Raw genomic sequence first — 72,089 nt, 5'->3', positions numbered from 1 at the left:
ATTTGGACTATAAGAGTGAAGACTAGACTTTGTATGAGAAAAGATAGATAGCAAGTTTCTATGTTCTAGCTTGTATGAGCTTTCTCACAGGAATATACGAGATTTTGTACCATTGTTCTAGTTTTCATGGTAAGTTTTGATTATTTTTAGTTAGAGTTTGGTTTTTTCAGATAGTGTGTGAACAATAGGCATACTGTAACAAAAGTAGTAGTCATAGACAATCCAATCAAGGAAAAAGCAACTTGGAAGGATGAGGGAATTTATGACAATTTGGACAAATCTAGACAAGATAGACCCAAAAAATGTGCCTTGTCCCTAGAAACAAAATGAAAGAGAAGGAAAAACCTTTGTCAAACATCTTATGCATATATGTGCACCCCATACAGCTATATCACCCCTAGAGGGAGCTCATTCTTTTGGTCATTCAGAGGACTCAATAATATATAATCAAAGGTTACCCTTGAAGTATGGTCAAGTGTCATATACTACCTTCAAGTGTCAAGATATACACCTAGGTGAGAATCTACAAGATAGATTTTCCCCCCTCCTTGCACAAAGATTATGCTCCCTTTCAAAGGTTAACCAAGTAGCTTTTGACTAAGAGTTGTTCACTAGGCTTACATTCATGATAAGCCCCAATGGTCTTATGAGAAAGATTAAGGCCTCTCATTCACACTAGCACCTAGAATTGTACATCCTTGGTAAGGAAGGTTAGGAGTGGTGTGACTTAGTACAATAGGCAAGGTTCTCTCAAGATATATGGCACAGGATCAAGAAGAGAAATTACCATGGCTTTGGATTCTTTCCCTCTATAAAGCCTCTTTATTATAGTGATTTGAAATCACTGGCGAAAGGTGTGTGCTCAGTTAGGTCATTCATGGAGTTTGAGTAATCTAGTAGGCCCACTAAAGTTGACTCAAGGACTTGGATCAAATTCAATGGTCCAACTTTATGATTCTGCCAAAAGGGAAAAGAGCATATGCCTCTATCTCTTCACCTTACCTAAACATAATATACATGTTCATCACCAAGATATCTTGTCTCCCAATGCATCTAGAAGCTCTAACATATTTGCTGTCTTTCCTTTCCTTTAGAGGGGTATGTCGTCTAAAGAGGTCTAGGTTTTTTATTTACACATGGACATCACTTCCAAATAGTAAAGAGTGTACTCCCCTATCTCTTCATTTAGAGCACTAGAGAAGTTCACAAGGCCTAATTAGACTATGTTTTGAAAGTAATAAAAGAAGACACAATATTTTAGTGGGTTTTAAATTAACCTTCAACAATCATTCTTTGACATGTGTCCTGCAAGAAAAATTTTTGTAGAGTCATAGAGGATTAAAGGTATCTTCAGCAACTGTTTTACAGGAAATGTTTTTTGTTTAGGAAAAAAGTGGCAAGCCACCATAATATTTTATTAATCTGATTCAAAAGGTCAATTGGGAAAGAATTAGAGAAGAAAACCTAGCATCATCCCTTATATATACATAGTGTTTACATAATAGTGGGAAAACAAGCATAATTACAAAAAGGTGTATCAACTACCACCCATATATAATCCATCAATTATCAAAAACTAATTATCAGTACATCTAAAATTTCTATCAAAACTTGATAGTCAACATGTGTCAAGTTGACGATAACATTTTAAACCAGTAAAAAAAATCATTCAAGGTGATACTCCCAATTTCATTCTTCCATATCATCATATCCACAAAGAAACTTACTATCAATATCAAGCAACCCTTCCCAAGCAACACTGCTATCAAATGTTGAAGCACCTTGCTAACCACCTTGACTAACAAGTGAATCATTTCATCCCCCACTATAATTAGTAATAGGTCCCTAGCCAGATCACACCATCTCAAATAAGTTTGGAGACCAACCCGAATCAACATGAGGAGCCATGGGAGAAGTGGGAATTGGTTCAAAAACTGAATTCCAAGCATTTCTTTCATCAAGCTGCAAATTGACATTACCCAAATTCAGCCCCTATGGAGTAACTAGATTTGAAACCCTTTGCAAATCTATGAGAGCATATCCCAACTTAATTTTTTCTTCAAATTGAAAACCTAGAACTTGGGAAGCATCTTGCAAAGCATTTTTCATATTAATGGAACTTCGATTTTCAATTGACTTCTTAATGGCTTCAAACAAGACATAACATTCATGCTTGACCAATAACTGAGAATGAGAAAATAAACCCCCCACCAAAGCCAAACCATTCCATAGATCATATTGTTGCATAGAAATAGATAAATTATTATCAGCAATGAAAATGCCCTAAATTACCTTTTGAGCCAACGCTTGAAGTAGCAGACGAGATTGCATAAGATCCATAGCATTTGACAAAAAAATGGATACAAGATGTGATGGGTAAAAGAACTAAGGTGCTATAGGAAGTAAAATTTCTTCAACAATAACATGTCAAATGGATCTCCTCATAGTTGGAGAGTGAACTATGAACATTAAGTCTAATATTGCATCATTGATCTCGTTTGGCAAAACTCCTTCATTTGTGCTCAATGGGATCCAAATCCGATAGTCTTTTGGCAAGATATCACGATGATGTTTGTGACGTAATTCACAAGATGATACGATATCCATCCCCCTCAACATCACACCATTCTAGCTACAACATAGAGACTATCTGAAAAAACTATTGTGAACTAAAGTTTAATGGATAATAAGATATGCAAACTACCAAAGCTCTATTCAAAAAAACAAAACTATTAAACTTTTATGTAAAACACCATGTAAAATTTTGCACAAACTATCCATCAAAATTGTTAAATTTATGTACTATCCCAACTCCACCATAATTGCTTGAATTTGTCACAGGAATTAAGGACAATTTGCAACACATAACATAAATGATGATTGTACAAATTGATAAAATGCACTAATGTATATGCAAGTCGGCCATCTTATCAATCTAGATTAATCTTTTGAAGGCATCATTTTTTTGTACCAAAGATGTAGGATGAAGTGATGAGATTACTAGCCCATCACACCCCATATTTGATAGAAGGTCAACAACTTGATCTATAAAATGTAAACCTCTTTACATTCATCTAATAATCTCCATATCTGATAAAAGATATACTGCAATTTCCATGATGAAGTTCTCCTATGTATACATCCTTCTATAACGATAGAAGAATCTCCTTCAATATGCAAAGAACAAAAATTACCTTGTTTGGCTAATATGAGACCAGCCAGGAGAGCTCGGGCTTCTGCCATATTGTTTGTATCAATGGGCAAAGGGGATGCTGGAACTACCACAATGTCTCCTTTATAATCTCTGATGCACACACCTAAACCAAAAGTACCAGGATTTCCTCTTGATGCTCCATTGAAATTCAGTTTCTAGAATCCCTCTACTGGTGGCCTCCAAAATATCTTCTTGCAAGATAATGAAGAAGAGGATGAGTTATTGATCTTCCAACCATCTAGAATGAATAATTGCTTCCAATTTTGAATCACTTGAGAGTCCCAAGAAGTAACAATAGGATTGAACTTTGAATTTCTTAAGCTTTTGTTTGTCACCTCTGAAACCAATCTTTCAATTCCCTCTAAAACTTTTTCTAAAGTGTGATACTCTTTTCTGGAGATGCATTTATTTCGTTCCCACCAAATAGCCCATACAACCATTGTTGGAATACATATCCAAAGATTTGCAAATAATGACTTGGGATAAAGAATTGGCCAATTTTGAAAAAGATCCCAAAGGTTATTTTGGATTGGAGTGCTATAATTTAACTTGTTCAAAACAAAAATCCAACATTGATATGCAAATGAATAGGAGACAAAGAGATGATCCATTGATTCTTCATATTTGTTACAGAGAACATAGTTGAAAGAAGAGGCAATGTGCAATCTATTCACTCCGTCACTAGTCAAGATCCTATGTTTTAATGCAATCCAAGAAAAACAACCTACCTTTGGAAGCACAACATGATTCCAACAAAATGAGAATGCTCTACTAGTCACTTTATTCGAACCATTATGCTGCAAAATTTTGTACCCCTCCTTTACTGAATACTGACCATCCTTAGCTGGAGCCCAAAAAATCTTATCTTTAGAGCCAATAAAGCAGACTTGTCTAAAGGCCAAAATATCTTTAAATTGTTTAATCTCCTAAGGTGATAAGGGTAAAACATCTGGGTTCTTCCAATATACTTTCCCTATAAAATTGCAAACACTTTCCACAAACTGATTAAGTTGAGTACCCCAATGAAATTCTGACACTTCAATAATAGTAGGAGAGACTGAATTATTTGAAAGAGGAGTTTGACCATTCCAATAATTCCTCCAAAAATTAACTTTGCTACCATTATTAACTTCCCAAGAAACAAATTTAACCACAATATCTCGTTATGCTATCATAAAATCCTCGATCCTTTTGGAGGATCCAAGATTGTGAAAATTCTGGAAGGGTCATTATTTTCAAGATATTTCTATTACATAATTTAGGACCAAGTGGAATGAGGTCTGTTATACATTTTCCAAATTAATCTCCCACCAAATGCTTCATTTCTTTTAGCAAGGTCATGCACACCTGCCCCTCCTACTTGTGGAATATGCGACATATCTTGTAAGGAAATAAGTGGAATTTTTTGAGAGTCATCCATATTACCTACCCAAAGGAAACCTTTAATCAATTTTTGGATTTGAAGTAAAAATTTGGGGGGGAATTTAAGAATCACAATAAAATAATTTTGAATTTCTACTAGAACTAATTTAATTAGCAAGATCCTACCCGCCAAAGACAACCATCTAACTTTCTAGGCCACAATTCTGCTTTGAATACACTGAATGACTGAAGATCAATATGAGGATTTATTTGAACCCATAAAGAAAGGAATTCCCAAATATATGGAGGGTAATAAATCCATTGTAAAACCCAAAATTTTATTGACTTTATCAGTTATCAAATTATTTGTATTGAAAAAGTAGATTTTTGACTTTTGTGCATTAATTGCTTGACCTAAAACTGCTTAATAAAGATTGAGAATATGTTTAATTTGTTGGGCCTCCTAAGCATTTGAAAATCCAGATAATAATGTATCATCTGCAAAAAGGGAAAGTGTAGTGCAAATATTTGTACCCAAAATATGAACACCATGCCACTTGATGATCTTATGTTGATGTGTAATAGTCCTGCTAAAAGCTTCAACCATAATTATGAACAGAATTGGAGATAGTGGATCTCCCTATCTAACCCCTTGTGTAGATGAGAAGAAACCTATTGGCTTACCATTTATTAACACTAAAAACCAAGCACCCAAGATACATGCTTTAATCCACTTGCACCAATTTCTAGAAAAAAGTAATTTTTTGAAGTACTTGAAGCAAGAAATTCCCACAAACCCTATCATAAGCCTTTATCATATCAAGCTTTATGACAAAATTTGATGCATGATTTACATTTATTGAGTGAAGAACTTCATGTGCCACTAAATCTCCTTCCATAGTTTCTCTACCTAGAACAAATGGTCCTTGTTCTGGTGAAATGATGTGAGGGATAAGATGTTGCATTCATAGATATATGGCCTTAGATATACTCTTATAGGATAGATAACAAAGTGAAATTGGCCTAAAATCTACAAATATTTAAGGATCCTTAATTTTGGAAAAAATTGAAATGTTTGTGGTGTTGAAATACTTAAGCACGCTCTTACTCTTTTTGGATTCTTCAACAACTACTAATAAATCCCAACCAATGATATCCCAGCAACTTTGATAAAATAGGGCAGAAAAGCCATCCAGGCCAGGAGCTTTATCTAGAGGGAAAGAAAAGAGCACTGTACAAATTTCTTGGATGGTGAAGGGTGCCATCAACATATCATTGTCCTAGGGTGAAATCATATTTGGAATGGAATCTAGAATCTCATTAACTTGAGAGGCAGTAGGAGATGACAAAGTATTGGGTGCAAGAAGGTTCTTAAAATACTAAACCCCTTCTTGTTGAATGAGGTTTTCATTTGTAATAAGGTTTCTTGAATTAGCATCTTTGATTTGGAATATTGAGCTATTGACTCTCTTTTGCTTAAGTTGATACATGAAAAAAATTGTGTTTCTATCACTGTCTTGAAGCCATAGATCTCTAGACTTTTATCTCCAATAAGTTTCCTCTCTTGCACATAATTCATCCCATTCTTCTTGGAGATTCTTTTGAGAAATATATATTTCTTCATTCATACAATTTTGATTGATATGGTTGTATACTTCTTCTAACTGCTATTTGATTGCTGATTTTTGAAAAAATACATTTTTGAACATGTACTGATTCCAAACTCTAATTTGAGTCCTCACATATTTCAATTTCGTAGAAAATTGATGCATTCTAAATCCATCCACAAGAGCGACCTCATTCCACCAATGTTGAACCTTTGTCAAAAATTGTGGATGCTTGAGCCACATTCTTTCAAATTTGAAGGAAGAATGAAAATGTTTATCAATGCTTTTGTCTGATTGAAAGAGAGTTAAAGATATAGGAAAATGGTCTTAACCTAATAAAGAAAGAATATCTAATTAAATTTTTGAACAGCTCAATTTCCAGTCATGTGATAGAAGGAACCTATCAAGATGAGCAGCAATATATGCAAACCTAGATCTTTTGTTTGCCCATGTAAAAGCTCCATTAGATGGATGAATATCCAAGAGATTATTGTTGTCCACAAAACAATTAAAATCTTTTAAAGTTTTAGGAGGGAGGAGACCCCCAATTTTCTCATCCTAAGATAAAAAGGCATTAAAATCACCTCCAATAATAACTTTTTGAGGCTCTTGACCCTGGAGGGAATGAGTAATATTGTCCCACAAATCTACTTTGTCATGTGATGAAGAAGGCCCATAGACATTAATCAAGATGAAAGAGATATCAAATGAGGAAATATGTAGCATCTGCCAATTGTTGTCTTGAAAATGGGTTGTGCAATAATTGTAAGAGGGTTCCAAAGAATTGCAAGACCCCCAGATGCTCATATTCTAGGAACATGAATAGACTTCCATTTTTTCCATTTTACAATAGTTATGTCAAAATTGTCCTGAGATAACTTGGTCTCCTAAAGCATAATAATATAAGCTTGCATAGAACCAATCACTTGTTTAATTCTATGCCTTTTGTCAAAGGCATCAATACCTCTGACATTCCATGAGTTGATTTTAATTGTAGACAAGGAGAACCTCTTATTCTCCTTGTCGATCTTTTGGAAACAATAATACTATTATTCAAAGTGTTTTGTATTCCATCTACAATTTTAGCCCTAGTCTTAGAACCCTTTGGCCAGTCTCTAGAATTGGGAGTTTTAGGATTTAAAACTACTTTAGATGGAGTTTGCAAGATTAACTGAGGTTGAACCCTAAAATTTCCATGACTTTCCTTAGTAGATACACAATCCTATGAACTGTTTGTTTGTTCATGCTGATAATAGGAAATTTGAGGGATTAAATTAGTAGATTTTTGAACTTTCTGATAGATACTAGTTTCTAAACCCATAGAATCTTCCAAAGTTAAGACTCCATCCTCAATAGAATTTTTAAATTTATATCCTTGAAAAGAATTCCTTTTACCCACAGAATGACCTAGAACCAATCTATTCCAAAATTGAAATCCACAAAGAAAATTATCAATCACAAGCGAGATATAATCCTCCTCTTGAATACCTTCTTCTCTTGCAATTCCAAAAATGATTGATTATTAGAATATTCAAATGGGAAGAGTGCTTCTTGTAATCACCTAAAAATGGGCATCTAGACTATTAGCCCCCTTTTCAACATTTTGGCTAAATTAATTTAATCACTTACCTAAGCCAAATTGCTAATAATCAATTTATTTGATTATAACCTATAGTTTGACTATGCTATCCTAAGTTCATTATTTGATTAAAAGAACATGTCCCCTTTTAATTAAATAAAAGACCCCATTCTTCTAACCCACTTAAAGTGCACACATAAAGTTCTTTTTCTATTTTGCAATTAAAAGAAAAGGCTTTGTGACTTTTGTCTTATATGACAAGTCAACTTATATTCTATTGGTTGATTTGTGTGTGCACATGGATCACTCCTATTTTCGAATTCCACCATTGATCATCCACCATCTTCATCTTGATCTCCACCGCCCATACATCTTTAAAAGGGAGAGAGCTTTCCCCATCCATCATCCTCATTTTGAATATTGTTATGCTGCAGGTTTTCTAACAGGTTTCTTTGGAGCTTTGTGGAGAACTTCTATTTCTTGTCTACATTCTCTCATACCATAGCATTTTAGCTTAGATTCATGTTGCATGTTAGTTTAGCTTCTATTTTGCAATAATCTATCTCACATAGCTTAATATTTGGTTTTGTAACAATCTCATACATGCTTAGTATAGCTGCATTTTGCATTATCATCTTAGCTTAGTTTCCATACTTGCATTGCATTCTTGAGGGATTCCTTGAAGATATTTGCACTCTTGCTCTTGTCTCAAAGAACCTCCCGTTGCATGGTTTACTAGCAAGAAGTACATTTCTAAGGCTTGGTTGAGAGCTTTCATGCTGAAATACTAACTCCTTGCACTCCGTGGATAGGGAGCTCTAAGCCGGCATCCAAGCATTCCAACTCATGGAATCGTTTGGATAGAATGGTTTAGAGTGTGACACAAATCAAGTGTACATTTTTGGCGCCCCTCTTTGACTAATGCGTGATCAATTTGGGAACACATTATGGCAAAGAAAATCAAAGCCAAGTAGGCAGTGATAGATATAGATATCTGATTCCAAAGAATGAAATGCAGAAATAGATAGCAAGTCCTGAATGCACAGCCTGATAGCGGTAGTACTGAACATTAGGAAGATGATGTTAGGATCCAAAAAGAATTCTAACACCTAGCAAAGTGAATAGATCGAGAGCAAGTGATAAGGTCAAACAAATGCTCCTAAGAAATAGATAGCTATAATAATCAGCAATAGAGTATTTCTGCCCCCTCGGGATCGAAATTGAAATGAGGTAAGGGGATGCAAAAACTAGCTAGAAATGAGAAAATTAGAATATAGCAATGTCCAAAATGACAGATAGATGATTAGAACCCAAGAATGACTATATAAAAAAATTGATAAAATGCCCCAGTTTGACTAGAGGTTACCTTGAAGGATATAGCATAAAAATAAGGTCGAAATGAGTAGAAAGGTGATTTTAGACATGAAATAGTGAATTTAAGTAGATATGAAGTATGGAAATGATGAAGACATGAAGAAATGAAGATGCCCCAGTGATGATTCAGAGATTAGACCTCAAAAGGTCAGCTAACTGTTCAGAAGAAAGTAGAATTTTAAAAGACAATTTTGACTATCAAGATGAACTCGAATTTGGATTTCGATCCCGAAAATGAATCTAGGACGTCAAAATTATTTAAGAGGTCAAAACTTTATATAATGTGATGACAAGATAGAAAAGAGATGAAGCGAAAGATTAAGAAGGTGAAAAGACATGAACAAGAAGAAAGTAAAGAAATATATCAAAGGAGTTAGCCGATATGTCCACAAAAAGATGAAGAGAGAGCTCTCCCCATATGCAAGAATGCAAGACTAAGCTAGAAAATGAACCTAAAATGCAAGCTAATATGCAAAGTGGTTTACCAGCAAGAAGCGCATAACATTTAGACTCTTAATTTCATCATTGAGCATTTATTAGGGACATCATGAGATCATACAACCATCACTAGTATAACTATGAGGATATGAATATGATCGATATTAGATAGGTATGTGGAAATCCAATCTAAGCATCAGAGACATGTAAGTCAAGATAACTACACGATTAGATTCCATAAGTTTAATTTAGCAAGATTACACTTGTATCAAGGCATAAGCGCCAAGATAAACCCTGAGTGCGGTCTTCCAAAATAGTCAAGGATGATACAATTGTAAGTCAACGTGTTGAATAGGACCAACATAAATTCTTACAACACTATAGACAAACAAAGTATACCCACAAGCAGAAATCAAGAAGACATGCCCCATGCCCCCAGTCTTCTACTCAATGACATCCTCGAAAGACTATTAGGGAGGGAACACATGGCAAAGAAATCATCATAGACAGCACACAAAGTAGATAAATGTCAGCATAGCTCAGTCGTTTAAGTGTTAAAGTGCGTGTGTGTAAGTCACTTGGCCATTTCTTCCAAACTTGATTCTGATAGTGAGAAATATCGCGACATCGGAGACCGTAGGTAAACTATCTATAAAGTGTTGAAAAACACTTGATGTCAAAGTGGGGGAAGTGTTGAGAAACACTATTTTGTGAGTTGTCAAAGAAATCCTAATGCACAAGAATACCTAAATAGGCTAAGCAGTTGTGCCCCCAAGACTAGGACAAGAAACAATTCCAAGATAGGAAATGTGTAGCAAAATAGGTGATTGAGACTGATAGACATAGGTGCGAGGGTTTCAAGTAGTGCCTGTTTCCAGGTTTTCACCACTTAACAGATTTTTTAAGAACTTTTTTCAATTTTTTGTATTTTTGTATTTTTGATTTTTTTGGTGATACATCAAAGTGCCTATTGCTAGGTTTTCACTAAGAAGATCTTTTTTTTTCAAGACATTTTCTGATTTTTAGGATTTTTTCAGGAGCATATATGATTTTTTGGATTTTTTAGAAAGTTTTAGAGATTACTAGTTCTCGAGCAAGATCACATCATTTTCTCCTAATGTCTAGCAAGGTATAGGATATGATGGAGCAACAAGCCAGTGGATAAGCAAAGATGGATGAAAAAAGAGTATGAAGCAAGTGAAAGTGATCCTCAAGGACGCACTCCTCAAGAGTACCCAAGCTAGGGAAAGAGGTGAAATAGTCATATGAAGCATGTTTTGGATAAGCAATGGAAGAAATGAGCAAGATAGCATGTAAGATAAGCAATAAAGCCAACAAGTGCGATAGCATATAAGATAAGTGATGAAAGCTAATGAAAGCTAATGAGTAAGATAGCATGAAAGCATGTAGTCCAAAAGAGTAGCCATGTCAAGAGACCTATGAGAACCATGTTTCATTTATTATGATCAAGACCAAGGGGTCAACTAGATAGTATACCAACGGGATAGAGCAATAAGAATAAAGCTCAAGATAGAGGCTATGAGTGAATGGGAGAGCACAATAGAAAATCTGATGGATAAGATAACCAATATGCAAAGATAGCTCAACATTGTCAAGATCAAAGAGAGAAGAGGGGATAGATGGATGATGGAAGAATTACGCATGATGCCTATTTGCTAGGTTTTCATCATGGTACTTATCCAAGGTGCCACAAGAAGTAGTTTTCACCATAGGATAAATTTATTTCTCTTTACTTTTGCTACCAAGGTGCCACAAGAAGTGGTTTTCACCAAGGCACATTTTCTTTTTCTTTTTCTTTTTCTTTTTTTTTCTTTTTTTTCTTTTTTTTTGGAATTTTTTTTTTTTTTTTTTTTTTTTTTTTACTTTTTCTTTTTTTTTTAGAATTTATTTATTTATTTATTTATTTATTTTGAATTTTTAGAAAGAGCTCAAGCTTTTTGAATTTAGATAGTTCTCCTATAGGAAATATAAGCCATGATAAGCCAAGACCATAGAAAGGTATGCTCAAAGATGTTGATAGGGTGATGAAAGGGAAATGGTAGTAGGAAGAATATATGGAGGATAAGAGTTCATGTATAGAAAGGAGGTGTAAGCTTTAGAGGATTTCATGAGGGTAGCTGAAATATTGGACAAGATCAACATTGACACACACCTTGAAGGGTATTGGAACAATGGAGGAATCATGGATGAAGTAGCTTGAGGTTTAGATGTATGAGGTGGTAGAAGAGATTTGGAAAAAGGTGGAGTGGAAGGCTTTGGAATAATTGTAGGAAGATTTTTGGAAGAAGATAGAATGGAAGCCTTTGGAAGCTTGAATGTCAACTTTGAAGTATTTTCAATATTCAAGTCTTTTAAAAGAGACTTGGGAATCCATAAAGCTTTAGATTTTCCTTTGGATACTTCAAAACACATTTCTTCAATAATGGGTTTAGGAACCCATATTTTCTTTGATTTAGTTTTTTTAATAGTGGACCTTTGCGGTCTCTTTTGTGCATTCTCCTTCTTAGCATTCACATGTCGATTAGATGGGACATAGTGATCTTTCTTTTTTAATGGATTCTAATGTTTATTCTCACTTCCAAAGGAATTGGGATTTGTGGATGAATAAGGATGATATGACTGGTTTAGATGTATAGATGGGTGAAAAGTCATCAAGGATGAGTGTCTTTGTTGATCTTCAGGTATGATGGGAGAGCTAGGGAATGAGGTAGGAGTGAATGTAGGAGATGGAGGAACATAAGGCCCCAAAATGGATGGAAGGTTTGAATGCTTTAGCTTAGATGGATAAGGACCAAGGATAGATTTAGAAGATGCAAAGGGATAGTGGGAAGGGATATCAACATCTTTAGAGTGAGCAACATGGTCTAAGCCATCAATAGACTCATAAGTACCTTTGATAGGAACAACATTTTTAATAGAAGCACTTGAAGCTTGAGCACAATTTTGAAGTGGATGTGGAGAAGTAGAACATGAGGGGATGCTTTGATCTTGACAAGTAGCTTTGGATAGCATAGGAAGAGAACTTTTCTCATAATTTTCAGTAAGCTCAAGGAAAATAGTGGAAGTAGTGCATTCATCATACTTAGGAGGTGGACAAGATATAGGATATGGAATGGAAAAATCTTGAAAGAGATGAACGGGTTCTTGATCTTGATCTTTCTTGACATTTATAGCTTTTTCTTTTTGAGAGTCCTCTTTACATGGAGCCACTTCTAAGGACAAGGGAGAACGAAGAGTGAATGGAGTAGTGCATGAAGGTTGAGGATGTTTAGGATTGGTAGCATGGAAAAGGTTTGTAGCCAAATGAAGGTTAGCTTGAGTTTTTTTTAGAGATAGCCCTTGAGGATACACATAGTCAATGTGGAAAGCATTAGGTTCTTTATTTGATGGAGGTATGTTGGAAAGATTTGAAGTGTTGGGAGATGCACGAGTGTTGGAAGAAGTGGAAGATGTAATAGAGCTGCTACTAGACATAGGTTCATTAATGTAATCTTGCTCAAGAGAAGTATCTTCACCACATGAGTCACTAGAGGTTTCAAGATCAACAATCTCATCATCAATGAGATCTTGGATTTTATGTTTCAGCTCTATACAATCAAAAGTAGCATGGTCATTAGATTGATGATAAGCACAATAATCATCCAAGAAAGGATTTCCATAGGAGCTAGACTTAGGCAACATGATGATCTTATTGCCAAGAAGTTTTTGCAAAGTGTCATCATAAGAATTTTCCAAGGGAGCAAAAGTTCTATTAGAAACATGTCTAGGATCTTCTTTTTGTTTCTCAAGTGAATATAATGCATTCATTTCTTCATCATTTTCTTGGTCAAAGATAGGTTTATCATGATATTTTGGCCTAGGCTCAAAGGAGGTATCACTTGCTTGTTCTCTAAAGAGGTCTTTAGATCTAGAAGATGAAGACATTTGATGTCTTGAAGTAGAGCATGTAGACCTAGAAGAAGAGGATGACCTCAAAGAAGGTGACTCACATGCATGTAAAGACCTTAAGGAAGATTCATGTAATGATGCAATCTTCTCCTCTAACATTTTCTCAAGTTTAGACTTCATTTCCATCATGCGCTTAGAGAGATGAAGGTAAGAAAGATCATTTGTCTCTTCTAGTTCTTTGTATTGTGCATATAGATCTTGAAACTCTTTAGTGACATGGAGGATATCATGATCCTCTAGATTCGGTTGAAGTTTGGTAGCACAAGGTTTAGATCCCATAGTTTTAGATGCAAAGCCAAGCATAAAAGAGCCTAGAGGATAACTTGATGTTGAAACTATAGGAGGTAGAGTCTTCACTTGCCAAGATAGTAGAGAGAGATTAAAGTGACTTGTCAAACAATATGTCCAAGAAACTTACGACATGAATGACTCAAGTCAATAGCTAGGCAAGATGCCCAAATAGCCAAATAGATAGAGCAAGCAGGGTGACAAGTGAACAACTCTCCAACCCAAGAGTGTAGTCAAGAAATCAAGGCAACCATTTCGGCAAAAAGATAACTAGCAAGTGGACATAGACCATGAAGATAGAAAGACCAAGAGTGCTAAGACCAAAGAGCCACTTTAAGCATGTTCAAAAACTAGAGACATAGCAAATCAAAGTCAAATGATGAGACTCCCCTTAGCAAGCAACACAAGAAAATGTTTGCATTTGATGTTTTGACTTGGTTGACAAAGTTTGACAATAGTTGACAGCATAGCAAGTTTGATGTTCAAAAACAATTTCTTTCCAAGCAAGATAGTGACACATGGAGTATTCTTCAAACAATCAAGCAAGGGACAAAGCAACCTTACATTATACAAGCATATGTGATGTCTCAAAATAATTCCGTAGAATTATCGTCATGTGTATGTTCAAAATATTTTCACAAGTATACCACATTCGAGAATACATCAAGCAATATCTACCTAAATGTCATGGTTCATTACTCAACAACTTGGCCCACGCTTGATGCTCCTTTGCCTCACACCAAGTGGTTACCCACAAGAGATATTGGCTTTTTCATGGAAATGCCATAAGCATAACCAAGGGAACACATATGGTGAGTGTAAATCTTGGGGTGATCCGGGTAGTCCACTAGGATCAATCCTTGCACCAAGAAGTTGAGTAGCTAAAAATGGTAGTTACTAACTTAGGGTGTTTAGATAGGGCTTCCGTTCATAGTGTTCCTCTTGCTCCCAATTACGGGACACCTCACCTTGCGATGAGTAACCGATCTCGCGATCACAAGAGTACCTTAAGCATTCTTGCCTAGTGATCTCCCTATGGTCGAAATCCCATAAGCGATCACACTAGATGAAGATAAACACTACGTCTACCAAGTTTTTGTGTCCTTGATAGCCTTGAGTTTATAGTGGGTTGGAAGAGCCAGGTAATCGGCTTGTTCCCACTTGGGTCATTCCTCTCAGGTTGTTCGAGAGCAAGCCCTCTAAAGGATTCTAACTACACACAGTGGATCAAATTTTGGAAGTCAAGATTTCTGGTTCACCACAAGGGTGAAGAGCATACTCTCCTATTCCAATCATTTTCTCCCAAACATGCCAAGAAGATTCAGTTACCCCTTGCTTTTGAAACCAAATGGCAAGTCAAGATTTCTGATTCACCACAAAGGTGAAGAGCATACTCTCCTATTACCAAAAGACTCCAATCACAAGTTTTATGTGCCTATGAAAAATGAACAATTATTCAATGCCACACATGAAAACAAAAAAGCAAGAAATTTTGAGTTTTTATGCTTTGGGAAGCCCTGCAAACAATCGTTAGTAGCCCTTGTGCATTTGAAGCTTTGACATGCGTTCTTTTTATGCAATGTTTCAATTTTTTTCACAAAGATGGCAACCTGAAATCACAACTTGTTAGCAACAAAAGTTAGTGTGAAATAACATAAAATAGTACAATAAAAAGTGGATAGTTGCCTCAAATATCCAAGTTATCTTCCAATCAAGTGTATGCAAAGAAAGTGCAAACTAATCACAAATGCTCTCATTTTTACTCTTTGCTTTTGACCTAGTCAACAAGATTAGACTTTTTTGCTATTATTTCGGATCCAAAAACATAAATGAAAAGAAGAGACCCCTATTAAAAATTAGAGAGCTTTCCAAAAATGCAAAAAATTTAAAAAAATCTCTTCATTTGCGCTCTAGAGATTGATTTTGTCAAAATAGGCCAAATTTCTCAAATCAAGTTTTTGATCTTTAATACGACTTCAAAATTCAAAACACAAAAAACAAACCTCCATTAGAATTGAAAAAGCTTTCTGAAAATGTAAGTTTTTTTAAAAAAATTGCTTATTTGCGATCAGAAACGACTTTTTATGAAAAAAAAAAAGAAAAACTCATAACTCCCGAAAATCATGTCAAAATTCTCTGCAAATCGGACTGAAACATTTTGAGCATATATCCAACCTACAAAAAAAATTTCAGAAACAAACTCCAAGCCGTTTAAAAGATATGATCAAATCTTTAAACCAACTAAGTTTTTGGCCTTCAAACCAATTTACTTATGGCTTGGCCTTAAAACCAAAGTGATAATTCTACAAAAGCATTTGATTAGACCCAATATGCTGCTGTAAAAAACCAGAGATAAGAAATGAAAGAAAATGGAGCTGAAATTTTGATTCAAGCCCCACGGTGGGCACCAAAAATGTACACTCGAAAGTGTCACACTCTAAACCATTCTATCCAAACGATTCCATGAGTTTGGAATGCTTGGATGCCGGCTTAGAGCTCCCTATCCACGGAGTGCAAGAGAGTGTATTTCAAGTTCAAGGGCTCTCAGATGAACCTTAGAGATACTCTTCTTGCTAGTAAACCATGCAATGGGAGATTCCAAAGACAAGATGCAAGAATGCAAATGTCCCAAAGAGTTCCTCAAGAATGCAATGCAAATGAAAATTAAGCTAGAATGAGATGCAAAGTGGAGCTATGCTAAAACATGTATGAGAGTGTTACAATCCAAATATTAAGCTATGTGAGATTAAGCTACATGTAAAAATGAAAGCTAAGCTAAGCTAAAATGCCATGATGCCATGGATGAGAGAATATAGACAAGAAATAGAAGTTCTCCACAAAGCTCCAAAGAAACCTGTTAGAAAACCTGCAGCATAACAATATTCAAAATGAGGATGGATTGGATGGGGAAAGTTCTCTCCCTTTTAAAGATGTATGGACGCTGGAGATCAAGATGAAGATGGTGGATGATCAAGGATGGAATTCGAAAATAGGAGTGATCCATGTGCACACACAAATCAACCAATAGAATATAAGTTGACTTGTCATATAAGACAAAAGTCACAAAGCCTTTTCTTTTAATTGCAAAATAGAAAAAGAACTTTATGTGTGCACTTTAAGTGGGTTAGAAGAATGGGGTCTTTTATTTAATTAAAAGGGGACATGTTCTTTTAATCAAATAATGAACTTAGGATAGCATAGTCAAACTATAGGTTATAATCAAATAAATTGATTATTAGCAATTTGGCTTAGGTAAGTGATTAAATTAATTTAGCCAAAATGTTGAAAAGGGGGCTAATAGTCTAGATGACCATTTTTAGGTGATTACACTTCTGAGAGAAAGGGGGGGAGTGTGAATCAGAAGTACCAATTGTTATCCTCTCAAACTCTTAATAACATATAAGTAAAATTAACATGCATGCAAGTAAACAAACATAAAATGAGAGCATGCATCAACACATAACACAAGAGATTTTGGTGACCCAGAAACCCTCCAAGAATAAGAAGGTAAAATCAGGGTGGGGATGATACCCACAAAATTACTGCAGCAAAGAATTCAACCATTTCTGATGGTTTTCCCTGTTAAAGGCTTTACACTGTGTCAATAGTGACCTGTTGAAAGGATTTACAAACACTTTACAAGAATTCTCACCCTATTAAAGGATTTACATAAAGGTTGTTAAACCTACCTAATACATAGGATTTTCTTGTCCTTCTTCAAAGACTCTCCTACCTAGTTGTTAAGCTAACCTATCACCATAGGATTTCAACTTCTAATATAATTTTAAGAGAGTATTAGAACATTTGACCTGATTGAATGCAATCTCAAATTATTGTTGGGTTTAGGCACTTGATCTGCTCTTTCTCTTTTGATTCTTGCTTGATTTGATCTCTGAAATTGTTCCCTATTCTACTATGATCAATTAGATATAAATGATATCCCTTTCACTAAGTCTTTTCTCTCCATACTGAAATTTCACTATAATCTCCTCTTATGCAACTTTTATTCCATACATACAATGGTGCATTCATCCTCCTTATAAAGAATGTAGAGACTTAGGGTTAGGTATAGATCTACAATCCAAATTGAATCTCAAATTCCCACTCATATTTTTCATTTTTCTCATTAGTTACATGCCTTCACCATTTTTCTGATTGGTTGCATGTAGATTTCATAGGGATCACAAATGACTCATCCTTATCCTCTTTCTCCTTTGAAATTTCTCAAAGTTAGCTCCAAAAATGGTTTACATCTTAGTTTGTACAAATAAAAACTCTTATGTTGATCCTACGTTTCTCAGCACATGAAGTATTACTAATGCTCAGCACATACTATTTCTAGATTGCTCAGCATCAACTACATTTCTTGGTTTACTCGACACCTGTTGTATCCTGTATCACTTGGCATATATTGTTTTGAGTTTCTTGGCATCTAAATGATTTTGTTACTGAGCACATGAACAATTCTTGGATTTCTCGACACATACTATACTATAATCTACTCGACACCTATTGAAATTTTGGCTCGACATCTATTGTGTACTCGACATGTATGATGAAAATGGTTAAGTGTGTTGACACTCATTTGTCAATACTATTTATTTGACCAACAATCTCCCCCTTTGACATGAGTGTCAAAAACACTTAACTAAGTATTGATGATCCTAACCTTATTGATTACATTATTTACTCAACTTTCATGCAAAAATTGCAAAAATTTCAAAAATTGTGAGTAGCAATATACCTTATAGCTCCCCCTAAGTTGATTATGCCTTTAAAATTTGAAATTATGTACCAATATGCCTGATCCTCTCTATTCTTTGATCTATTTCTACATTCTGACCCTGTATGTTGTATCTAATCTATGTGTTGTGCCTATATTCCATGTGATTACCAAAATTTTACATCTCTTCTTCACTCCTTGTCTCCCCTTTTTGGCTATTTACAATCATTCCACTTTATTCTTAGAATGAAAGAATGATCAAAATTTGTTAAAATTTGGTAATTACCCATAGTATTTACATATGTCCTCCTTTTCTTATTTCTCCCTCTTTTTTCATTCTCCCTCTTTTTGACACTAATGCCAAAGGGTTCTATGGAGTAATAGCATATTTAGCCAAAAAAAAATCTATTTACCTCCATTTTTGTTTTCAGAGCTGCATCCCAATTCTCCAAAGCAATGTCTAATGGCTTGTGATGGATGGTAGTCTCTGTAGCAAGGTGTAAAATTCCATCAAGGGTAGAAAGATTGGGATCTTTCTTTAATATTGTTTCAGCATAAACTTTTTCCTTGTGGGGAACTTCTAAATGAGGAGTTATAGAGGACTGGATTTGCATCAATTTACTCTTTATATTTGCCTCCTCTATTGTTAGCATAGATAACTCATTTTGTGTGTGAAGTGTCTATGCAAAATGCTTCTCACTTTGAGTTGGATCTCTAGGTAATTGTATACTAGAGATTTTCAAGTTCCTTTCCAAGCTCATTATTTGTTGATTAGTTTCTTGTGTGAAATTTGAAAAATTGCACAACTTCCTACATAATGAAAAAATATTTTCCAGAACAATTTTGGCCTTATCAATTGTCTTGGCCAACTCTACCTATTCAAGTGCAATGCCACTTGATATCTTCTCATTAACCTTGCCTTGAAATTTTCTTTCTAACCATTCCATTAGTTTAACATTGGTGTCCTAGTCCTCATTTGTCACTTGATCATCTATGTTTGATAGTTTCTCAATTATTGGTTTTCCTTCATTTGGTGACTGCAAGTTGAAGGCATCCATGAAGATGTCCTTCATATCATGAAGTGCTTGCTTATGTTTAAACTCTTTTCTCAAAATTTCCTTCCTCATCCTTCTATCCAATGCATTTTACATTTCAGTCATTTGTACCATTGTGATAGTTTTGGAGTCATAGGAGGGTATCTCAATTTCTTCATCTAGTTCAAGGTCTCCATAGTGAAGAACCCTATCCACTCTTGTTGAACTCGATCCTGGCATGGAAAATTGCAATGGAATAGCTTTAGTGCTTGGCTCCTTAATAGTCTTAGTAGGAGTGCTAGTCCTTGGTAATTCTACTAATGTCTGAATGGTGGCCTGCTCCTTTTCTTTTGTTGCATCATCCTTCTCATCTAATTTCTTCTCCTCTGTACTTGGCATCTGAACATTATCTGTAATTACACTTGGTGGAGGTGGTGGTGGCAATGTATATGTAAAAGGCTATACCTTTGACTTCACCTTCTGACTTTGTGGTGTAACTACTGCTCTTTGTATTTCATCTACACTCACCAATATAGGATTTATGCATAATTGTGCCTATAGAGTAGATTGGTGAAGGATATTTGAGAGATCCTCTTTAGTGAGTGGGTTGATGTTTTGAGCTATTTTTTTCAGTAACATCCTTTATGATGACTATCTCTATAGGTGTAGTAGTTGAGTGAGGAGGGCTGGGAGGTGGCAATTGTGTGTCTTGCACACTATGTTCTTGTTACTCACCTATCCCCTTTTCTTCTTCTTTACTTGTTTCCTCCTCCTTTTCTTCTTTATCGTTTTCTTCTTCATCCTTCTTTTCTTCCTCCACTTTCTTCTCTTCTACCTTATTTCTTCTTTCTTTTTTTATTTCCTTTGTTTTGGCACTTACTTTTGCCTTGTATTCTTCATCAAATACATCATGAATTTTCTTGTAGATAATTTTCCACACTTTTGTGGTTTTTCTCACAACCTCTTCAATTTTACTTTTTAGAATACTAAATGCCCTGTACGTGGGAGTAAATCTACTATTGTGCCTTTTGATTGCATTTTTTATTTGAATTTTAGTCAAATAATGCAACATCCTTGCTAAGGTAGACTCCCTTATTTCTTTCTCAGTTTGTAGACAAAAATGCCATTTTTCCTCGACAATCTTGTATAATTCCTTTGGCAATGAACTATCTAGTTCAAGAGGTGTATGTTTATATTCTACCATCATATTATAGATAGATATCTCTATTTTATTTTGCTCATCTTTTGTGAGCTTATTAAAATTTACATTCTTCAAATCATTTAAGTCTCCATTCCTAATCTTAGCACATAATTTATCAATAGAAGACTTTGGTGGATGACTTACCACTTTAAATTGACTTATATCTTCAGATTTTGTCCTTTCATCATCTGTGTTTGGTTGAGCCACATATCTTCTTCTTTTCTTGGGCTCTTCTACTGGTTGTGCAGTAGCTTTCTTCTTTTGTTTTGCTACCTCTTTGGCCTTTTGATTTGATGCTCTTGTTGTGACTATTTTTTCTATTGGCTTAGTTAGAGGTATCTTGGTTGGGGCTGATTTTGTTACCTTCTTGGGCTTTGACTTAGTTACAGGTTGTGTTTTTTCCTTTCTCTTCTTCTGCTCGGCAGGTGTAGGTGCTTCCTCAGCTTCTTCTTCCTCGGCACCTTCCTCTTTGTCTTCTTCTTGCCCTTGTGTCATCTCTTCTATCTCTTGCCCTTGCTCTTCTTCTTCTTCTTCATTATCTCGTTCCACTTCTTCCACTTCTTCTACTTCACCTTCAATATTGGCTCCAAATGTCTTCTTTATTTTTCCTCACCATTTTATCCTTCTTCTTAATAACTAAAGCAATTTTTAGTTCTATCTCAATTTTGGACTTAACAACATCATAAGTTTCAAAATGAGGAGCTGCTTTATCAATTTCTTCTACTAACAATGATGTGATTGCTATTGAGGCTTCATCAATATCCAGTTCATATCCTAATGGTCTTAGCCATCTTACCCTCGGTATTGCAGCTTGAATGTATGTGAAGTCAATATCAACCAAGAAGCATATGTTATTGACATGTTTCTCAACTAGTGAGACTGGTATCCTCATCCTTTGCTTCATAGACTTCCTAAAGTCTTCAAAATAGCTAGTCATCTGGGCTTCAAAATTGTCTCCCATTTGATCAATGAACTCATTAATTTAAGTGACTGTTATCTTGTTAGAGTTCCATTTAACCTTCCCAATTGATGGAAATTCTTCCATCAAATAAAAGAATATGCACATGAGAACTAAGCCAATTTTACACTGTGCACCTTTTGATCTCCTTATGGCTCCTAAGTTCTCACTAATTTGTTGCAACATGAGTTCAGCTAGATCATAGGTGTGATCTTTCTTTACTAACTTGTATGCCACATCAATAGTTATGTAGGGAACACTATTTAGTCTATTGGACTGATAAAATTTATGTGAAATTATCCTCACAACAAAGTCAAGTAGGGGGCAATTCATAGTATCAATAGCCATTCCCCTATTGTTCCATTTTGCACATGTGTTATTCTCAATTACCTCCTTTCTATCACTTCTCAATGTTTTTCATTGATCTAGGGTTGGAAGATAAGTAACCCTATGCACAATCCTTTTAGTGATCTTGACTGGTCCTGACTCTAGCCATAGACATCCATCATGAATTTGGCTCAGAACAATGCAAATCCATTCTATTTTAAACACTATGGTAAAAACTAGGGTTTTAGTTAAACCCTTCTTCTCAACGATTGAAAACTCATCCTTCAATATCTTATTCTCACATAACTTATCATAGGCATTAAAGATTTCTAGGTCACCTATGGCACCAATTTTACAATTGTAGCATTTTCTTACATCTTGAACCATGATGACTTTGGGTGGAATGATCGATAGTGCGCCAGCTGAGTCATTTTTATAAGCTACTTTAGTAATTGGTTTGAATTCAAACTGTTTAACTTTATTGCTAACCAGTTGAATCTCATGATCTCCCTTAGCCTTAGGGTTTCTTGAGCTAGAAACCATATTACCAAACTAGGGCTTTAAAATGTATTAAAAATTGAAACTTTGCGTAGCTCAGTACTTAATAAATACCTTCAAATTGATGAGTTCATGTTGAATCTTTGTTGCATTTGATGCGAGTGATTTTAAGGTAGATGCTTGATTGTCTCTTAGCTCTTCTAATTTTTGCTCTTCAATTGAATGTTGTGAAAATGAATGATTTTCACTTTTATTAGGCTTGAAACCTAGCATTTATTACATTCATGCTTTACAATTATATACTTAGCTTCCAAAGGATTTTTCAACTCGGCATCAACTGTATTTCACTCACTTGGCAACTACTATTATCTCATTACTCGACATCCACTAGACTATTTTAATTTGGCCTGTTCTGGAGTTTTACTTGGCAACCAAAGATAGCTCAGTATCATCTTTCAACTTTTATCCTAGCATCCTAACTTATGCAGATTTCTTCTTTGCAATGTTCCTATGTTCTTTTTTGGGTTGATGTATGATACATCTTTATATGTATCAGCCCTTTGTGTCTTTCTAATGCTTAATTTGATGAGGTGTAATCACTTGACCTCTTGGGTGAAGTGATTTATCCATTTGATGTGTTGCATTCACCTTTCTTCTGCCATGTCTTCTTCATATCTTCCCTGATGTGTTCCATATTAACTTTTTCTTTGCCCTTATTAACTTCAGTCTTGGGTGCTTTGACTTTTTTTGGATAGTTCCTACTGATATGACCAATCTTTAAGCATCTAAAACAAGTAGTTTGATTTAACCATCTGCTATAATTTCCCTTAAAATGTGTTCTTATGCAATTTTTAGGAATGTGTCCATACTCTTGGCAATAATGATAGCTATATGTGGTGTTGTAATCCCAATTGTAGTGATGTACATGATTGGTTCTTCTTTCAGGTTGATTAGGTGTCCACATAGGCTTTGATCTGCACTCAAAGGCTCTATGTCCATATTTTTTGCAATTGTAGTAGTGACCTTCAAATCTTAGTGTCTTGGTTCTACATTCATGTGCTTGATGTCCTTGCTTTTCGCACTTGTGACAAAAACTTGCATTTGTGGGCTTATCATGCTGATAACCATTCTTGCTTTTGCACATATTAGAGGTATGTCCCTTTTTACCACAGAAATGACAAGTGGACTTAGTGTTCTTACCTTTGTTTAATCTTTCTTCTACATTCTTAGATGATTCTCCTTATTCAGTGCTGATGTAGCCAAGTCCTTAAGTATCATTACTAGCCCTTGGTGATTTCAGAAATTGCTCAAAATACTTGATGGCCTCATTGGGTTTGTCGTAGCTTTCTTCTATTTCCCTTTCTCTCTTCAATTCATTCTACAACTTCAAGGTGGAGATCTCAATGTCCTTCATGTTCAGCTCATGATGAGTATTCATCATCTGGGTCAAGGTGTCTAGCTGCATGTTTAGAATCTTTTCAAATTCAATTGTCTTCTCTTCTAGTCTATTGATGAGATTTATTTTGTCATCTTCTACCATGACCTTGTCTTCAATAGCTCTTTTCTTTTGTTCAGTTACTTCACAAAGCATTATGGCTTGTGATTCTTGTTCGAGCTTGAGTAATATGATTTCTTCAGCTTGTGCTCTATTTTTCTCCATTAATTCTACCATTGCTACATCAAATTCCTTGGAATCTCCATTGGCAAATACAGTGTGGTATCAATCTCCTTGTAATGTATGTCATTTTCAGCTATGGCTATCTCCTTTCTTTTTTTCAAATATTTTCTCAGTTCCTTCCTGGCTTCCTCTACTTTGTGTAGTGCTAGTTGCACATCAATCACTTGATTGTCAATAATCTTCCCAAGTTTGAAGACTTCCATTTTTTGACCTTTTTATCCAAGTTGTTGGGCTTCTCCTTATGAGAACTAGAGCTTTGATACCAATTGTTGGAATATTCAAATGGGAAGAGTACTTCTGAGAGGGGGTGGTGAATCAGAAGTACCAATTGTTATCCTCTCAAACTTTTAATAACATATAATTGAAATTAAAATGCATGCAAGTAAACAAACATAAAATGAGAGCATGCATCAACACATAACACAAGAGATTTTGGTGACCCAGAAACCCTCCATAAATAAGAAGGTAAAATTGGGGTGGGGATGACACCCACAAAATTACTAGAGCAATAAATTCAACCACTTCTGATGGTTTTCCCTATTAAAGGCCTGCCCTATTAAAGGCTTTACACTGTGTCAATAGTGACCTATTGAAAGGATTTACAAACACTTTACAAGAAGTATCACCCTGTTAAAGGATTTACATAAAGGTTGTTAAACCTACCTAATACATAGGATTTGCTTGTCCTTCTTCAAAGACTCTCCTACCTAGCTATTAAGCTAACCTATCATCATAGGATTTCAATTTCTAATACAATTTTGAGAGAGCATTAGACGTTTGACTTGATTGGATGCAATCTCAAATTTCTAGGTTTAGGCATTTGATCTCCTCTTTCTCTTTTGATCCTTGCTTGATCTGATCTCTGAATATGTCCCCTATTCTGCTATGATCAACTAGATATAAATGCTATCCCTTTCACTAATTCTTTTCTCTTCATACTAAAATTTCACTATAATCTCCCCTTATGCAACTTTTCCTCCATACATACAATGGTGCATTCATCCTCCTTATAAAGAATATAGAGACTTAGGGTTAGGTATAGATCTATGATCCAAATTGAATCTCAAGTTCCCACTCATATTTTGCATTTTTCTCATTAGTTGCATGCCTTCACCATTTTTTCTAATTGGTTGCATGTAGATTTCATAGGGAATACAAATGACTCATCCTTATCCTCTTTCTCCTTCGAAATTTCTCTAAGTCAACTCCAAAAATAGTTTACATCTTAGTTTGTGCAAGTACAAACTCTTATGCTGATCTTGCATTGCTTAGCACATGAAGTGTTACTGAAGCTTGGCACATACTATTTCTGGATTTCTCAGCATCAACTACATTTCCTAGTTTACTCATCACCTGTTGTATCATGTATCACTTGGCATATATTGTTCTGAGTTGCTCGACATCTGAATGATTCTGTTACTCGACACATGAACAATTCCTATATTTCTTGGCACATACTATACTATAATCTACTCAACACTAACTGTGACTCAACACCTATTGAAATTCTAGCTTAGCATCTATTGTGTACTTGACATGTATGATGAAAATGGTTAAGTGTGTTGACACTCATTTTTCAATACTATTTATTTGACCAACATTGATGTGGCAATTTTTGATATAATTTGATCACCTATATGGCTCAAAATTATAGGAGAAAGATGAAAAGTTAAAAATTGAATAGGCAATATAGATATGGAGGAACTCCTATTTCAGAAGATGACAAATTGAAGTGAATTTGGAACCAGAACTTTATGAAAATTCGGTGAGGCAATGAATTTTGGATCCATATCTGAATAGCAATCCAAGATAGGAATCAGTGCATCCAACATAGCTACCTTTGAGCAATTAAAGATCTGCTAAAGAAACTTCATAATCTAATGAAGAGAATGCAAAAAGATAAACCTTTTCTTTTGATCTTGCTTAGCCAGCTCTCTATGAACAAAAACTTGGTCTTGCATAACCCGGTCTCCTGAATTTAATTGAGTGTCCTTGACCAATTTTTTTGAATTAAATTGAACATTCTGATTATGAGTCCTCTAAGAGAAATTCTTTGGATCAAAACAATGATCTAAGCATATTTTTATATCATCTAAATCAACTGATTGGCACATGGTGTTAAAATGCCCAAGATTATCTTGAAATTTGTTGACTACACTTGCATCCTGAATATTATCTATCTGAGACCAATTACCCCATTGAGATATGAGAGATATAGAGGTGGGGAAAAAAATTTCATATCAATTAGCAAAAAAACTCTAACTTCCAATTTAGAGCATTCAAAAGGAATAAGATCATGTTTAAAGAGAATGCCCAATTTGTTGGCTATAATCTCAATTATCTCTGGATCACAATTCTCAAGTGGTAAGTGAGAGAAAGAAACCCAATGTGGGAAAAACTAAATAGATGTGTCAAACAGATTGAAATTTGGTATCCACATCATAGTATGTAAACCAATTCCATGACAGAATCAACATTTATGTTTATGAACAACATCTCTCACTTCCTTAGACGTAAATAAGGCAATAAATAATTTGGTTTCTAGATCAGTGTAAAAAAATGTCCTTTAGTCTAGACCAAGAAGAAAATGCCCATTTCCTAAATTCTAAAATCAATAAGGAAGAAGAGGAGAGTTTACCAATAAAATTTGTTTGTCGAAGAATATTGATTGGATACTGCAACATGTGACAAGGAAATTTGACATGCAAGTCATGCTTAGGATTTAGTGCTAGCTGGGTAGCACTGTTCTAAACTTTCTTCTACCAAATCAATTTTGGAATGAAGGGGGCTGTTGTAGAAATATTTATTGGATCCTCAAGCCCATTGTTTACCTATATAGGAGGTGGATCTTCAGGCTCACTGTTTACCATCGTAGTTTGAGTAGTTAATAAACTATCTTGCAAATGTGTCAATGGAACAAGTGGAGCCCCCTCACAAATATCAAAAATAGGTTATTTTTTAGTAGATTTGTGATTAGGTTTTCACTATGCCCTAAATCTCTTATTTGTATAGGAATTAAATCCCCTATCAACTGGTTCCCGAGAGGCAGAGACAAACTTCTGAGATTCCCATGCTAATTTATTTTGAATTCCACTTTCTCACCCAAACTTTTTTTGAACTGGTGGTTGTTGCAGATTATGAATTTGGGAAGAAGATTCACCTTTTCCATATAATGATACACCCTTGAAGGGATTAGATGTTGCAAATTTCTTATTACTTTGAACATGAATCTTTGAATCCAAATGACAATCATGAAAACATGAATTCAGAAAAAATGCTTTTGTTGGTTGAACAATTGCCTTACCCTTAAAAATTGATTTCTCATTTGTAGACTGTAACCCTCCAACATTCACATTTCTAAAAGAGCATTTCTGGAAAGGGAGACCAACCTAGGAAAATTTGACTGGCTGAACCACTGGTGTAGAAGAGAAAATAAAGGTTAAATCATGGTCCCAAGCTAGCTGCACTATTGGACTTTTGGAAAAAATACCAGTGATGTTAGGAAGATTTGAACCAATGTCTTGTTGTGTTCCCCTTTTCTAATGATGGACATATTCCCTACAACCCTTGTCAAAATTTGATACCTTAGATTCCAATCACTTGACTGGAAACTCCAACTATCCTTCAAAGAAGCCCATACATGGTGGTGGTCCTAGAATCACTCCTCTTGCTTAGCTCCTCCCACTTGCCATATTAAGCTACATGAAATCCAAAACATAGACAACAGATTTGAAAAAGGTAAGCATAAAAAAATGTAAAAATTCATTAGGAAAATATTTAGAAAATGATCTATAAAAGTAATACGGAGTAAATAGTTTAATGGAAAAACTCATACAAGACAACAAATACTCTTATAGGGATCTAGAAACCTTGTATGACTCAAAATCAAACCTAAGACGAGGGTTGTATCCTGCAATACTCATACAACCCATAATCAATCTTTGTATGAGTAACCAAAAGACTTATACAAGTCTACACATCAGAATACAAAAATAGAAACATAGAAAAATGTGGTTTTAAGAAAAGGTGATACCAAAAATTTGAATTTTTGGGCCCCACAATGGGTGCCAAAAATGTATGTGTCAAAAATGGTCTACAAACACTTCAAAATAGTCATTGCATGTCAGATTCCTTCAAGAAGGACCATGAGATTGTTCATACTAAAAGATATAAACATATTGACCTATTGCATTCTCATGCCCATAAATTTAAAAGCCAAAAACACTAATAATTTACATAAACCTATATTTAGATATATTTTTTTGCAAATCTCTTTCATTTAAAAAAGTAATAAATGATAATAAAAAATCATTTATTTCCTTCATTTCCTTATAAAATAACAATAAATAATAAACAACATTTATTCCATCAAGTATGTCTTACATTTATTTGATTTCAACTGTACTTTACACTTATTTCTACAACATAAAATCCTTTATTCTTCTTCCTTCTTCAATATAATAACCAAAAAGCTATCAATTATACTTTAAAAATGAACCAATAATACTTTTTAATAATAGACTAATAAATCATAATTACATTCATTTCACATAAAATCATATGCATAACTTTCTCATCACTTGCCTTAACTAACACATGTGGGGGTATACACAAGTGGGAGACTCTCCAAATTACAATAAAAAATGAATAGCGGGCCTTCTTACACAAGTAGGAATAGCAACAATAATCTTCCTCCAAGTTTTAGAACTTCATTAATAAACTACAATAGAAAAACATCCTTCCCATGGAAACCTCTCCTCCCAACTACAAGCCTTATCAAGATCACCCTTGAGCTAGGAGAACCTTAGCTAGGTGGGAAATTCATACTTTACATCCATTCACACACATATAAATGTTACACAAAATATTTCACAACACATTTACAAATTCACATACCAACAAAATACTCCAAACCAAGGCTTGCACTTAGGATCACTATGGATCCATCCAAAGGGTGAAGGTGGAAATCAACATTAGGGATAACCCACATTGCAAAATAACACACATGCCTATAGAAGGTTACACATGACCTATCACATGCCTTCACATAGATTCCTCATCCAAATTCACATGCCTTCATAAGGCTGTCATTCACAACCCTTATGGACCCCAAGTAAAGAAAAGCCATATGGCCCCAACAAAAATTTGGCATATGGGGCCTGTAACACCCATATGGCATCCCTCTCCTTCACAAGGAGAGACTCTTCACCCAAATGCATTCCCCATACACCCTTCACCAACAAGGTTATCTTCCCTTCCAAGGGTGAGGCTCACCTTGAAAACACCTATATACAAAAGAAAAAGAAAGAAAAGCACAAGAAGCTCAAATGAACACAAAGATACCTACATAGACCAAAACACCTCATAAGCATATTCACTAGACATATTATTTTTGCACTATACAAAGGAATGCAATACATTATGAAACAAAATGACATATATTCACAAGGTAAAGGTTGGTTTGAACTCCCTCTCTCCTACCCAAGCTTCCTCTCCTTCCTTAAGATTTCTCCACACTTAGCTAATTCTCAAGATGTCTAGGGTTATCTAATTCCACTAGTGATCTAAAAAATTGGAAAGTGGGCATTAACCTACCACTTCCTCCAAAACTCTTTTAAGAAGGGTCTCAACCTCTCTCAGTTGCCAGCCATCATGAGGTGGATTTCCCTTAGTTTGATAAAATACTCATTTTACTATCTCCTAGGTCTTCACTCTCTTCTAAGGAATTTTTAAAGGTCATAATTGGACTTTGGTAAGTTCAAATGGCCAATAAATGCCCCTCAACCCATAGTACACCCATGGGGAAAGACAATTTTAGCCTAAATTAGCCCCTAGAGTCACTTTTTACCCACTAAAATTCTACCAAGAGTTGAAATTTTAAAATGAATGATTGGAAAAATCTTCTTGGGTCTCTAAACAATGAATCTTACTTAGGGTTCATACATGGTTACTCAAAGGTCAACCTATCTATCCATCCCACTTGACATGCCACATCACAACACATGTGTCAATTGACACTGCATTAGACACATCACTTTACAAATACTAGGCATACCTGTAATCACCTAAAAATGGTCATCTAGACTATTAGCCCCCTTTTCAACATTTTGGCTAAATTAATTTAATCATTTACCTAGACCAAATTGCTAATAATCAATTTATTTGATTATAACCTATAGTTTGACTATACTATCCTAAGTTCATTATTTGATTAAAAGAACATGTCCCCTTTTAATTAAATAAAACACCCCATTCTTCTAACCCACTTAAAGTGCACACATAAAGTCCTTTTTCTATTTTACAATTAAAAGAAAAGGCTTGTGAGACTTTTGTCTTATATGACAAGTCAACTTATATTCTATTGGTTGACTTGTGTGTGCACATGGATCACTCCTATTTTTGAATTCAACCGTTGATCATCCACCATCTTCATCTTGATCTCCATCATCCATACATCTTTAAAAAGGAGAGAGCTTTCCCCCTCAAAGGGAATCCTCATTTTTGAATATTGTTATGCTATAGGTTTTCTAACAGGTTTCTTTGGAGCTTTGTGGAGAACTTCTATTTCTTGTCTACATTCTCTCATCCATGGCATCATGGCATTCTAGCTTAGCTTAGCTTTTATTTTTACATGTAGCTTAATCTAACATAGCTTAATAATGGTATTGTAACACTCTCATACATATTTTAGCATAGCTCCACTTTGCATCTCATTCTAGCTTAATCTTCATTTGCATTGCATTCTTGAGGAACTCCTTGAGACATTTGCATTCTTGCATCTTGTCTTTAGAACCTCCCATTGCATGGTTTACTAGCAAGAAGAGTATCTCTAAGGATCATCTGAGAGCCTCCTTGAACTTGAAATACACTCTCTTGCACTCCGTGGATAGGGAGCTCTAAGCCGACATCCAAGCATTCCAAACTCATGGAATCGTTTGGATAGAAGGGTTTAGAGTGTGACACTTTTGAGTGTACATTGTCAACCTATCTATCCATCCCACTTGACATGCCACATCACAACACATGTGTCAATTGACACTGCATTAAACACATCACTTTACAAATACTAGGCATACCATCATGGATATTTATAAATTTACATTTAATATTCACACAATTCACTTCAACACCATTTTATGAATTAAAACACAATTATAAATAGGTTATATCCCTCCTTAGGGTTAACCTTGGATTCACAAATAATGGCACAATAAATCACCTAGCAAAGGTTATCCTTAATATCCATGATTATACTTCCTACAAACTTGTGAAAATGTCAGTAGTCCATTACAAGTAAATATAAAAAATAAATGTTCAAAGTAACAAAATAATCATGCTCATAAATCCCAATATCCATTATAACATAATTAACCTAAATAATCTGCATAGTGATATCACCTAATTAAATCAATGTATACTATGATATTTGCATGAGATATTATTTTTTATCACAAATAAAACAAATGTAGATAGAAGAGTTAACAAACACTAAAATTGCATGCATGCATGCATGCATATCTCTAGTTTACTTAAGCTAAACATCAAGCCTTGGGCCTAACTTCTGAGGTGACCACAAGCCTCTTCCTCCATTGTGGGATCAACCTCACACATCTTCCTTGTTTGACACTTTCTTTTTAATGTGGCATTCTCCTATTTGGTGGATGCACTCCTATTTGAGGAAAGAATCTATAGTTTCTTTGGTGTTACATTTTATTGGTAGGTTCTTTAGTTTAAGGTGTGCACTAAATCTCATGAGTTTTTTTATGTACCCTTGTCAGTTTTGTTGACTTTTCCTTCACACATTCTACATCTACAAGCTTGGTCAATGGCCTTTGTTCAATGCACTCCTCACCTTTGTTTTCCATACTAGACCTACCTTATTTTATGGCACAGTCCCACATTTAGCATTGGTTTTTCTTATTGCAATGTGGAGGAAGTATTTAATTGGGTCTGTGGACCCTCTGATAGGACTTTTTCCCTTCAAGTCATGTGCATACACCCATTGGTTACTTAGAGAAGGACCATACATCTTTTTTGAAGGTGGTTTTTTATTTTCAATCTTGAGCACATTTTTTGAGGAGAGGGAGCCACTTTTATTGGGCACCTATACTAATGCATCACATTTCTTCCAATCTCATACTAGTCTCCTTAAACTCTAACCCATTTATTTTGAAAGATGCACTTGGATTTTTGGAAGGAGTAATTTGGAATTCCATTGGCTCTTATACTCACATAACCTCTACTATGTGTTTGGTTTGCGGCTTTACATGAATTTATGGGAATCTCTAAGTTTGGCATGAAGTTATGCTTGAAGCACACCTTGGGCAAGGTTTTTTGGATATTTGGAACTTTGTCACCCATGTCAAGATCCGCTTGATGTTAAGAGCATGCATGTATAGATTGGGGGTCAAGTCAACTCCAAGTTAGATCAATAATGGATGTGTTAATCTCTAATTATTCTAGTTAGGCATGGGCTTTTTGGGTTGTGTTACGGATTGATGACACTCAAACAGACCCCATGGGCTATGATGACTACACTCCCACCTTGGAACAATGCCTAATGTGGCCCTCTTTTCTGGAACTAGTCAGTACCATGGAGTGTGTGTTTTAATTGGTACGATGCATTTTGTGGGTTCCACCACTAATTCCATGGCAGATTTTTTTTGAGTGATCTATAGCTATTGCTGGTGGTTTATGCTCCATCCTTTTCCCCAATTTTTCCATTAGTTTTTTTGATGCACTATTGTGGTTTTTTTCCACTTGATCTATCTCTGTATTCCTTTATTAGGAAATTTTACCAAAAAAAATTAAAAAGTGGATATTTGACATAGCATCATTGACTTTTTTGCCACATACCAAATTCTTATGGTCAACGGACTTATTTTCTAGCACTAGCTTCTTTTTCTAGCATGTTGTTTTCTTGCTAAGGGATTTTTCTTAGGCATTTTTTACCTCGATGACTGTTTAGCTGTCAAATTTATGCTTTTCACTTGCTGACATCATCACTCACATCACCCCTTCGGGCTCTATTTTGACCTATCTTCACATTTTTTCTCATATCTCAAGTCTATGGACTTCATTTTCTACAAAAAAAATATCACCAAAAAGTTGGTTCTGAGCTTGTCATAATGCTATAGGTAATTTTCATTTTGATGCATTTTTGATGAATTTTTCTACTATCAAATTTACGGGTACATTTTTGCACTCCAAGAGACATATCTTGAGCATCCAATCTCCAATTTGGGATTCTTTATATCATTGGAAAGGTCTTTCTGAGATATTTTTAGTGATACTAGTTGTTTTTCTAGATTTTGGTCCAAGTTAATTGCTTTAGCTTATTTTTTGTGGGTTGTACTATCTATTATATTATCCTTGTCTCTTTTGGCTTTTCTAGGCATCATGTGTATCCATTTTTGCAAACACACTGAGATAAAGTGTCATATTGCATCTATATTTTTATTTTAGTTGTTATGCGTTCTTTTTTCTTTTCATTTGAGTATTATCTTAGGACACTCATGCATATTATTATATTATTGGGATTCATTATATCTTGTGTCTTATTGTACATTCACTACTCTAATTAAAGTACCATGGGGGTTGATGTTTTTCCTTTATTTTCCATCTTCCTTTGTCCAGTGAGTGTCCCTTCCATGACATTAGCCTTATGACATGCCAAATATTGATAAACTCAACATATATATATATATATATATATATATATATATATAATTTTGTGCATCTTGATCATGGTTCCTTGACATGCAGTTCTTTTTGCCCACTTTTCCAATTTCTTGTCATCTTACCCTTGTTTGCATTAGGAGGACTCTTCCTATTGGTTCTTTTTCTTCTTTGGTTTGATGGAGTGAGCTATGTATTCAGTATTTGTTCCTATGTACTAGGTGGATGTAGAGGTTGTGTAACTCTGCATTTTTGTGAGATGGGTCATTTACCATATAGACATTCTTCTTTTCATTCCTACTTTGGTCGAACCTTCCATGTTTGATTGATCATCTCTTTACGCTTTAGTGTTTCATGTCATCTATATCTTTGAGTTTGGTTATTTTCCTTTGTGTACCTCCTAATTTGAGTAGTATCTTTTGAGAGCACTCATACAGATTTTAGTCTTCTCTACCTAGTTAGGTTATATTTTAGTGAAGGTTCTTCAAATCATGAGTTACTTTTGAAATATCTTTGCAACTTCTACATGCTTTATTGGTGTTCTACATGATCATCTTTTGTTCCTATCTTCTATGACATTCCCTAGTTTGGAGGCTTCTTCCATCCTTCACTAGTTCTTTCATTATTTTCATCTCTTTTTGGAGTAGGTTTTTTCTCATGTGGTTTTATCTATTTTTACTCTTTTCAAATATCTAGTTATGCTTGGGTACCTCATTAGGCCTTGTTTGCTGAAACCCAAATCTACTTCTAGTAATAGTTTCTAGGTTTTTAGCTACTCTCTACATTTATCTTAAGGGTGGGTGTTAGAGTAATTAGATATTTTCTAATTAACTTTAGTTTAATCTCCTTTTATAAGGATTGATCTTTCTTTGTAATTTACTGATTCATTCACTTTTGATTATAGCAATTTATCATTTTGCTCATTAAGAATGTCTCATTTATGGATCTAGGAATTTTAGCCTCTATAGCTTTTTCTTCTCTCTTTCTGTAACAAGTATTTACATGTAGGTGATTCTTGGGATCTGTGGAGTTGATTTTTCATCAACTTCAACACTAACCTTACTGAGTTGAGCAATAATACGAAAATTGCTAAGATGATTCTACAAAGCTAGTTACTATCAATATTTGGTATGGACGTCTCCTCCATTAACCCTCAAATCTAAAAAGATACATTCCCATGTCTGATCCCCCTTTTCTAATTTTTCAAGAATCCCCCTTGTTTATGTTCATCTACAATAAATCACACTATAACACATTTTCCAACAATTCTTCACTTAAAAATGCCTAAAAAAAGTAAACTAAAAGCCAAAGGTAAATGATATATAATTTCAAAATCCAATAAAATTTAAGTTTGGTACCAATAATAAAACCTTAATTGAAACCAATAAGGATATCCCTGAGGCAAAATATGACCTTCAAAAAGAAACTTAGCCAAGTGGCCCCAACCTTATGCTACACAATGTTGGCAATAACAAGAAGAATAAAAGAAATCTCAACAAAGGTAATGGTAAAATTTCATGTTACATAATAATTTTCAAATTACTAGACAATTTTCACATTAAAAGAACATAGTGGACATACCAAGGGGATAGGGGAAATGGTGGTCTTCTTTCAACCATACTTGCAATTAATGATGTACTTTGTTTTCATTAATTATTGGTGGTCTAATGTCCTTGTGAATATGATTGGGATCAGCTCTACACACCCTAGGATAATATGGAAGAGAATCTACAAGGATATAATAGTAAGGTCATCATAACATCCATGCTATCCTAGTATAACCTTCCTACTAGGTCTCGACTAAACTGTATGGAAAATTGCACTAAGGAGTGGGTTTTTACTATAAATTCTATCACTATATCTCTAGGTGTGGATATCTACAAGACTAGGGTCCTTTAAGATCTCATATTCAATGGAGGTCTCCTACCTCCTAATATAGTGTGTGTTTCATAAAGAAAAAATTATGAAATTATAATTAATATTTTCATAATATAAGTCATAACACAAAACTTTCCATTATTTCCTACCATAATTTACAAATTTGATGCACCTCACTCACACTCTTATCAAAACAATGAACAAATAATTTTTCATAAAATGATAACTCTCAAATTATTGACTCAATGATTCATCTCACTAAATACTTCCCATGTTTTCTTTATAATTATACAATTACTTATTCATGTTAGTAGTTAAATCTCATCATCATGGTAGAGTTATCCTTTCATAAGAAAAGTTGTTATAACTTGATTCTTTGTTTCCATGCTCTAGAAATTTCAATTCAACTTATAGTGGTAGGGATTTAGTACTCTTAGTTATTTATTATTTATTCAATAACTGTCATGGCTTCTATGTTTCCTACTATATCAAGGTATAATAAAGTTTTCTCATGAATCTAAATTTAGGTCATAACCATAGGAAGGAGTTACTACCATAATCAATCTTATTATATATATGCACCTATACTACTAGGGATAAGTAAAAGAGCTCATATTGAAAGAAGTAGTTTTATAATCATGATAGAATAATTATGATATTAAAATAATCAATTTTAATGCTCAAAAGAGCCCAACTAATTTAATACACCAATGGAATCCTATTACTCTCATCACAAGGTATTGTATAAAAAGTCCAATTTCATATCATGTTACGATATTGTCGACATAAAATTTTGTACCCTTGCTTGTAGTGTGACCCTCAAGTGACCTCTTGTAATATAGAAACAACCTCCAAGTGTGGGACTTGTGCTCTAAGTCTGAATCTCTAGAGAAGGTTTCCTTCCTAACAATCAAGATGCACCTAAACTAACACTTTTCAGGGAAAGGGTGAAGGATTGCATGAAAGTAAATTATTAAAAGAGAGAGATGAACTAGATTGAACTATTGGTTACTACATCTATCTATATTTGCACTTAACATTAATGAAACACCCAAATGCACTAATCTTAACTCTATTCTATTTCCCAAGGAATCAAAAGTAGGTTTGGAACTTATTGAAGTGTTAAAAGGAAAATGAATTTCATTATGTAATGACTACTAGCAGATTTAACACAACATAAGAATAAAATATAAAAGAATAAAAATATTCGTTGCAAGGCACATACATGCACTAGATAGTAGAATGGAAAGAAAAGGTAAGAAACAAGATATGTCATTAATGGAAGGAAAAGGAATAAAATTGCAAAGCATAAGGCTACTAAAAAAATACAACCAAAGAACCTAGAAAATATGTACAAAGCTACCTTATAAAGAGATCATTCATAACTTAGTTACAACAATACAATCCAAACTCTCACCAACTGGAGTTATGATTACAGAGTGAAAATCAAGATAAAATTAGAAAAAATATGATTTTGTGTGTACATTTGATCTTGAAATGATAGATATGAGCCAAAAATGAAGTACTCTGTAGAAAGAATAACAACCCAAGTAAAATAAATTAGAAAAAAAAAAATGATTTCCATGGGTATCTGATCCGTGAAATGATGGAAAATGGGCCAATAAATGTTCTCGCAATCAAGAAAATCATGCTGATACCCTCTCTAAGTGGAAACATAGGAAGTAAAACCACTTACATTGCATAAAAAATCCCAAAAAGGAAGCTTGGAAATAAATACTTAGCTCTCGAGTCATATCATAGCCAATAGGAAAAATTAACGCAGGCACAAAAATACACAACATTTTTTGCCTGGGCACCATCACAATACATATCTCCTTCCTACACAATAGACTTGTGATGTCAAACAGAGCATGAATACACACCACTACACAACTTTGTAGCATGAAAGCAACTTGCAATGTAGAGACTTGCGATGTCACGCAATAAAAGATTGCAACATCACAAGATCACGATGATGAATGAGCAAAAAAGGTGCTCCTACAATGAAAAACTTATCTAACCAACTCCTTCAATGCCCAAAGATATACTATAGTTTCAAGCTTTCAATGTTGAATGAGCAAAAAAGTGTTCATTTGACAAGCCAACTCATTCAATGCAGCTCCTATTATGCACGAAAATGCACAATATTTTTGTGCACCTAAGAATGCCTAAAAATGCACAACTTTCTTTTGTTGAAAACAATAAAACTCATCCCATGAAAGATGTCTCTGATTGGTTATCTATAATGGGATAAATGGTGACAAAAAATGTCAATAGATACCTAAACATTGAATAAGAGTGAGTATGTATATATAGTGGTATCTCCACATAAATATATTGGTCAATTGCAAACATCATTGTCAATGAAATTACCTTATTGTCAATAGTGAATATTATTAATACCCCATAACACTAATATTCTATACCCATAGTAAGATTAAAGAATATTAGTATCTATTTTACTTAATTAAATTCTAAGTCAAGCTATGTTTCTTTGACATCCTTATTAACATTCACTACTTGTTATATTAAAATTCATTATTTAAACCTACTTTATAAAATCTCACTTTTGGAATTCAATTGCCCTCTTAAGATTAAAGTACTTCATTTTAGATTATTTCTACAAACTTAATTTTACTAGGCAAATACATTAATTGGTCAACTTTCATATTTAAAGGGGTTTTCCTTTATAATTTTCAGACTCATATATAGTGTTCTAAAATCTAATACTTTAGTACTTAATGCATGTTAATGTTTGCATTCATATTATTTAAATAAAATCTTGTTCACCTTCATGTTTATTCATTTGTTACCTTGTTTAGTCAAAGTTACCCAAATAATTGAACTTACAAATTATAATTTCTATTATTCAAAAATATTTCTTCTACAAGGATCACCTTCACATTAGTACACTCTCTCAAAAAATTTATTGTATTAGGATACCTTATTACTTACTTAAATAATACACTTATAAAATTAATAATTTATATTTATATTTATATTTTAAGGGACACATCTCAATTAAATTTAGTAATTTTAATGTGTAATTAAATTAATTATTCTATTAATTGAATAAGTTTCCTCCTATGTTAACATACTAACCCCATACAAAAGACTTAATAAAAGTGTCACTTTATTAAATTATAGTTGTAATACCCAATAAAAATAGAATTGGTTAGATGCAAGGTATAACTATATTTTCTATTAACTAGAATTGCTAATGCTTTAACTTGGTAATACCTTAATATTAATAAAGACCATGAAATTACTTACATATCAAAAATCTTCCACTAAAAATTAAAAACAAATATTTGAATCAAACATTAATACATGTTGCATCCTTATTTTAAAATTTAATTGATTGACATAAGAGATCTCTTACTATGGTTAAATTATTAATAAAATAGTTCAAACATTATTACAAGGTGGAATATAATTAATTCATAATTTAGTTAATGACTTTTTCACTAACTTTCCTTTTTAATAATAATAACCTTGTTTGAATATAACAACTTACAAAATTATTTACCAAGAAATAAATATCAAACATAGAAGTTGTAAATAATTAATTAATTATAATTTAAACATTCCTCTAATGTTGACAAAATAAATTTTTGATTTAAATATGAATGTTTAGCCAAGAGGGTAAGAATTTCAAACCCTTAAATATTCAATAATTTGAATTAACATTCCTAGTTAATATAAGAGTCATTGGCCCTACATTTGTCCCTCCATAACTGCTTTTCTTTTATGTCACCATGCGGTCTGGGATTTTTTTTTGGGTGGTATAGGTGGCTTGTAGGAGGCGGGGTTTACTAATAATGGGGCCACAATCAAACAACATTTCTATGTAGAGACTATATAGAGAGGCGCCAAGGTAAAGATGGGTGGGAGATTCCCCAAAAGATAATGGCAATTTTCATTTTCATTGCCTGAGGGTTTAGGTAAAGTGACCTTCCTTACAAGGTATTCTAAACATTGAAATGGCCAACTTGCATGCTCATAGGCTCAAAAGGGACAAACAAATAAAAATAGAAAATCTTATTATTCCTCCTAGTTTTATTTTTCTTACTTTACCCTTTGTTTATGCAGTGAGTTATTTTTTTGCTTGTGCTTTTATGATCTAGAGTTCAATATAGTATTTTTAATCAATGTTAAAGAGTTTGAGTAAATCTATTATAAAAGATCTGTGATTTATTATTGAGGTTTACCCCTTTCTCATTGTTTTATTATTATCTTTAGTTAAATTTATCATCTATTTCAAATGCATTAGATAAATACATATATTATTATAGCTTTTATTATTATTTCTTTCTTTCTTTTATTAATTTAACATATATGCATTTTCTCTAAAGGAGACACTTTCCTAACTGTGAGTAATTGATTTTTTTGTAAGGAAAAATCTACGACTGGAATTTACAAATTTCCAATAGATGATGCTTGTAATTTTTATATTTAACAATAGACAATATTATTTCAACCAAATTTTAAATAAACACAATATAAATTAATGTTTTTAATCAAGAGTTTTAGCCTATTCATAAAATGGACCCAAACATTGTTCTAGTAAAAAAATCAATCTATCTCTATCTATCTCCAACAGAACTTTTACTATCATAAAGGAAAGTGACATTTTCATAAGGGCTCTAATAGATGTATTTTATTTTCCTTAATACATAAAAAAACAAGCCCAAAGAAAACCAAGTGTTGAAACCTGGTCTCTAATACCAAGTGTCATGCCTAGATATTTACAACCAAAAAACACTAATAATTTACTAATATTTTTTTTAAAAAATTAGTTACCAATGATAAAAACAATCTGCACTTTAGTTAATGTTACAACTCTATGAATCTAAATAGAAATCTACATTTAAATTTATGTTTCCAAATCTCTTTTATTCAGCAAGTAATAAATCATTTTTAAAAAATATTTATTTCCCTCATTTCCTTAAAAAACAACAATGAATAATGTATCACATTTATTCCATCAGGAACATCTTACATCTATTTGATTTCAACTATACTTTACAATTATTTCTACAACATAAAATCATTTACTCTTCTTCCTTCTTCAATATAGTAATTAACAAGCTATCAACTATACTTAAAAAATGAACTCATAATACTTTTTAATAGCGGCCTAATAAGTCACAATCACATTCCTTTCACATAAAATCATATGCATAACTTTCTCATTACTTGCCAACTAACACATGTGGGGGTACACAAAAGTGGGAGACTCTCCAGCGTACAATACAAAATGTAAATAGAATGCCTTCTTACACAGGTAGGAATAACAGCAATAATCTTCCTCCAAGCTTTAAATTTTCATAAATAACCTAATATAGAAAAACATCATTCCCATGGAAATATCTTGTCCTAGGTATAGACCTTTTCAATGCCACCCCCAAGCTAGGAGAACCTTAGCTACGTGGAAAAACACATACTTTACAACCATTCATATACATACATGTTAAACAAAAGATTTCACAACACATTTACAAAGTCACATACCAACACAATACTCCCAACCAAGGCTTGCACCACTATCGATCCATCCAAATGGTGAAGGTGGAAATGAACATTGGGGAGAACACATATTGTAACATAATACACATGCCTACACAAGGCTACACATGACCCATCACATGCCTTCACAAGGATTTCATTCACAAGCCTTATGGCCCCCAAGTAAATAAAACCCTAACAAAACCTAGGAAAATGTGGCATATGGGGCTCATAACACCCATATGGCATCCCTCTCCTTCACAAGGAGAGACTCTCCACCCAAATGCATTCCCCATACACCCTTCACCCAACAAGGTTATCTCCCCTCCCAAGGGTGAGCCTCACCTTGAAAATACCCATACACAAAAGAAAAAGAAAGAAAAGCACAAGAATCTCAAATGAACACAAAGACACTTACACACATCAAAACACTTGACAAGCATATTCACTAGACATAAAATTTTCTACATTATATAAAGGAATGCAACACATTATGAAGCAACATGACATAGATTCACAAGGTCGAGGTACCAACCTTATATCCAATATTTCACAAGGCAGGTTTGAGCTCCCTCTCACCTACCCAAGCTTCCTCTCCTTCCTCAAGGTTTCTCCACACTTAGTCAATTCTCAAGATGTCTAGGATTTTCTAATTCTATTACTGATCTCCAAAATTGGAGAGTTAGAATTAACATACCACTTCCTCCAAAACTCCTCTAAGAAGGGCCTCAACCACTCTCACCTACCATTCATCATGAGGTGGATTTCCCTTGGTTTGATAAAAGACACATTTTACTATCTCCTGGGTCATTACTCTCTTCTAAGGCATTTTTGAAAGGTTATAATTGGTCTTTGGGAAGCTAAAATAGTGTAAAAATTCCCCCCAATCCATAGTACACCCATGGGGAAAGTTAATTTTAGCCTAAACTACCCTCTAGAGTCACTTATTATCCTCTAAAAGTCCACCATGAGTTGACATTTTAAAATGAGTGATTTGGAAAATCTTCTTGGCTCTCTAAATGAGAAATATTACCCAAGGTTCCTACATGGTTACTCAAAGGTCAACCTACCTACCCATCCCACTTGGCATGTCATGTCACAACACATGTAAATTGACACCACATTAAACACATCACTTTAGAAACACTAGGCATGCCATCAAGGATATGTACAAATTTACATTTAACATTCACACAATTCACTTCAACACCATTTTATGAATTAAAACACAATTATAAATAGGTTATATCCCTCCTTAGGGTTAACCTTGTCTTCATAATGAATGGCACAACAAATCACCTAGAAAAGGTTCTCCTTAATATCCATGGTTATACTTCTTGCACACTCATGAAAATGTTAGTAGTCCATTACAAGTAAATATAAAAATTAATGTGTGTGGTAACAAAATCATCATGCTTGTAAATCCCAATATCTATTATAACATAATTAACATGAAGAATCTACGTAGCAATATCACCTAATTAAATCACATAGTCTCATCTACATATCCATATTCTTTTACAACCTTAAATCCATATTCTTGAAAAAAATGCATCATGATCATTGTTATCTACTCCAAATGTAAAATCAACTTATATACACTAATATAGGAATCAAATAAAAATGCAGAATTAAATTCTTTTTAGTAATAATCATGATGTACAAGTCATAAGCCATGATTATCATCATCACATAAAATTACCACATAATCTGAATAATTAATGTCACTTGTCCATAAGTACTTAATGTATCAAAGTAGTATAACCAAGGCATCTAAGCCATATGCTAGATATGTAAGCATATGCTAACATGATCAATAACATCACATGGAACCATTACTTCAATCAAATAATACAATACAATCTAAATAATTCACACTAGAATCACATGTAATGTAAACTTCCTTTCCATATTATAATCCTTTTGTCTAGGTCATATTCTTATCAACATACTATCCTTTCAAATTAATCAACTATAATACATCCCATCATTATCTAAAGATAAGGCATAACCCAAAATTTACTTAAGCTAACTAAACAAGATGCATTGCTAATTATGTCAACCTAAGTTTTGTAAATAATTATATATAGGGTAGATGAGGAAAACCTCCACCAAAATATCTAATTCATATATTTACTTTATTTAAACCCTAGTTTGATTTCTATCATAATTAAATCATCTAACTCTATCAAATATATATGAAGGTAGCCTCAACTATCATTTTCTATTAGTTAGAATTTCCACATAGTTGGTCAATACTTACCACATCATAGAACTATAATATTTTACCATAGCTAATCTTACAAAATTCTATATTTTTACTTCCTAGTCTTAGGTTGTAACATTATGGTTTCGAAGTTCCTTCATAATTCTACAACAATTCCCATGAAGGTATGTGTCAAATCATTATTGCTGAGATTATCATCTAAATTCATAAAGCTATAGTTTTATTTTGTGGATAAGAGGAGGGGAGTGGAGGGAATTTGACTAAAATTGGAAGATTGCATAGGAGTGGGAGTATGACATGTCTTTCATATTATCGTTCGTCCCATTTTCAAATATTATTTTTGAAAAGTGTCTTTTGTTTGAATATTCCAAAAAATGTCTCATATTTGAATATTTAAATTCAAATAAATGAATATGTGGATACAACTTAATTTAAATGATTTAGTAAATCCCTTTTGTTATGTATTTTGACCAAGATGTATTAACTTAATAAAAAGAGTGAGAAATTTGTATTAAATTAATTAATTAAAGGGTCTCAGCTAGCCAATTTTCAATCAAATATTTAGGGATTTATTAAAGTCAAATGGTTATTGCAATTTATTAATTTTATGCAATTGATGTTTAAATCAAGAAGATTTAATTGGACTAGAAATGCCTATTGATTTTAAATATTTATGATTGATTTAGAGGTTAGGAGAAAATTGGTTTAGGTGACCAATTTTGAGTTATTAAAATAAGACATATTAATATGTTTTAGTACCTCTTATGACCTCTTAATGAATACATAAATATATGGTAACATGTATTAATGGGTTCTAATGTAATATAGTTGGTCCTAATTCATATTAAGGGGTCCTAATTGGTCATCAAACCACTTAGGGTCAATTGTGAATGAGACATTAGGCCCCTTAGGATAAATTAGTGTGTTCTATGATTATTATGGTGTTGGAAGGGGTTGCAATGCAATCTATTATGTTCAAATGGGTCCTAGAGTGTGCCAATGAGACCTAATGTTTCCTAATGGGACTTACTATTTCCTAATTGGCTCTCAATTTTCCTTAATGAGCCCTTTTGGACACATTAGGACCCATTAGGATACATGAGACCCAAAAAGTGTGACTTACAATGTTCAATATGCTCTAAGTGGTCCTAATTTTTCACAACAGGTTGTAATGGTTACTAGGAGGTTGTAATGAGACCTAAGGATGTTTATAACCACTTAAGACCCACTAAATCCCCTTATGAACAACTAGGGCTGATTAGCACACAATATATCCCTAAAGTGTATTATATGATGATTAATGTGGCATAAGGGGTCCTAAAGTGTGTTAATGGGTATGAATGGGTTCCAGCAGGTCACAATGGATCCTAAGGTTCTTATGACCACTTAGGACCCATTAAAACCCCTTAACATTTAAATATATTAGGACACATTAGAAAACATCACTCTCTCTCTCTCTCTCTCTCTCTCTCTCTCTCTCTCTCTCTCTCTCTCTCTCTCTCTCTCTCTCTCTCTCTCTCTCTCTCTCTCAACATGGGTAAACATACATATCAATTACCAAACTAATAATATAATATAATAGATATATGAGTAATGATCCTTAAACAACCTTGCAAAAGTGAAGGGCTTAAAGTTACAATCAATAGTCCATTGGAGATCATCTTTACAATAACGTGTTGATTCCTAAAATTTAGCTATAAAATTTCTTTAAAACCCTCAAAACCTAGATTATTTATCTTATTTCCTAAGAACCTTAAATCACTCTCAAACATCTTGAAAGCATATACATAAAATTTAACTTAAGTATAAGAAAGAAAGAGGGTGAAACTTATAAATTAATGTTACATTTATGTATGATCCTAATGTTGAAATTGACCTAGCATGGATTGTTGGATTTTACTTACAAATTTAGAAGATATTTTTTCATGTAAATGTATTTATTTTAGAAAGTTGCATAGTGTGCACACACTATAGTGTAAGTGCACTATAGGGAAATTGTGCTATAGTTTGAAATTTCTAAGCATGTGGCTCAAGTTATCCAACTCATAGTGTGATCATGTTATGCCTTAGATTGGGAAAAAAAAAGTGAAATCTTTTTTGTACCACATCTTTGTGCACATACCCATAATTGTGTACAAAAATTACATACATGTATTTTTGCATAAATATGTGTATGTGTGTATGTCTATAAATATGTGTATCTATGTACATAAGTGTGTTTGTACACATATATCATACGTGTGTGTGTGTGTGTGTGTGTGTGTGTGTGTGTGTGTGTGTGTGTCTGTGTGTGTGTGTGTGTGTGTGAGAGAGAGAGAGAGAGTGTGTGTGTGTGTGTGTGTGTGTGTGCATCTATGTATGTAATTTTAGTTGTTGTTAACTCCTCTATCTACATTAGTTTAATTATCATTTTTTTTATGATTAAAAATAATATCATATGAAAATATCATAGTAGTGATTGATTAACTAAAAGTTGACTATTTTAGTCTCTATGACTAAAATAATAGCATTAAAATATTGTTATATTTGATAATCTTTCATAAGTTATACATATTAATGGATTTTCCCTATGTATTGAAATTGAGACAACTTGGAACTTATGTTTTTGACACACAAAAGAGTGAAGCTATTATTTTATATGCCAAAATAGAAATATGTAGAAACAAGAGGCAAAAAAAAAAGGAACTATGAGAAAGTATTGGGCACTAAAGAAAAATGAGTGAGAGAGAGAGAGAGATCCAAAGTTTGGCTCAATTTACGTTGAATGATTTTTGTAGGCAAAGTTTCTCCTACATTACTTAACACATGTCACAAAAGATAAAGCACATTGCAAGAAATGGAGAGATTCTTACTTTATTTTTACTAGTATTGTGATCTTTAATGTTCTTTTTATCAAAAGTTTGTTTTGTAACTCATTATAGATTATTTTCAAACTATAGATTATTTCTACAACCTCTTTTTATCAATAAATAATAGTGTTTTATGTTCAAAAAAGTTGTTATATTGCATACAATTTTGGTAGTCAAAATTGTTATATGTGATTTTATTTTCAACAATTAATTCCTTAAAATGATTGCATTATCAACACCTTTAAATAGAATAATCATGACTAGTGTAGGTTGTGATTTGTGTAATTTTAAAAATTAACCATGCTTTGTGATGAATAACTTTCTTTTTTCTCCCTTTTAAGGTTTTTTAAAATAGCCTTTCTATAAAATGTTTATAGTTTGAACTTTTTTTTCCCTTGAGTTATGTAAGCATAGTTGAGAGAAAATTGATGCCATGTGTATAATAAACAAAAATGTTATAGGTTCAAGGTTCATTTTGGTGTAAGACCCCATAATAGTTGTAAGTTTAATTTCAAACATCTCTTTCCCTTTTCTTAGTAAGAAGTATATTAGGTGAGTATTTAGAGGAAGTTGGCCTTCATTGAAGGTTCATCTCCATTACTGATTACCCACAGTCTAGAGGTGTTCCCATATTTTACCAATAAGTTAAATTATGCTTTCCAAGGTGTGATATTTGGTGATTAAAATTTTGGCATACTTTTTGGGACCCCTTAGATTGCTTTAGTTTATAAAAATGATATATATTAGTAACATTTAATGTTTTATCATAATTCTCTACTTGTGAAGGTAAGAAAGTGATACACTTGGTGACTCTTGAAGAATATCTATTGGTTTCAAGTAGGCAAGTGCTGGTATATTTTCTTTTACAACAAAAAAAAGTCTCAAATTTTATTACCTTAATATAGATTTTCATGACTTTCCATATTATATAAATGCTTCAACTATTGTAAATATAAGAGGAGTAACTGAGAGGGAAGGGGTGAATCAGTTACCACAAAAATAAATCCCAGAGTCCTTAGATGTCAATAGAAATCAAAACTTTGTGAAAATTGAACTCTGTTGTAACTTGGAAAACACAAAGGCAAAATTTTGTAACCTAGTAAACACTGAAATAACTTAGAAAATGGTTAACATGAAATTCTTAAGATATTATCTATGGTTAAGCTTACTTTAACTTAGTTTCATACACATAAAATAAATAGCATGAACACAATTGACAACAAGATTTTAACGTGGAAACCAAAATTGGGAAAAACCACCAATTGCAACTAGTTACTAATTTTCACTCTTCTAAAGTGAGCCCTATTAGAAGCCAACCCTATTAAAGGTTATAAAACACACTATTATGTGTAGCCCTATTTGAGGATTTAATCACCCTATTAGGAGTGGCCTTGTTAGAGGTCTTTAGATACTTCAATAGAAATGCCACCTTGTTAGAGGATTTATAAATAGCTATTAAGCTAACTTTGTTAAGAGATTTAGATCACTACTACAATGGTTAGAAGGTAACAATGATATGACCTAATTTCTAATGCAATTGAATTGCTAATTACAGATCTCAATCCTGGCTTGTATACTTAATCCTTCATGATTGAATGTATCTTTGCAACTCAATAAAGATATTTATCTTATCCTTCTAATTTTCTTCCTCTAAGCATCATCAAATCTTCAATTATGTTCCACATGTTCAATCCTCAACTTGACCTTATATTTATATCTTAGACATTTTCAATTCAGCTTGAATACAACTTAGAATAATTAATATTCATCTTCTAAGTTGGATAGAACCAACAAACAAATTAATTGAACTCAATATGCCAAAACAAAAAAATCCTTCATTAGCCAACCCTACTCGGTAGATACTAACTCAAAGAAATTTTTCTGTGTTAACCAAGTGAGCTCAATTAACACTACATATTCACAAAGTTCCTTTGGTAATCGAGTGAGCTTGGTTAACACGTGTTCCATCCAACATTTTTTTCATGAATCAAGTGAGCTCAGTTAACACTCAATATCTACAAAATTTCCTTTATCACCTAAGTGAACTTGGTAGATGTTGTCTTCAAACTAGGAAAACTTTGGAATGCTCGATAGACATAGGAAACTATCTTCAATGCTCAAGTGAGCTCGACATACACTAACTCATAATGATATGACATTTTGTGTAACATCAAAGACACTACAAAATTAATAAATTATTTCCAATAATCTCTCTTTTTGGCATTGATGGCAACACAATATGTCATAATGCAATGAAATTTTAGAGCAAGAATAAAATAAGGAACATATCCTTAGTTTCATTGTGATTATCATCCATGAGAACTCCCCCTATTAGTGTGAACTCCCTCTACTTTCAACATCTTTTGATAGCAAACATTGTGTTTGATATCAGACCAAGTTCATTCTCCCTCTTTGACATCTCTTTCTCTTTATATTTATAAAATTTCTATGAGATATGATAGTAAACTTCTTTCTCTTTGACATCTCATGCCAAAGACAATATTCAATGAATTTCAATGTACCTTATGTACTAATTCATTTGCAATGTACCCTTAACAATACTGCATTAATTGACTAATCTTCAACATGCTGTGGTTGATGCATCACTAAACTTCATTTAGTGAGCTTCAGATAGAGGAATGACCCCTAGCTTACCTCTCAGATATATAAATGCATCCTTAGGTAATGGCTTAGTGAATATATCTATAATTTGTTCTTTAGTATTCATATATTCCAACCTTACCTCTTTATCTTGTACCAATTCTCTCAAAAAATGATATTTTACAGCATTATGTTTTGTTTTGGTATGCATCACAGGATTCTTTGATATATTAATTACACTATTTTTATCATAGTATATAACCACTGGGTCCTTGATCTCTAGCTTCATACCTTCCAACAATTGCTCAAACCAAATGACATTTGAACAATTAACTACTACTGCCACATTTTATGCCTTAGTTATGGACTACAAAATGCAATTTTATTTTTTTGCTTGTCCAAGACACTAGTCTTTTACCAAGAAAGAATACTCCACCACTGGTGTTCTTTCTATCATCAACACTTCATGCCCAATCAGCATCTTTGAATGCTTTCAAATCCAAATTCTCTTTTTTTGTACCTTAATCCATAGTCTTCAGTACCTTTTAGATATCTCATGATTCTTTTGATTGCCATCATATGATTTTATTTGGGATTTATTGAGAATCTTGCCACCATTCCAATTGCTAATGCAATATCAGGCCTTGTGTGCACTACATACCACAATTTTTCAACCATTGATATGTATGTGGTTTGATCTATCTCTTTAAAATTATCATTTTTGGAGATCTTATGTCCAATAGACATAGGAGTTCCAATTGGTCTTGAATCTTTCATTCCAAACTTCTTTAGTATCTCCTTGATATATTTAGATTAATTAATGTAGAGATACCATCTTTCTTTTGCTAAATCTTCACTCTAACAAAGAATTTTATCTCTCCAAACATAGACATCTCAAATTCTTTACTCATTTCTTATGAAAATACTTTACACAAGTCATCATTTTCTATAAATAAAGTATCATCCACAAATATTTCTACCAACACAATCTTTTTGTCTAGTCCTTCTTTGATATATAGAATGATGTTATCATTTTTTCTTTCAAAACCAATTTTTATCAAGTAGTTATGAAGTCTTTCATACCAAGTTATGTGAGCTTTCTTGAGACCATACAATTCTTTGTGTAATTTGCAGACCATATCTCTTTTTCTAGAATCTACAAAACCTTTAAGTTGTTCTATGTAGACTTTCTCATCAAGAATTCCATTCAAGAGTGCAGATTTTACATCCATTTGATAAACTCTAAATCCTATGTGAGATGCATATGCTAGAAAAGTTCTAACACCTTTTAATCTTGCAAAAAGAGAAAAAGTTTCACCATAATCAATACTTTCTTCTTGAGAATAACCTTTACATACTAACCTTGCTTTGTTTCTGGAAACTTCTCCATCTTCATTTAGCTTATCTATGAATAGCCACTTCATGCCAATTATATTTTTATTCTTGGGTCTTGGAACAAGAATCCATGTCTCATTCTTCTCTATCTATTATATTTCTTCATTCATAGCTTCAATCCAACTTTCATTATCCAAAGTATCTTTAACATTTATAAGTTCAAATTTAGCAAGCAAATATGTACCTTTTAATTTGATTCTTGTTATTCCATCTGACTTGTCTCCAATGATCTAATCAGGTGCATGATGCCTTCTAACATATCTTGATAACACAAGCACTCGGGATTTAGAGTTTTTTCCACTGACCTCTTCATGATCTTCTATATTAAGCTCAAGTCCCACTATCTGTGACTTGGGTCCATCAAACTCAATTATCTCTATCAACATTTTCGTAGCTTTTGACTATGACTCGACTCTTTCAAATTATGACTCAGGTTGTACTAGTTACAACTTGATAGCTTTTGGAAACTTTTGGGACTCGAGAGATGAGGCCTTATGACTTCCAAATAGACTTGGCACTATCTCAAGTTCAAAGTAAAAAAATCTTCTATAATCCTCAGGTTCTTTATTGTTCTCTACTTCACTCTTTTTTACAAACTCATCAATTCTCACATGTGCATTTTCTATGATTTTATGAGTAGTAAAATTCAAACATTTATATGCTTTACTTCTACAAGAGTGTCCTAGGAATATGTCTCCATCACCTTTGACATCAAATTTTCCTTTCTTAGATTCTTTCAAGATATAACATTTTTTACCAAATACTTTCAAGTAACCTACATTAGGTTTGTAACCATACCATACTTCATAAGGAGTTTGATTTGAGTCTTTGTTCAACTATACTCTACTCAAGGTATGCACTACATATTTATTGCTTCCTTCCAGTATTTGATTGCAACATTCTTTTCTATCATCAATGTTCTTACACAATCCATGATGGATATGTTCCTTCTTTCAGCTATACCATTATGTTGTGGTATACCAAGGGCTGATACCTATCTCTTAATTCCTTTTTCAATAAAGAATTTATTGAACTCATTGGAAATGAATTCATCACCTCTATCTGATCTCAAACATTTCAGCTTCTTTCTAATTTCTTTTTCTACTCTTGCCAAATACCACTTGAACTTTTGAAAAGCTTTAGATTTTTATTTTAGATACATTACAATCATCATTCTAGAATAATCATCAACAAAAAGAATGAAAAAGTTATCTCTACTATAACTCTCTATTCCAATAGGTCCACATAAGTCTGTATGTACAAGCTCTAAGAATTCTTCAAAATGATAGTTCTTTCTTTTGAAACTAGTTTTTCCCATCTTACCAAATTGACAATTTTTACATAGACCCATATCAAGTTTCCTCTATTAGATTGTGGTGACTAATTAGGAAAGTATTGTACATACTCCATAATTCCCCAATGGAGTTCAAGGCTAGGTTGGGCTTTGACTAGGGGTTTGGGGGAGACAACCCCCAATATAGCCAGGGCCATTAGGCTTCGATTGTTTGGGGGTTCAGGGATGGAGCCCCCAAGAAAAAAAATTTGGGCCCTATTTTATCAGAATTTTGGGCCAACATGTAATTATTAATTATAACCCTAAAGTGGTAAAAAATACTTGTATAAAAGGGCTTAAGGTTAGGGATTTTTTCATTGTGGGTGATGCAAATATTGGTTCTTGCGATGGTATTGAGTTATAAGAGATTACAAATTGTAATCAAGTTGTAATCATTGGATCATAATAATATTGGACTTGTTGTTTGGTGGTCATATCCTAGGGATTGGATGAACCATGTTAAATCTTGGTGCCTTGTGTCCTTCTCTGTGTGATCTATTATTTTCTAATATTGTTTATATTTGCATGTAATTGTTATTTTTGTCCATGGTTAACTCCTAACAAGTTGTATCAGAGAGAGGTTGTTTTTTAGTTATCCTTTGTAGCAAAGTCTAATGTTTGAGTGGGATTCTCATGGTTGAGTGGGAGAGATGGCAGATGAGGGTAAGCTGAGGGTTGACAAGTTTAAAGGGTAGAACTTTCAATTATGGAAGATGCAAATGGAGGACTATCTTTATTAAAAAGATTTATGGAAGCTTTTGGAAGGAAAAACCAAGAATCATGGATCTTGTCAAATGATGACAAGGATATTTTAGATAGAAAGGCACTTAGATTCATTTGATTATGCCTAGCACCATCTATCTCATTTAATATTACAAAAGTGAAGACAACGAAAGAGTTGATGGAAACCCTAGTGAAATCATATGAAAAGCATGCCGCTCCAAATAAGGTATTTCTCATGAAGCATTTATCTAATATGAAAATGGCAGAAGGTGGATCTATTAAAGATAATTTAAATGAGTTTAATACTATTACTAGTCAGTTATCTTTGGTGGGTATTAATTTTAATGAAGAAATTGGGGCTCTTTTGATTTTGTATTCTTTGCCTAAAAGTTGGAATGGCGTGGTAATAGTTGTGAGTAGTTCCATTTCTAGATCTAATACTCTAAAATATGATGATATGATCGGTGTTATTTTGAGTGAGAAAACTTGTAGGAAATTCTTAAGTAGATCTACATCTGGAAGTGCTTTGAATGCACAAAGTTGAGGTATAATGATTGAGAGAGGAAGTAATTTTGGAAATTATGGAAAATTAAGAGGAAAGTCAAAAGGAAAGAGGTCTTAGTCTAGAGGACCAAATGACTACTGGTACTATGGGAAACCAAGGCACAAAAAGAAATATTGTTGGACTTGAAAGAAAAATGAAGGAGGAAAGCAAGATGGAGACAAGGAGGAAAATGTGGTAAGTAAAAAATATGAAGATGATGTTTTTCTTTTATCTTTAGAAAGTGTTGATGACTCATGGGTTTTAGATTCTAGTGCTTCATTTCATGCTACATCTCATAGAGGTTATTTCATTGATTATGTTCAAGGGGATTTTGAGCTTGTTTATTTGGGGGATAATGAACCCTATCAGATTGTTGGAAAGGAAAAAGTTAAGATTAAGTTGCAGAATGGGAATCATTGGCTACTACATGAGGTAAGACATGTTCCAAGGCTGAGTAGGAATTTAATTTCAGTAGAGAAACTCGGTGATGAAGGTTGTGTAGTTACTTTTAATAATAAAAATTGGAAGGTTTCAAAAGGTTCCCTTGTAGTAGCAAAAGGTGTGAAAGTAGGCACTTTATATCTTTGTACAGGTCATATTGTTCCTTTTACTTTAATTGTTTCAGAGAAAAATGAATGTTCAAGAAAAGTTGCTACAATTAAGTAAGGAGAACAAATAGTTGCTATATATTCTAATACAGCACTATGACACAATAGGCTTGGGCACATGAGTATGAAAGGTATGAAAGTACTTCATTCAAAGAAAGTTTTACTAGGTATGAAATGTGTTAATATGGATTCTTATGAAAGTTGTGTGTATGGAAAAAAAAAAGAGAGTGAGTTTTGTGAAGACTAGGAAGAAAAATAAAAGGGAGAAATTAGAGCATGTGCATACTATTACATTTATTGATGATCTAACTAAAAAAGTATGGGTTTATTTCCTTAGATAGAAATCTCATGTATTTCAAACTTTTAAGAAATGAAAATGCTTGGTTGAAAATGAGACTGGTAAGAAATTAAAATATCTCAAATCTAATAAAGGTGGTGAGTATTGCAAGCATGAATTTGAAGATTGTTGCTCCACTAATAGTTTTTATAGATAGAAAATTATTCCAAGGACTCCATAGGAAAATGGAGTGGCTAAACACATGAACAAAACTATAATGGAGTGTGCAAGGAGCATGAGGTTGCATGTTGGCTTTTCCTTACACATGCGGGTGGAGGATATCAATACTACTATATATTTGATTAATAGAGGTCCCTCTACTCATTTGGATTGTCATATTTTAGAGGAAGCATGGACTAGTAAGAAGGTGAGCTATTCTTTTCTCAAAACCTTCGGTTGTGAAGCATTTTCTCATATAGATTTTGAAAATAGAACCAAGCTAGAAGCTAAGTCAAAGAAATTTGTATTTGTTTGATATGGCATAGATGAATTTGGTTATAGGCTTTGGGATTTTTAAAATCATAAAATCATAAGAAGCAGGGATTTCATATTCAATGAGAAAGTGTTGTACAAAGATCTATTCTAGCAACATGAGAAGAAAAAAGATGATTATGTAGTGCTAGATGATAGTCCAAAAGATGATGTTCTAGTAATTCCTTATGATGTGAAACAACCACAACAATAAATACCACACACACCAGTGAATGTTAGATGGTCAAAAATGCTAATTAGACCTCTAGAAAGATTTTCTCCCTCTTTGTATTCTATTTTACTAACTCATGTTTGTAAAACTGAATGTTATGATGAAGCTATGTAGGTGGATACTAAGATTTAGTGGGAGTCTAAAATGAAAGATGAAATGGACTCTTTGCTAAAAAATAAGACTTAAGACTTATGCAAATTGCTCACAGGTAAAAGGGCTTTACAGAATAAGTGGGTTTATAGGTTGAAAGAAGAGGATCGAGGTAAGAAAAGATTTAAAGCCAAGTTAGTTGTAAAAAGATTTGCATAGAAAAAAGCCATTGATTTTGATGAGATATTCTCTCCTGTTGTTAAGATAACTTTTATTTGCACTATTTAAGTACTATGGCTACTGAAGATTTGCATTTGGAGTAGCTTGGTGTTAAAATAATCTTCATTCATGATTATTTGGATGAAGAGATATATATGGCTTAGCCATAGGGATTTGAGGTCTAAGGTAAGGAGAACTTAGTGTGCAGATTGAAGAAAAGTTTATATGGCTTGAAGCAAGCACCTCAACAGTGGTATCTTAAATTTGATAGGTTTATGCATGATCATGGATATATTAAGTGTCATTTAGATCATTTTGTTTATTTTAATAGGTTGGGTAATGATAGCTACATTATTTTCTATTTATGTGTTGATGATATGCTTGTAGCTATGTCTAACACAGATGATATTAAGGGGTTGAAATGCCATTTAGCACATGCATTTTCTATGAAGGATTTTTGGGTAGCAAAACAAATCTTTGGTATGAAGATTTGCAAAGATAGGAAGAACAAGAAATTGATGCTATTTTAGGTTGATTATGTTGAGAAGGTTTTGCAATGTTTCTCTATGGAGAATTCTAAAGCTGTTAGCACACCTCTACCTGGTCATATGAAGTTGACTAAGGAGATGTGTCCCAAGCCACAAGAATAGGATAAGATGTTCAAGGTACCCTATGCTTTATTTGTAGGAAGATTGATGCATGTTATGGTATGTACAAGGCTAGATATTGCACATGTAGTGGGAGTCATTAGCAAGTATATGAGTCGTCCAAGAATTGAGCATTGGATTGTAGTTAAATGAATTCTCAAATATTTAAGAGGAATATCCAATAAGTGTTTACACTTTGGGGGCTCTACTACTGACTTATAGGGCTATGTTGACTCATATTTTGTAGGGGATATTAATACCAGGTGAAGTACTATAGGTTATGTATTTACTATTGGTAAGGCAGCTATGACCTGGGTTTCTAGGTTATAGAAGGTTAATGTTTTATCCATTACAAAGGCAAAGTATGTTGTTGCTATAGAGGAAGCCAAGGAGATGATATGGCTTCAATTCTTCTTGGAAGAATTGGGACACCCTTATGAAGATAATTATTTGTTTATAGATGGTCAGAGTACCATTCATCTTGCCAAGAATTCAGCTTTGCATTCAAAGACAAAACACATTCAATTGCAATACCATTTTATTCAGTCATATTTGGATAATCGACAATTAAAGCTAGACAAGATACATACATATGAAAATCTAGCAAATATGTTTCTAAAGGTAGTATCAAGGGAGAAGTTGAACTCCTCTTCAGCTTTGGTTGGTCTTCTAGACTGAACATGAATAAAAGAATAGTTGTAGTGCCTACCCTCGTTCACATCTTTTTTGGACATTGTTATTATTATTAGACTATGATAGACTAGTTTTATGTTGATGGATTAGTGGTATTGTTTTGAGACTATCAGACATTATGTTATGGATTCAGTGGTTATATGATGAGATCATTTAGATTTTACATTTCATGCATACATGATGATCATTATACTGTTTTTAGTTATTATTGATGATTAGATGGATGGTTTATTATCTTATGTGTTTTATTATGGATACTTACCCCATACTTGCATGTGTATGGTGTGTGTGTTTTCTTATTGTATGGCATTTATGATGTGGTTAAGGGAGTCGTAGTCACCTGCTTAGTCGGGATATACATGATGCATCACTTCCTGCCATTGTCTATTTAGCTTAGCATTATAAATATTGTATGTACATGCATGGTTTTTCTACAAGTTGCAGGTACCGAGTATCGACTTTCCTGAATTGCCAGGATGAGCGTACCCTATTATACTATCTCAATGATAAGAGGAGGGAGATAAATTCTCAAGTCCAAATCCCAAACCTTTAAGCCAATTGTCCTAGTGAGGTAGGACAAGTATCTGGATATTTTACCCACCGAATGTGTCGGATGACATAATTCGTGATTTTTAACCCTTTAGACTGATTTTGAGTGATTTGCTCTATGATGGGTTTTCATATTTTATCTTGGAGGTCTATGGTGAATTTTCTATTAATTAAGTCTAAATAAATAGATTTAATTAATAAATTAATTATTTGAGAAAATTAATATAAAATATCATGTTATTTGATATTTTGATTGTAATTAATTAAATGTGAATTATTGAGGAAAAATGAATTAAATAAAAGAAAATTAGAAATTAAAATTAATAATAATAATAAAATAATAATAAAGTAATAAATAAATAATAATAATAAAATTTATAAAAGTTAAAATGAAAGTTATAAATATTTAAATAGAAATTATATAAAAAATGAATTGGATTTATAAGCTTGCATGGGAGTTAGCGCACTTCTCTATTTCTCAAGTGTCAACAACACGGGGGTTAGTGCATCAATTAAGCACATGGTGTCTACAACTCTATGGCTCATCTTGAAGGTTGGAAAAGACACATGCTTAGTTGGTGACACCTTCCAGCTATTTCTAGAAGCATTCTAGATGTTTCCTGAAAGCTCTTTATATTCAGGCCTTCATAGAAGCTTAGACATAGCGTTGGGAGAGCAATTGGAGCATTGGAGGACTCGAGAATTCTGAAGAAGGGAGGAGCTTGCTCTGTGGATTTTCTAAGGAAGAGTATTTTAGCATCAGAATCTGGGTAGATTCTTGTGATTTTACTTATGCTATTTTTGCATCATGCATTTCCTGTCTTCTTCATGTCTTCCATATGTCTTCTGAGAAGTTTCATATTCATATGCATTCTCAATGTGGGTAGATTAATTTTATTGGAGAATTTTATATGCATTCTATAATGAAAATATTTTATTCCTAATTGTAGATATAATCTTTGTGGAAAAAAAAAAAGACATACATGGTTATATGTTTAGATCTGCATATATATATATATATATATATATATATATATATATATATATATATATATATATATATATATATATATATATATATATATATATATGTATAAATTTATTATGAATCAATTATAAAATTCAAATTTATATATATATACATACATATATATATATATACATACATATATATATATATACTGATACATATATATATATACCTATGTATATAATGCATCGAATTGAGCGATTGATAAAATCACAGTGGAAAATTTATTAAATTGCATCGTGATTCATATCACATGAAACAAGTATATATATTATATGCCATGGGCACGATTCGTACCCCACACCGGCAGAAGGCAGAAACCTGTCGTCGCAGGTCTGTAGTGATAGGGGTACTACGTACCTGTTGTCAGTGCAGTGTCTGTGACCGCAAGTACTGCGAACCGCAGCAAGAGTTGGGGGGGTTAATTGATGTTAATGTTATGCAAATAAAAATGTTATGTTAAAACGTTTATAAACAATCGATTCACATTGCTATATAATATGGTGTCAATCAAAATTGATAAATCAATTTTATGAAAACATATGTATGTATGTATATATATATATATATATATATATATATGTATGTATGTATGTATATATGTAATATGTAAATATGTTATTTATAAATTTAAGTTATTATTATTTGATCAATGACTTATATTGATGGTTTATTTTCATAAAGGTGACTCTTTAATAATTTTCAATTATTTAATAATTTAATTGTTTTAAATTATTAAATAAAGGATTGATAGTTTGGTGGGGAAGGTGTCAAACAAATGTTATTAATTGGAAAATGGATTTTTAGTTCTAATAAGGGAAACTTTTATTTATCCAAAAATAATATATGTGTTCCTCCATTCATTCTTCAGACTTGGAAACTTAAACTGAGATCTCTACATTTAAATTCAAGTTGTAAAACCAAAACATGTGTTTACATTGTGTATTCTTTATGCTATTGTTTTGGGTTTTGGGTTGACTAGTGTTGACCAGTATAGGACGTTTACTAGAGGCTTGGGGGTTATGTGATTGTGGTGACATGATGATGTTTTAATCTCAATCTTTATAAACCCAACCATGGTTATGTGATGGAATGCTTTATGTATTGGTTGTGATTACTGATTGTTATAGTTGAGGTTCTTATGTATGAGACACTTGACTTAACCATTATTTTTGGTCATCGATTAGTTATCCTTGGTTTATTTTCTAGTCGCCATGATGGGACTGTAATGTGGATTTATTTTGATGATGTCATGTTGTGACATGTTTGACTCAACCATTTTTGGAGTCTTCGATCAGTATGATTGAGTTTTTTTTTTTTTTTTTGGTTATTGAGAACCATTGGATATTTGATTATCAGTGATACTTCAGTTGCCAATAGAGAGCTATTGTGTTCATGATTTTCTATGGATGTTAGCTCATGGAGATTTGATGGTTTTATGCATATTTGATGATTTTATGGATTATCTTTTGTGATTTTGAGATTTATGAGTCCATGAGCATTAGGGTAGGATATCTGCATGTAGTGACGGGAAGTGGCTTGCAATGGGGGCCGGGGCCCTAAGAGGCTGCCAGGGTAACTCATTGTAAGTTGGATTAATAAGTGATAACATTCACACCTAATACTAACTGAATGAACCTAAAAAGATAAGTGTTTTGTTCTCGCCCATGCCTTGAGTGCTTGTACTGGCTATGATGGGAGTAGTGAGATGCATGGTTGCGACCTTGCATTCCGTAGTATGGCTCATCAGTATGAGAGGATACTAGCGGCCGCATGAAATTAGTATGGACCCGTGGAGTTTAGCTAACTACCAGGGTAACTTGTACATGATAATTGCAATGACACTTTCATGCTTGCATAGTAGGTTCCTACATGTCATTGTGTGCCTCTGGGATTAGATGTCAGATTTTGTGTTTGGAACCTTTGAGTTAGTATACTTTTAGGATTCCTGGACTTATAGAGATATGTGCTATGATTTTGATAGCCTGTTTGGGACTTGAGATTATCTCCTTAGCACGGTGGGAGTGGACCACTTAGGTACCATGCGGTCAGGTGGTAGTGTATTTTCCACTCTTATCATTTTGAAATTTATTGAGACATTGCGGCTGATGCGTCCTTCATGATGGTGGATATGTATCCTTTTTCATTGATGATTAGCATATGTTAGATGATGTTATCTTATGCTTTTATTGACATGTTAGATTACTTCTATAGATGATGTTGTATTTATTAGGAGTGACATTCCTGCTATGTAATACTGATGATCTCTTCAGTGATTTGGAATGTTACGCACGGACGGATGGCTAGGATCCACGATGGTCTAATGATGCTATTGACGATTGGGAGGAACTGTGCACTTAGTTTATTATGTTTGATCTTTATGATGGATGTATATGTTCTCTATGATGTTGTATCATTTGATTATCTCTACTTTGATGTATCATGGATTAGAATAGGATGATGTACCTTATTCTATGTATGTATTTTTTTTGAGCTTGTCATACCCTGTGACATGTACAGTGGATGAATGAGCATTAGAAATGTAATGTATAAACATTGGACTTATCATTATTGTTTCATGTGGATTTTGTACTAGATGGATTCATGTATGTAATTCAACATTAAGGGATCTTGAAGAATGAAATCTATTATGTATGTTATGTCTACTTTCAGATGGACAATGCTATTGCTTCCGTTATTTTGCATAAGTTATATGTGATGTTTACTATCATGAAAAAAAAAATTTGTTTCTAAAATTAGTGAAATTCTAGGTTAATTCTTTGGATCCCTTGGTGGGGCATTACAATAGCAGAGTCTAGGGTGGTTTGATCTAGTGAGAGCCTCATAGAGTAGTCACATAGCTATACGATCAATCTCTAAGTGAGAGATTGTTGTTTAGTGTGGAGCTAAATCAGCTTAGATTGTGGTGACTAATTAGGGAATTACTATGCATACTCCATAATTCCTCAACAAGGTTTGGGGTGGGGCTAGGCCAGGCCCCAAGTGGGGTTTGGGGCCCTATTTTATCAAGATTTTCAGCCAACATGTAATTATCAATTATAACCCTAAAGCAGTAAAAAAATTTGTATAAAAGGGCTTAGTGTTAGGGATTATTTCATTGTGGGTGATGTGAAAATTGGTTCTTGTGGAAGTATTGAGCTATAAGGTATTACAGATTATAATCAGGTTGTAATCACTAGATTGTAATAATATTGGACTTGCCATTTGGTGGACATAGCCTAGGGATTGGGTAAACCACATTAAATCTTGGTACATTGTGTTCTTTTCTATATCATCTATTATTTTTTGATATTGTTTATATTTGCATGTAATTGTTATTTCTATCTATGGTTAAATTTTAACATCCTCAAGCAAGGAATACTTCTTACTCTTCTATTTTTCTTATCTTGACTAGATTATCAAATTTCACATGACATAATCTTTTGTGCCATAGCCAACTTTCTTCTACATGAGCAATAAAACATGAAGTTTCACTGAGATCTAGGTAGAATAGATTACCTTTTATTTATTTGCCAGACCCAACCAGATTTCCTTTTCCATCCAGTAGTTTGGCCTTCTAATTCATGACTTCCACCTTGAATCCATTCTTATTCAACTATGCCACACTCAATAGATTATGCTTTAGTCCTTCAACCCAATAAGCATTTTCATATCTAAGTTCATTGGTTAATGAGATACACAATTTTTCAAACTTTATGCAACAAGGTTCATTATTTCCAAATCTTACACTACCACCATCATAATGTTCCATGTGTTCAAACTTTGTTTTATCACCAGTCATATGATGCAAGTAGTCACCATCAATAATCCATGTATCATTTTTGCTAACATGAGAGATAAGTGTCATTTTATCTCCTTTATCATTAGATTCATCTTTTACAGCAATATATATCATTTCATCTTCATTGTTATTAGAATCTTTAGCCATAAAACAAGATTTCTTACCTTTGTCCTTTTATTCATTGTAGTTCTTGAATTCCTTCTTGCCTTTGAACTTACTATGCTTCTTTTCATCTTTGTCTTCTATGTTTGGGAATCTAGTAGCAATGTGTCCAACTTCTTCACAAGAGAAACTGATTAGAGGAATCTTATCTTTGTACTTTGTTCTGCCTTTGGAATATTTCCTTACAATAAGGGCTTCAATAACTTCAAGATCATTATTTTAAATTTATTCCTCTTCTTCACTTTATGATTGATTGGTCTTTGATTTCTTACCCATTTTCTTGACTGAAAGCTTGGCTTCAAATGCAAACTCAATACCTTTGGAACTAGGGAGATAGTTATCATAGTTATCCAACTCAAAAGTTGTCAATCTTCCAACTAGAGCATCCAAAGTTATATTTCTATTTGGATCACATCTCATCTCTTGAATAGAAGACACTCTAATTTCATAGATAGTAAGAAGGGTTCTGAGTGCCTTGCTTACAACTATTTTTTCATCAATTTCTCCTCCAAATGCTTTGGTTGCGCTCACGCTTGTTTTAATTTTCTCAATATATTTTGCAATGTTTTTATCTTATCTCATCTTCATCTAATCAAATTATCCTCTAAGACTTTTGGCTTTAGCTCCTCTTACATTATCATCTCCTCCATAGATGGCTTTCAGTTTGATCCACTTATCATAAGTTGTAGTGCAACTTTTTACTTCATCAAATTTAGCATAATTAAGTGCAGAATCAATGTCAATCATCATGATGTTATAATTTTTCTTTTCAGTAATTTCTTCAATTGATAATGTTCCAATAATAGTCTTGTATTCACTATTAAGAAATTTACAACTTGAATCACTGATAGTTTCCAAATGTAACATCAAAGTTCTATGTTATGTTGCAAAGTTGTCTCTATTCAACTTGGGAATCTCCCTTTTGTAAGACATCCTAATGTTTAGCTTATGTCCTTGAAACCTTCTTTGCAAGCACCAAAAGCTTTAATACCAATTTTTGGAAATATCAGGTGAGTAACTAAGGGGAGGGTTGAATTAATTACCATAAAAATGAATCCTAGATCCCTTTGATGTCAATACAAATCAAAACACTACAAAAACTGAACTCTATTCTAACTAAGCAAACACATAGGAAAAATGTTGTAACTTGGTAAACACTAAAATAACTTAGAAAATACTTAACATAAAAGTATTAAGATATCATTTTTGGTTAATTTTACTTTAAATTAGTTTCATACACATAAAATAAATATCATGAACATAATTGACACCAAGATTTTAATGTGGAAACCCAATTTGACTGCCAATTACAACTAGTTACTGATTTTCACTCTTTTGAAGTGAACCCTATTAGGAGCCAACTCTATTAAAGGTTACAAAACCCATTTTTAGGTGTGACCCTATTAGAGGATTTATTCACCCTGTTAGGAGTGGCCTTGTTAGAGGTCTTTAGACACTTCAATAGAAATGCCACCTTGTTAGAGGATTTACAAATAGTTGTTAAGCCAACTCTGTTAAGAGATTTACATCACTCTTAAAATGGTCAAAAGGTAACAATGAGATGACCTAATTTATGATGCAACTAAATTGCTGATTATAGATCTCAATTTTGGCTTGTATACTTGATCCTTCCTTATCTAATGTATCTTTGTAGCTCAACAATGATATTCTACTTATCCTTATAATTTGCTTCCTCTAAGCATCATCAAATATTCAATTATGTTCCACACATTCAATCCTCAACCTGACCTTATATTTATACCTTATGTATTGTCAAGTTAGCTTGAATACAACTTAAAATAATTAATATTCATCTTCTCAATCAACTAGAACCAAAAAACTAATTAATTTAAGTCAATATGCCAAAATAAGAAAATCATTTGTTAGTCGACCCTGCTTGGTAAATACTAACTCAAAGTGATTTTCTTGTGTCAACCAAGTGAACTCAGTTAACACTGCATATTCACAAATTTCCTTTGGTAACTCAGTGAGCTCAGTTAGCACTAGCTCCATCCAACATTTCATTCATTAACCAAGTGAGCTCAGTTAACACTCAACTTCTACAAACTTTCCTTTGTTGCCTGAGTGAACTTGGTAGACTCTATCTTCTAAACTAGAGAAAAAATTGGAATGCTCAGAAGACATAGGAAACTATCTTCAATGTTTGAGTGAGCTCAGCATACACTTATTGACAATGATATGACATTTTGTGTAACATCAAATGTAATACACAATTAATCAATTGTTTCCAACATCAACATGTGCTTTTTTAGAAATGTGTCTTATCATCCATCACATCATAAAAGTGCTACGCATATGCCCCCTCATAGTCTATATCATGTCAAGTATACTACTCACTCACTCAAAGAAATTAGGTAAGCACCAATTATTAATTTGATTAAGGGAACAGACATTGTTTGATTGTTGGACCCCAAACCCTCCATGGTTTTCCTCCCTACCTCCATCAATTTCCTAAATTGTTCTTTTTTAAGGATGCTCTATTAGAGACTATGACTATAAAGTCTAGACCAGATGCTCTGCAAGAGACTCTCACATAACCCCCTAGAACCATTAAAGGGGGGGTTATCTATCAAAAGGCTTTCATCCAATTTTTTCAAAATTAAGCCTACTATTCTTTCTAAGGGGTTGCACCATAGAATTTTTAGGGGGTACCATAGAATTTTTAGGGCTAGTCACTCAGTCCCCACCAGTAGCCTTTAGACTAATGGGATTTTACCCACATTTAGGGGCCCTCCCTATGCATAGGGCTAAGTGAAACAGGGTCTCCCACTGCTTATTGTTTCACCCAACCCCAACCTCAAAGTTGATAGGCCTTTTCACTCCCACGGTGCTACTCGAGTATCTATCGATTTAGGTTTTATTATAGGGGAACATTTGTGACTAATATCCCCATGAAAATGACCACCATCTAGTTGTGAATTTGTTGTGGCAATGGTGAAGTGAGATGTATACCAAAGGGAGAATAACTGTAGTTAGGAAACTGCTATGAGATTATGGGTATAGTGAGGGGTTTTTTATAGCAGTAGAGGAAGGGGAGAGATGGATCCATAAAACCAAGGGGTTACGTCCCCTAGGCATATATCCATATCTTGGGAAAAAACTAGAGTGGGTTCGATTATCGCATCCATAGGTGCATATGTACTCAGAAGGGGTTGGGATAGAAGTATCATCTTCTATCTCTACTACCCCCCTAGTGGGAGAGGTCGAGCCCTACCTTTCATTATCATTACCTCTAGGTATGAACTCATTGGGATAGGGGTAAATGTATTGATATGACTCCCACTTATCATTCCCAATTCCTACCCTGCAAGGCACCCTAGCCTACCCTACCCTACCCTACTTTTATAAGGGATAAGGGATAAGGGCTCTCAAGATTTTTTGTAAGGGCCCATGGGGACTAATATTTAGTTAGTTATTGTTAATGTTTTCTTGTTTCAATGAATCAATTAGTATAGGTAGGTGAGCCTGCACTAGCTCTTGGTTCTTTCTATTTCGCTATTAGGTCACACTTGCTTGAGGGAGGTAAGGAAGTAGAATCTATCAAGAAAAGGTGAGATTGATTGTTTTGATGGCCTTGCTACTGAGATTGCTTTCTTGGTAGTATGATGTTGCTCCCCTATGAGCAACCACTCCACCTAAGGAAAGAAATAGCCTCTACATGCAACAATTATAGTAGTTCCCTAACTATAGTGAGGGAACTACTATTGTTTAGTTTTTAGGGCCTTAAACATTTATGTGCTATTCCAGCTGGCCATATTCGCCCTACTATTCTTTAGTAAAGAATAATCCTATGCTTGACTAGACTTCACTCTTGCTTGACCTAGAGGAAAACTATAAGAATTTGATGAGCTAGAATTGAGATTACTAGCTCACTTGTTCTATGTGTCATATCCATGTGACATGATATTTTGAAAGATTATCGATAGCCCTATAGAAGAGCAGGGGCTACTTAGATTAGCAGAGAATCAATGTACTTCCTCCACTCTACTAGCTCATGATCCCAAAACTTCTAGCTGGATAAGGGTGTTTTGTGATTAACAAGTCACTTGATCCTAGCCAACATGGGGGAAAGATTTCATCCCAACTTACCTTCGAAACAGAACAAATAGAGTAACCCTAGCCCCCTGCCTTGCTGATGATAAATGCTTAGATTAGCGCTCTTTTCTTTTAGACCTTTCCTAGATAGGGGAGAGTCTATTCAAGCTTCAACTAGTATCTTTAGTCTATCACCCCCCTACCATTTTCTAGGCATATTATTGTTCTAACTATTCTGAATTCATTTCTACAGGTCAAGGTGACCCAAATCTCATTTTTCTACCCATAGAATAGTAGGGGGATCATTTTACCTATAGATAAGTGCTTGATCTCACTCATATGTAGCTAGATGTGATCATTGGTTCTATAGTCTTCAGGTCATGGGCCTACTAGATCTTACTCCCCGCACTCCCCTCACATTATTTATAGCCTTTGATTTCCTTTGCATCGTCCCTCCCTCACCATTCACTAATAGTTCTAGCCAGGCACCCTGCATTGACTAGAAGACTGCCACGTAGTTATAAAGTGGGGCTTATAGGGACACACCCTACCCAAGTCAAGTGATTTTTGAATGCACATTTTTTATTGAGTTCTAGGCCATAGCCCTACCCTACTAGGAAAATAGTAGGGGCTTCTACATGCACCATGATAGCCTATAGATAGTAGGGGTGGGGTCATGTGCCCTACTATTCTAAAGGCTAGAATCTAGCAAACAATATAGATTAGTAGGTAGCCCCCTTCATTCTATGAATGCAAAGGTTGAGGTTCGAATCTACTTAGAATAATCATAGCGATCGAGTTCAATGGACAAGCAAGGTGGAGGGGTCCATCCCTTATCTTAAGGTCCCATTAGACTTCCACTAAGGAACTGGACCTAATGCGAGGTGGGAGAGAGATGGAAGGAGATTGAATCTGATTAAGCCCTGCTAATCCTATTGCCCCCCACCTGATTTGGCTCCCTCCACACCCTATGATAGTTGGGCTATTGCAATTTCAAGAAAAGATAGTGATAGAGAATCTTTAAGTGTTTTCCACAGGATGAGATGCCTACTCTATAATGAGCTAGCTAGGGAAGTTTGCTTTGACTTCTATATTTTAGTCCAGTCTCGATCGACAATTTAGGTGGATCTAATCTCTATAGATGGGGATGGGGCCATCTATCTATGAGCAAGATTTAGAGGTCTTCATGGATCATCCATCTATTATATGCGTGATACTACAGAGGATAGGGCAAATATATCTCAGTCATCTATCTGTAGTATCAATGATTAGCTCGATTCACATCTATCTCCATAGCTAGGTGGGGGTGCCCTTAGGGGACAAGAGCAATTCATTCTAATGTGGAGAAGATAACTATACCCCACCCCCCCAAAAATAAAATAGTAATCTACCTCAATAATCTATTTTGGGGGATTGGTGCATGCATGTAGAGGGGCCCACAGAGTCTTAAAATCTCAGAAATAAAATTCTTGTGGCTGTGGGGTCAACTATATATAGTTCAACCTCATTGCCATTCAAGGAAAAGGGATTAATCCACTTTAGACCATAGATATATAGGGCTTGTGGCTCCTTTAGAATAGTAGGCAATAGAATAGAGGGCCACCCATAATAATAAAGCCATAGAATTGTGGGGGGGCTCAAGTCAACTAGATATAGTTAAACCTCATCACAACTATGGGGTGGGAGGGACCCTAGTGAATGATCATCTCAACTCATCCTTATAATAGTAGGGAAAGGGTTGGGCATTGCTTGCTGGGGTTGAACTATAGTCGACCACATCCCCATCCCAATATATAGCATAGGGAGCCCTCCATATAGATATATAGATAGTCAATTGACCCAAGGGTAGTAGAGATCTATAAGCTTGGCTATTAGATCCAGTTTCCCAATGGTGACATAAAGAAAGCCAATTTCTTCTCTACTATGAAGGTCCCACATAGATCGATACACTCTCGGACTTGCTCCAACCAGCATTATATATGGATATTGTTTATGGGAAGGCAAAGACTTAGGCAAAGGCATAGAAGACAAAACCCCACCCCATAATTCTTGGGCATGGGCCTCTGTGAGCCCATAGAATAGGAGGCTTTATTTCTCCTCTACTATTTTCTTTGCTACGTAGATAGTTCCATGGAGCATAATAAAATAATAGGCTCCTTTTGCTAGGTCTCATTCCCAAACAAGTGGGTATGTTGCCCCTGCCTTAGCTTATGTGCTTACCTGTAATGCTACTAGGATAGGATCTATATCTCTACCTGTACCTAGACTTGCCTTTAGAATAGTGGGGCCAATGAATGGTTATGGCTCTAACCCTAAAGGTGAGGATTCTTACTTCTCTCCCTATCTGAGATATAGATATAGGGCCTGCCATCTTTACTATTGCCTCTTATGCTTTTGGTTCCCATAGAATAGTAGGGGCCAGGGTATGGAACTTGTAGTAGACCAAATATTGGAACTACATGGAGCCTTACACTAGCCATACATGGGAACAACAAGGAATAAATAAATTACATATATAGGAATGCAAGAACTAACTAAACTATAGTTGTTGAAACACCTATTATAGTAGGATCTGGAAATGGATTTGCACCCGGGCAAGGTAATGGTCCTAATCCATGTAGGCTTTGTCCCTACCCCCACCTATTAGGGCTAAATAATGTGGTTCATAGATGCACAGGATCACTTCTATCATGACTAGGAGCTCATAGAGTAATAGTCACATGCCATATTAATTAATTCATAAGCCTGTTTCCTATCTGCCATAAGAAACTATAGGCGAGGTGAGGTTCCTAGCGAGGTAGCACGTACAGATACTAGAACATTAGTATGGGGAGTGGAAACATGAATCCACTTATAGTATAGTATAGTATAGCCATTGAAATGATTGGTATTGGCCCTCCCTACCTATATATTGGGGATTACTCTTTGTTGATGGTGTTGAAGCAAGCTGGTTCAATGGTCACTACTAATTTCATCGATCACATCTCTGCCATTGATGGGATGCTGGTGGATATGCAATAATTGATTGTGAGTATTGGTCAATGGGATCCACTGAAGATACTTCTAGGATCCTCAAAAGATTATCCCAACAACTAATCTAGGGGTGGGTGCCCCTCCCCTACTATTCTAAGGCCCCTACTATTCTATGGTTCACCTTACTATTATATTATTATGGGATAGAATTTTAGGGGCTATGGGCTAGTTATGATAGATGTCATTAGCCTACAATTTGGCACTTAAAATAGTAGGGGGGTCCTAATATAGTGGGAGGATATAGTGCTAATTGAGCAAGCCTAAGTGGTGTGTGCAGAGGGCTCGACCGGGCTAGGTGTGGGGAACAGGTGCCCCCCTCTAGTGCAAAGGTAGATTAGTTGCTATAGTTGGACATGTTATGCCACCTGTAGGGGCCTTCCATAATTAATTTGAGTGAGGGTGGGGTGGTGCAAAGGCAATATAATATCTAGCGTATCGATCATTATAATAGAACCCAATTAGGGTGGTATTAGGCATCGGCTTCTAGGTGAAGTCTACAAGGGGTGGGGATAGAAGAAGGGTGGGGAAGAAGGAGAAGTAGATGTTGCTAGTTTCCCCCCACTATATGTGGATAACAGCTAGCCAGAGATCGAGGAGTATTACATCAATAATTTTCCTATACCATACCATACCTAAAATTTTACCCCCTAGCCTAAAATTTTATGGTATGGCCTAGCCTAGCCCTAGCCCTAGCCCTAGAATTTTTAGGCTAGGTTAGGGCCCTATCCATATAATTTTATAGGATGGGGAATACCTACCTAAAATTATAGGGCCCTATCCATACCATACTGCATTGTTATAGGGCCCTATCCATACCATATTGCATTGTTATAGGACCCTATCCATACCATATCGTAATGGGGATGGATAGTTGGCTGGCTATAATAGTAGGGTAGGGTAGGGTAGGGTAGGACCCATAAAAGTCCATACCCACCATAAAATTATAGGGGGCTAGGGGGCCCCTACTATTATATTCCCTATTATTCCCTAAAAATTATAGTGGATAGGCTATAATAGTAGGGTAGGGCCCACCATAAAATTGTAGGGGGGAGGGGATAGATAACTAGATGGCTAGCTATAATAGTAGGGTAGGGTAGGGCCCATCCTATTATTTATAGGCAAAATTATATTCTATGCTAGGGGTAGGGGCCATAAAATTATAGGGGGCTAGGGGGCCCCTACTATTATATTTGGCTAGGGGCTATTATTTTAAGGCATACCCACCATAGGATATAATAGTAGGGTAGGGCCCATACCCATAAAATTTTAGGCTAGGGGGCCCCCCAAACATATTATTGCCTATTCTTCTATTATTGCAAGGGATCTACTACTATTGGGGGCTTGATAGCTACATCTAGGACTAGAGCAACTAACACCACTGCTTCTGACTCTGCTACTAGGGACTCTACAACTGACTCAGCAGGATGTCATTGGTGAAGAAACTAAATCAACAACTGGTAGGTCTCTATCTTGCTCTAGAACTACTTAAGCTGGTTGTGAACTAGATTTGGTCTATAGATATAGATCTAGAATATCCTCTATCTATTTTATGGCACCTATAGTGACAGATCCATATACCTAGATGGTATTCATGTATTGCTAAGTAGTGAATGCTTGGGGATATTGGGCTGGTTGGTTATGTTTTTTGTTGTTATCTTTTCATTTTTGCATACATGTATTTATATTATTCTATATTTATCCTTATTTCCAAGGATCTATAGGCAAGGCATTTACATCAAAAGTCAAGATTGTACCCAAGCATGAAACTTCAATAGAAGGAAAATGATCTCATCTTTCCTATGCTTTTGAGATAGCAACATATATATCAACATGAAGAGGTAAATTAATGTTCTTATGTCCTTTAAGAAGAACTTTAACTATTTTTTAGATACCAATGAATTCTCTACCCCTTATTAATTTTCTTTAAACATAAAAATGTTGTAAGTTAAGAAGAAAGGCTAGTTATTTTTGTCAACCAATATTTTTTTCTTTAATTTGTTTTATCATTTGGTTAATATGAAGTAGAATATATTTTAACCAATAAGTGAGTAACATATTGTTTCAGTTGTGTATTTATTCCAAGTTTTGAAGCATTTGAGTCCTAATGAACCTAATTATCCCTAGAGATTTGATTCAGATGAAATAGGTTAGATGTTTGTCAAAGTGATTTGATATGGATTTGTATGAAACTACTCATTCACAAAGATCAGCTACCTTCAACTTGATATGGATTTTGATGAACTAGTTAAGCTAAGTTAGAAAGATCAAAGAGTCCAAATTTGATATTTGTTTTGATAAAACTGGGATACCCTTGAAGATTAAATTCTCCTAGCGGTGAGGTCTTTGAATTTTGATTAGGTTTATAGATTGATCAATTAGATGATAGATGATCTAATGATGTAATTATCCTACCCCCTTAGGACTGAAGTCAAAAAATGAGAAGATATGATGATGATTTGAAGAAATTTGATACATGAAAAGCATTTAATGATGATTAGAAATGGTATATGAATTATTAAATCTAATTTTGGATGATTTACATATCTTTTAGAACACCTTTTGCTTGATTTAAGGCCCTTTTGATCAAGTTTGGCCTTGGTTCACCATGGTTGACATTACATTAGCTACCTCATAAATTAATTCACAGTCAATTTGGTAACATTCTTGGTTTGGTTGTACATTATATGATCAATTACACAAGAATTCAACTACATTTGGTAAAAACAAACCTTTTAACAAACAACTAGAATGATCTTCAAACACATTATCTACAAAAACAAATTAGAGGGTAAAACATCAGCTCCTACAAACAAACTCCTTTAAATTCTTATTGAAAGCTAAAATAGGTTTTTTAAATAATGAACTGAGAAAATTGGGTCCTTAGTACAAAAAATAATATATTGGTATTCTTAGGGGATTTAGACTCTTTTCTTGCAAGGGTGTGACCAAGGGTTAGAATGAATTTGGTAGATATCTTATTCCATATAAATAAATGATAGAAGGCACAAAATATGCACCTTTTATATGGTGGTTTGAGGTGGGGAAATGACATAGTAGATTTAAGAAGGAAAGAAAAGGTTGGACAAGAATCCTTTTTGTACTTTCATTTATAAGTTTGGATTTATAAATTCAATTTTTGAAGAAAATTGAAAGTTTGAACAATGCAGAATCCCT

This window comes from Cupressus sempervirens, chromosome 1 (genome assembly GCF_028749045.1).
Source record: "Cupressus sempervirens isolate cs-2001-9-10 chromosome 1, ASM2874904v1, whole genome shotgun sequence".
NCBI lineage: Eukaryota > Viridiplantae > Streptophyta > Pinopsida > Cupressales > Cupressaceae > Cupressus > Cupressus sempervirens.
Note: the sequence above shows the minus strand (reverse complement) of the source record.